The sequence below is a fragment of the Fistularia commersonii genome, chromosome 22 (genome assembly GCF_037954325.1).
Source record: "Fistularia commersonii isolate RoL2024-O1a breed Wild chromosome 22, RoL_Fcom_v1.0, whole genome shotgun sequence".
Lineage (NCBI taxonomy): Eukaryota > Metazoa > Chordata > Actinopteri > Syngnathiformes > Fistulariidae > Fistularia > Fistularia commersonii.
The window spans coordinates 5,123,432-5,192,500 of record NC_141305.1 but is presented as its reverse complement, the minus strand read 5'-3'; the positions used below and the strand labels follow the sequence as shown (position 1 = coordinate 5,192,500).

At 44.5% G+C, this 69,069-nt stretch overlaps 6 protein-coding genes across 8 annotated transcripts in view; 1 reads left to right on the top strand and 5 right to left on the bottom strand.

The window, feature by feature from the left end:
• Positions 1-6,884, bottom strand: part of snx2 (sorting nexin 2) — a 16,785-nt gene extending 9,901 nt beyond the window's left edge. The window contains exons 1-8 of the mRNA XM_086169424.1: positions 6,543-6,884; positions 4,082-4,178; positions 3,447-3,607; positions 2,770-2,836; positions 2,593-2,636; positions 2,381-2,522; positions 2,134-2,212; positions 517-592 (exon numbers count right to left, since the gene is read on the bottom strand). Coding sequence (XP_086025550.1) covers positions 517-592; positions 2,134-2,212; positions 2,381-2,522; positions 2,593-2,636; positions 2,770-2,836; positions 3,447-3,607; positions 4,082-4,178; positions 6,543-6,644 — 768 coding nt within the window. The 5' untranslated portion in view covers positions 6,645-6,884. The remainder of the gene's footprint in view (positions 1-516; positions 593-2,133; positions 2,213-2,380; positions 2,523-2,592; positions 2,637-2,769; positions 2,837-3,446; positions 3,608-4,081; positions 4,179-6,542) is intronic.
• A 1,963-nt stretch (positions 6,885-8,847) lies between these two features.
• rnf214 (ring finger protein 214) lies at positions 8,848-12,174 on the top strand. The gene is made up of 6 exons (XM_086169712.1): positions 8,848-9,136; positions 9,572-9,792; positions 10,104-10,237; positions 10,310-10,538; positions 10,615-10,824; positions 11,052-12,174. Exons 1-6 carry the CDS (start codon positions 9,031-9,033, stop codon positions 11,658-11,660), a joined length of 1,509 nt encoding a protein of 502 aa, XP_086025838.1. The 5' UTR covers positions 8,848-9,030; the 3' UTR covers positions 11,661-12,174.
• A 2,577-nt stretch (positions 12,175-14,751) lies between these two features.
• Positions 14,752-24,187, bottom strand: sncaip (synuclein, alpha interacting protein). 2 transcript variants are annotated; one of them, XM_086169975.1, is made up of 12 exons: positions 24,077-24,187; positions 21,978-22,065; positions 21,315-21,387; positions 20,463-20,989; positions 20,193-20,373; positions 19,841-20,109; positions 19,399-19,578; positions 18,605-18,718; positions 18,353-18,478; positions 18,052-18,221; positions 17,678-17,767; positions 14,752-17,257 (listed from the first exon to the last, which is right to left on the bottom strand). In XM_086169975.1, exons 2-12 carry the CDS (start codon positions 22,032-22,034, stop codon positions 16,375-16,377), a joined length of 2,670 nt encoding a protein of 889 aa, XP_086026101.1. In that variant the 5' UTR covers positions 22,035-22,065; positions 24,077-24,187; the 3' UTR covers positions 14,752-16,374. The 2 variants fall into 2 exon arrangements, with proteins under 2 accessions (XP_086026101.1, XP_086026102.1); XM_086169976.1 differs by lacking the exon at positions 24,077-24,187 and adding an exon at positions 23,654-23,735.
• A 4,839-nt stretch (positions 24,188-29,026) lies between these two features.
• Positions 29,027-34,746, bottom strand: lox (lysyl oxidase). Its single transcript, XM_086169206.1, has 7 exons — positions 34,275-34,746; positions 32,257-32,365; positions 32,003-32,134; positions 30,819-30,975; positions 30,659-30,754; positions 29,803-29,918; positions 29,027-29,162 (listed from the first exon to the last, which is right to left on the bottom strand). The coding sequence occupies exons 1-7, from the start codon at positions 34,744-34,746 to the stop codon at positions 29,156-29,158; spliced, it is 1,089 nt and encodes a 362-aa protein (XP_086025332.1). The 3' UTR covers positions 29,027-29,155.
• Positions 34,747-40,457: 5,711 nt separating this feature from the next.
• On the bottom strand, positions 40,458-57,207 carry ddr2l (discoidin domain receptor family, member 2, like). Of its 2 annotated transcripts, none has more exons than XM_086169134.1 (19): positions 56,987-57,207; positions 50,771-50,860; positions 50,574-50,676; positions 50,396-50,471; positions 50,157-50,309; positions 48,862-49,006; positions 48,316-48,421; positions 47,984-48,173; positions 47,183-47,429; positions 46,792-46,863; positions 46,591-46,712; positions 46,401-46,512; positions 46,199-46,315; positions 45,644-45,888; positions 45,430-45,557; positions 45,064-45,261; positions 43,828-44,062; positions 43,027-43,176; positions 40,458-42,700 (listed from the first exon to the last, which is right to left on the bottom strand). In XM_086169134.1, the coding sequence occupies exons 2-19, from the start codon at positions 50,829-50,831 to the stop codon at positions 42,566-42,568; spliced, it is 2,595 nt and encodes an 864-aa protein (XP_086025260.1). In that variant the 5' UTR covers positions 50,832-50,860; positions 56,987-57,207; the 3' UTR covers positions 40,458-42,565. The 2 variants fall into 2 exon arrangements, with proteins under 2 accessions (XP_086025260.1, XP_086025261.1); XM_086169135.1 differs by having other exon boundaries at positions 46,603-46,712.
• A 6,599-nt stretch (positions 57,208-63,806) lies between these two features.
• krt1-c5 (keratin, type 1, gene c5) overlaps positions 63,807-69,069 on the bottom strand; it is a 7,843-nt gene continuing 2,580 nt past the window's right edge. Inside the window, exons 4-9 of the mRNA XM_086169136.1 lie at positions 67,693-67,849; positions 66,137-66,301; positions 65,923-66,048; positions 64,397-64,614; positions 64,211-64,239; positions 63,807-64,135 (exon numbers count right to left, since the gene is read on the bottom strand). Coding sequence (XP_086025262.1) covers positions 64,020-64,135; positions 64,211-64,239; positions 64,397-64,614; positions 65,923-66,048; positions 66,137-66,301; positions 67,693-67,849 — 811 coding nt within the window. The 3' untranslated portion in view covers positions 63,807-64,019. The remainder of the gene's footprint in view (positions 64,136-64,210; positions 64,240-64,396; positions 64,615-65,922; positions 66,049-66,136; positions 66,302-67,692; positions 67,850-69,069) is intronic.

The window sequence follows — 69,069 nt, the reverse complement described above, 5'->3', positions numbered from 1 at the left end:
CGACACTCAGGTGAGCGGAGGTGGTGTGGAGGGGCACGGTGGGCGACAAGTGTTACGGGGGATTTAGACGGAGCGGACAATAAAAGCAGGAAACAAGACACGCCGAGGCCGATTTTACGGGCGGCGGCGTGACGGCTTGACCTTGTCGGACGTTTGGAAAAAACGGAGAACAGATCGGGAAACGGGGCGGACGCTTTTATCTCTAAAAGGGGGGGTCGGGTTCTTCAGAAAGACGAACCCAATTTGTCCTGTTTTGGTTTTTTTCTTCCCGTAATAGCAGAGCCTAGCGGAGAACCCCTTCAGGACAAACCCCAGAATGCCATTTGGTTTAAGCGGAGATTAATTATAGCCGGTTTGAGCATCTGATACTTTCAAATTTGACGGTTGGGTTCTTTCAAGTCAAGGCCGATCTACCTTAACATGAACTAACATGGGGGGGACGGTAAAAACAAATGTAAAGATGACCATGGAAGATCCACCGCATGGCTGATCGTTTGTTTGTGTTTATTTGTTTACCTCGGAGCTCTCCAGGAATTGCAGGACATCGGGGTCCTTCAGCAATACGGGATGCTTGACGGTTCTCATCAGGTACCTGGAACCCCGCAGAACAAACACAAAGGCCTCCCGTCACAATCGGAACGTCACAATCTGGCCCCCAGATGACCAAAGTAACAATATCACAACAATAGCACTTTCAACTTGCAAAATACATATTTTATTGCCTGTTTATATATTGTATAGTTATTTTATTGCCTATCTGTTTATTTTATGTATATTGTCTATTTTATACAGTTTTTTAATTGTATTGTCCAGGACTACAGATGGAAATTAGCTATAAGCTATAATCTGGTACAAGCATCTCTGCCTCTGTGCTTAATGTTTTTGTACACTGTCCTAATAAACTTCTAAACAAAACAAACCGGAGGGGGAAAAGTTCTTTCTGATGTTTCCGTGTTATGACATTCAGAGCTTGGAACGCTGCAACAATCCTGAGGCTGAATTTAAAGACCTGAAGAATTATTTTGAACAAAACCGAACAACTTGCGAGGTATTTCAATTGATTTAAGGTGTTTCAGTTAATTTAATGTGTTGAGGTTAATTTTGGGATGTTTTAATTTTTAGTTTTGTTTGTGTTAATTTTAGAGTGTTTTGGCCAGTTCAAGGTACTTAAGTCAATTTTACAGTAATCTGGTTAATTTAAAGGTATTTCAGCTAATTGTATGGTGTTTTAGTTACTTTTAACTAGAGAAATGTTCTCCTCTGGTTCCTCCTGCTGGTGTCTCACTTTGGCCACAAGGAGGCGACAGTCAACCGAAACACCTCTGAGCCTTTTTAAAACAGCCCCTCTTAGTGACCATCGATTGCTGTTTTTGTTGGCCATGTAGTGGGTTTGTGAGTGGGTTTGTGAGTGTGTGTGTGTACATGTGGGTGTGTGTGTGTATGATCCCAGTTGTAAATATCAACCTGGTCAAAACTCTACAGGCCGAAAGGTCAAACCACAAGTATTAGCTACATCATTATCACAACATGCATGGTTGTGTGTCTGTGTGTGTGTGTGTGTGTGCATATATATATATGTGTGTGTATTCCTGCTGCCCTTTACTGATACAGTTTGACTGACAGGAAGGTCAAGCTGAGACAGTTGATGGAGCTCAAAGCTACAGAACTCCACGCTGATGGACACACATGCACACATGCATGCACGCATGCGTGCACGCGCGCGCGCACACACACACGCACACACACACACACTCGTCAAAGTTCCTGTCTAACTTTGAAAGGACTTCTCTCTTGAGGGTCAATGATCTTCCTGAACAGAAAGGTGTCGTGTGACACAGAGGAAGCTTGTTGTTGATTTTCTATACTTTTCTTTATTCTTTTTGTTTTTCAAAGTAAGAGAGAATTTGCAAAAAGAGAAAAAAAAATACAGGGAAAATGATCTTCATAAGGATAATTTCCGGAGCCAATCACAACTGTCGCCCAGGCAGGAGGCGGGGCTTGACCTGTACAGTTCAGCTGTCAATCACCCTACCATGCATCCTCTTATTCACACCTTAAGACGATTTAGTTTTCAATGAACCGAGGAGGACGGACCTTGACAGAAGCTGGAGAGAACACCCAAGGGAACCTCACCTCTCCAGAGCCAGCCTCCTCTTCTCCACAAACTCATTGGACGACTGGTCCTCCTTCCCCACCTTCACCTTCGTCATTCCTGTGGATGAAGATGCTCTCAGCCACTTGCTGCTGTGACACACTTAAGTGCACAATGCCAGTAAGAGAGTGAGTGTCTATGTGTGTGTGTTTCATTTCCGGCCAACCCAAATGTCCCCGCGAACGCGACCGTCATCTGCCGCCCGTCACCGTGGCAACCCTCTCTTACCCACAATGCTCTTCTCGGGGGCAGGGGGGACAATGTAGCCCACGTGCAGGTACTTGGAGGCCAGTTTGCTGTGGAGCCCCAGGAAGTCACTGAAACGCCGCTTGACGGAGAAGTCCTTCATCTTGAAGATGGACATGGAGGTCTGGAGGAAACACAGAGCGACGTAAGAGATCTTTACCCCCTGCCTGCCCGCCGCAGGTCATGTGACTCACCTTGGTGGTGACTTTGTAGGCCATGTAGGCGTTCATCCCGTCACCTGGACAGAGGACGCACACGTCAGTTACAAAACACACACCCCTTTGGAGGGGACAGACAGACCCGGAGTTGTTCCTGGACATCTCAGGATTTCCCAGGATCGCTCCAAGTGGGACGGTAGGTTGGAGACTCACCGACTTTCTCGGGGTCCGACACCGATATGTGCACGTCGAAGGAGTCGCTGACCTCGTCCTCTTCCATCTGAGAGGAAGAGATTTGAATGCAAACACTGAAGCCTCAGCGCGAAGGTAATAAACAACAACAGCAGCAGTAATAATAATAACAATAATGACAATAATAATAATTGAATTAATTAAACTTGTACAGAAACAAAAAGAAATGATCTAAAAATGTCAATAGATCATTTTCAATAGATAATCAAAATTAATGTAAAATTGATAGAAATAAACTTTCAGATAAATCTTTAAAAGTCTGGTTGAATGACTTGATACCAATTTTGGAAAAATAATCCGTGTGTGTGTGTCTGTGAGTTCGCACCTTGTCACAGGAGTAGTGTTTGAGCATGTCGGTTGTGTGTGTGTGTGTGTGTGCACCTTATTGAAGGAGTCTGTGAGTGTATTGTAATATGTGCACCAGGTCGAAGGTGGAGTGTGAAAATCTCGATCATGTCATGTGCGTGTGTGTGTGTGTGTGTGTGTGTGTGTGTGTGTGCACGCGTGTATGTTTGCGCACCTCATCACAGGAGAAGTGCGTGAGTATGTCCTCATGGGTGTTTGTGTGTCTATACCTCGTTGAAGGAGGACTGTGTGAAAATGTTGTCATTTCTAGTTGTGTGTGCGTGCACGCGCACCTCATCAAAGGAGGAGTGTGTGAACATGTCGTCTTGGGTGTGGCCGATGCGTGGTGTGATGACAGAGGTGGGGGGAGTGATGGGAGTGATGGCGGGCGATGGGCCGTCAGACAGAAGGACGTCCCGCTCTGGACTGTCCAGGGACACTTCCTCTGTCGCCTCTGGAACACACACACACACACACACACACACACACACACACACACACACACACACACACACAGGGTCATATGTGACCTCAGGAACAACATTGCATCTACAGAATCCATAGCCTCATCCTCTGCTGTTGTGTCGCCACCCATAGGTGAAAGTGTGTAACTGAACAGATCTTTAGCTTAAGGTGTGCCCACATGTACGCAGGCAAGTGTTGGATGCCTCTGTGTGTGTGTGTGTGTGTGTGTGTGTGTGTGTGTGCAGAACATTTTAGAAAGTCCAAACATTCCATTTTGGCATTTAAATACCTCAAAAGATAAACCTCTGGACATTTTAAGATGTTTTAATTAATGCAATTTCAGGTAAAATTGATGATGAAATGGCTGAAAACTAACAAACATAAAAACCCTGAAATAAATTATCTGAAATGCATAAAACAAGGCAAAAAACGTGTGTGTGTGTGTGTTTGTGTGTGTGTCTACCAGCAAACAGGTCCTCGGGGTCGTCGTCAAACAGTGAATCCTGTTTAGGTCCGTTTGAGCTACTGATGTCCTCAGCAGGCAGACTGGCTGGCTCTGACTGAACACAACACACACACACACACACACACACACACACACACACACACACACACACACACACACACACACACACACACACACAATCCAATTTCAGTTAGAAAAAAACAGCCATTACATCTGGTAGCTTCCTGACTGGGAGCGACTGTTTGCGTCTTGGTTCGGGAGGTCAAAGGTCACTGACTGCGACTTGTTCTGGTTCCACAGCAGAGAGCACGAAGACACAGAGGGACCCTTTTAGATCCCATGCAGCACCTGACAGAGAGCCGCCACCCACTCCGGGTCCTGACACGGGTCATTTCCCAATGAGTTTTCTGGAAAGCTCTGGATGAATTTCAAGATTAAAAACCTTGCGGACGCTAACCTTCCAGGTGGTTTTCTGGACCGACAGCTGTTCTTGTGAAGATCACATGGCCACGTTACCATCAGGTTGCACGCCAGTGTGAAGGTTTGTTCTGTGCCTTCAGATTTTGTTTCCCTTGCGGAGGCAGGCGGGACCATATCCGGTCTGAGTGGAAGAACCGGTTCTTCCCGAGAACGAGAAAGCGTGGCTGCTGCCACCTGTCAGTCAGGCGCCATCTCCATGGAGACAGAGAACGAGTCCTTACGTTTTATTTGTCTGATTTAAACATGTACAAACGCCCTGTTTTTTTTCCAAGGAGATGATCATGACAGATTTCTAATTCCACTGACTCCTCCCACCACCGGGGGGCGCCACAGCTGCTTTTCTTTTCTCGCATTCATGGCCATTTAAAATAAGTTCTTCCATTCCAAAACAGCCGTCGAGTCACATCAATTTCCTCCTTCATACATAGACTCACACACACATGAATGTAAATACAAACCAAACAACATTCACTCTTCACTTTCATTGAATCTAATAGGAAAAAAACGATCGGCTGATTATCAAGAATCAATAACTAACAAAAACTAAAAGATTCACATTGATCTGTACTCATCTGCGCTGATCCATATTGATCCCAGATGTTGACAATTAACCTCTAATTGTCAATCTGCTCTCACATCTGATTTATGACTTTTAACTTCATTTTCACAAAACTGAAAAAAAAAACGATGTGAACTTGCTCGTGATGACAACGAGGACAATTAAACTTCATTGGCTTCATTGACAGACCATAATAATATATTGATCGGCTCTTTCATCCACTGCAGTCAGAGGCCAATCAGCACATAAGGGGAAAAAAACTTTCAGTCAGGATGTTTCCAGGATGAGTCCAGAGCAGGAAGCGGCAGAGGCCTCTCACGCACACACACATAGTGAGACACACAAAAGTAACAAAAACACACAATGACAACCACACTGACATACACACACACCCCACTCAGAGGTCACCAAACACACACACACACGCACGCACATCGGTCTGAGGTCACACAGGTGAGCGGTGACAGAGTGCCCTGTCAACCTTATCACACACAGACATACACAGTTACACAATGGCACACAATGACATACACACATTGACAGACACAATGACTCACACACACAAAGAAATAGTGAGACACAACCACAGTGACATAGTCTCACCCAGTGACAGTTAAATGAATAACGGAACTGATTTGGACCCAAATGACCCAGTAAGAGTGAAGAATGCGGGGAGGGAGGGAAGAGAAGGAGCAGATTCACTGCAAATTCATCCCTTATCAGAAACTGATATGATAACAGCGCCTGGTTAAAAAAAATAAAATAAAATCAATCTCGAAAAAATTAGCAGGAAGTGATAGGATGATCGAAAAAAAAAAAAAGCGGAAAAATAAAAATTATATACAAGTAAAAAGAAATGAGCCAATGAAAGGCCTGATCGACTTCCGGTCTGGAAGCTTGTAAACACACTGGACCCTCAAACCCGTATAGTCGAGGACGGTCACGTGATGAACCGGGATGTACGTATACGTTACTGATTAAGTCGCCTCGGAATCTCGCGATATTTGTTCTCCGTTCGGCAGGTAGAACAGGAATCAGGGTTATTGTTGTTTCCGGCCCGAAGTCGCCATCCTCACCTGCGTGACTGTCACCTGACGGGAAACACTAACACACATACATACACACACATACACATACACACACACACACACACACACACACACACACCTGCTCCCGTTCCCGATAACTGGGCCCCGACGCCACCGTTATTGTTGTTTGTCCGTCGTTGGAACCTTTAAACGGCCGTCAGGAGTCGCAAGCTCCCCAAACCAAACCCCGTTCAAATTTGAGCCCATTTAAGGGTCTCCCCGACCCCCGCCGAGCCTCCGGTAAGTTTCCAGCCGTTACGAGGATCGAGCATCCCTCCCGGACCACCGCGGCTCCTTTCGGCCTCCCCTCCATCACCTCCACCCGCCTCACCTCCTGAGCGGCGGCCGCCTCCGGGAACAGGTCCTCCGCGTCGTCCAGCTCCTGGAAGCCGGTGTGGTCAGGCGGCGGGACGACCCTGGCTGCGTCCGCCATGTCGGCGTCTCTTTTCCGCGGGTAAGGGGGGAAGGTTGGAGGGGGTCTGCGGTGGACGGTAACGGAGACAGCGGGTCTAACGTGCGCCGACCGAATGAACGGCGGGGAAACGGTCGACTGACAGAGCGAGGAGGGGAGAGGAGGAGCGGGGAGTCAGGAGGCTCCCGGAGCTGTCATGTGACGGACGGGAGTCCTGACGGGAAGCAAAGAGGCGAGACTTGGACAAGAGGGCTCACTCTGACGCCACTTCCGGTTTCCACTTTTTTTGTCAGTTTGCTATATCATTAGTTTAACCCTTGGTTCATTTATAAGCTCTCGGATTTCAAAATTGAAATAATAAAAAAAAAAAACCATCAGGAATTAAAAAAAAAAGACATGAAATTAGATAGATAGATTGATTATTCCCAAGGGGCAACTGCAATGTTACAGCAGCAATGATTTTTTTAAATCTAGACATTAAGGTACACATAGTCAAAAAGCGTTATAGACAATATATACACGTAAAGAAACATTCATACATATACATGTTCAAGAATCCTATTGTGAAATGTCATTGAATAAAGTGTATACAGCGATAACGCTCTAAATGAATGCCCTCTGATCTGGCATTTACTCAAATGGACCATAATTGGTCAAAAGAGTGACCGAACCTTTGATAAATTTCATACTTCTTCTTCTTCTTCTTCTTCTTCTTTCAGCTTTTCCCGTCAGGGGTCGCCACAGCGAGTCAACTTTCTCCATCTAACCTTATTCTCTGTATCTTCCTCTCTCACACCAACTACCTTCATATCCTCTCTCACTACGTCCATAAATGTTCTCTTTGGTCTTCCTCGAGACCTCTTGCCTGGCAGCTCCAATTCCAGCATCCGTCTACCAATATATTCACTATCTCTTCTCTGTACATGACCGAACCATCTCAGTCTGGCTTCTCTGACCTTCTCTCCAAAACATCGAACATGTGCCGTCCCTCTGATAGACTCATTCCTTATCCTATCCATCCCGGTCACTCCCAAAGAGAACCTCAACATCTTCATCTCTGCAACCTCTAATTCTGCCTGCTGTCTTTTGGTCATTGTAACAGTTTCTAGTCCATACATCATCGCTGGTCTCACCACTGTCTTGTACACCTTTCCTTTTATTCTGGCTGAAAGTCTTCTTGTTCTTCGACCCACAGTAGCCCAATTTCCATTAGTACCCTGTAGGTCATCAGTACCAATGCAGCCTCAGGGCGGCACTGGCCATTCTTTTCACCTCTAGGACGTTCCCAACAAACTCCTCCTTCAAGATAACTCCTACTCCATTTCTCTTCTTGTCGGTACCATAATAGTACAACTTAAAGCCTGCTCCTAAGCTTCTAGCCTTACTACCTTTCCACCTGGTCTCCTGGACACACAGTATATCCACCTTCCTTCTCTGCATCATGTCCACCAACTCTCTACCTTTTCCTGTCATAGTCCCAACATTCAAAGTCCCGACTCTCAGTCCCAGGCTCTTTCCTTTCCTCCTCTCTCTCTGCTTCCGAACACGCACTCCTCCTCTTCTTCTTGTTCTTGTTCTTCGACCCACAGTAGCCCAATTACCATTAGTACCCTGTAGGTCATCAGTACCAATGGCGATCGTTGTTAACCCGGTCCGCGACCGATCCGGTATGGTATAGTTTTGGTTGTCTCGCATATTTGGTTTTGGCAAAAGTTTTACGCCGGATGCCCTTCCTGACGCAACCCTCTGCATTTATCCGGGCTTGGGACCGGCACAGGGAGACACTGCTCGGGCACGGAGCAGTGTCTCTATTGTGTCATTTGCTTTAAAACGGGTAGAATCTATCCTGAATGAGTAGCTGGCAACCCAAAAAAATGGCAAAAATGCAAGCAAATTTCTTTAGAATATACTACTATGAAAAATGTGGAGATGAGAAAAATAAACAAGGTATGATCGTTGATGTGGCCAGATCTGAATAAAAGGCACTTCCGAAAATCTAACAGAAAATAAAGTAATTTGGCTACTATTTCATTTTCTGAATAAAAGACGAGTACTATCCCACTAACTGCAGTTAGTGGCACTACACGCGACATTTGTCATCGAAACAAACGATTGCCGTCGATATTTAAATAAAAAATCACGTATTTCCCACCCGAGTAAACATTGATGTAATAGACGATCTTTGACCCGAAATAAGCGAGGAGGGGTTCCGTGTTACATACGGACCATATTCAGTGTTACACACCCCGGCAGCACAGCGGGGAGTCATTGTAACAAGACAACTATAACAACACTGGTTTTATTTAAAAACACGTCTTAAAAACTTACTAACGAGCTGAGGTTCGAACCGGAACCGTTTCCGTCCGGTGCTCGAAGGGACTCACGCTCTCACGACAGACCGGTTAGCATGGATGCTAATCTGGAAGTGGCTACAGCGGAGGAGGCGGAAGTGTCCGACCCGGCGGAGGACGACGATTTGCGGCTGCAGCTCGGCAGGATGTCGGCGGAGGAAAGTAAGACGGGCGACCTCCGATTTTACATTTTACGGTTCCGATGCCGAAAAGACATTAGAAATATAAATTGATTAGTTTTTCATTTTAGAACAACGACTATTTCTTTCATTTCTTCATTTCGGATTAAGTTTCGTTTCATGGTAATTCGATTCAATTTCTCGGATTTTTATGGCGGAAGTGAACTCTACATTTTAGGAAATTGTTACCTGGTATTTCGTTAATTTATCATTAAATTGTAGGTTTAGTTATTCCAGATTATTGTTTAAATTCCAGATTTTTTTTGCAGAAGTTCTGATTATCTTGAAACAAGAAATTGTATTAATTAAATCAATTGTACCAAATTACAAATTAGGGACTCCTGAGATGTCGATCTTTTCTATAGATACAATCTTGAAAAAGGCCGTATCACATCTTCTGATTACTGTTTTGCCCCAGTTGTCATGGATACGGAGGCAGGGAACATAATGAGTAGGGAGGTTAGCGTGAACACTGAGGAGGACTGGGAGCTGCAGGTGGAAGCCATGATGGAGGTCAATAAAGACCTGAAGCATCGCCATGACAACCTGCTGAAGCAGCTGCAGCAGGAGAAGGATGAGCACGTTGCACTTGTCCGGCAGCTGCAGAAGAAGAAGGAGGACGGCAAGCGCCAGCACCAGGTCTTACGCACACATATAAACACACACACATTCAAAGTATAGAATGAGTTCTAGACTTACTCTTTTTCCATGGTGTTTCCAAGCAGGATGTGTTTTACACCCTATTAGAAGGGGAGGGGGGAAAACTGCCTGGAAAAGGGTCACTGTCAAAACCGGGCCATATATTTTCAGCAAAATTCCAAAAAGTTCTTTAAAAAGAAGCTGAGAGAATCAGGAGAGATCCGGTTGAGTCGATGAAGGCGGCATGGGCTTCTTCATTGTCTGCTTTTCTTGGTTATCTTCTTCTCAGTGTTCCCCCTCTTCTTCCTCAGGCTCTGTTGGGGAAACTGGACTTGGTGAGGGTGAAGCTGCAGCTGAACAACTCCCAGACCGCAAAGCAGACCTTCCTGTCTAAGAAGGAGGAGATGAGCAACAACAAGCTGCAGGCCGAGGAGGAGAGAAGCAGGTGAACGACCGCCGCCTGCTTCGTCGTCATGTGAGCCCGGATTTATAACTCGGCACCCCTGCTGGCCAACAGGCTAAATGAGGAGCTGGCGGCGGAAGACGCGAAGCTGGTGGTGCTGGCTAAGGAGCAGGAGGATGATCAAAAGCGTTGGTTGGAGGAGCTGGACGAGTTGAGGCAGAAGATGGATCAGGTGAAGAAGGAGGCGAAGGAGGCGAAGCAACAAGCGCTGCGGGACGAGATCGCTGCCCTTGAGAGTCAGCGAGATCTCATCATGAGTTACGTCAACGCCTGGCTGAGGGAGGTGAGATGACTTGACGGGGACGCTCACGCTTTTCCTCATGCCGTCCAAAATCTACCACATTACCTCATACCCACAGGTGGCGCTGTACCTGTCAGGTCTGGAGAAGGACTTTCCCCAGCAGTTCCATCAGGAGCGTCCTAGATGGGAGAAGGAGGAAGCCGCCGTCCGCCAGAAACAGGCCAACCTGGAGAGCCGCTTCCAGGATGCTCGGCAGCAGCTGCTACAGGGACGAAGGCCAGAATCTCTGCCAAAATTCAACATAATGTCACTACCCGAGGTGCCCATGGTATGATACACACACGTACACAAACTCTTATATCCACAGATACACGCAAACAGATACACGAATGCACACACACTGATATGGACAGACACACACCTGTATTTGTTGCTCACTAATTAGCCCTTATCTCCTGAAGCTACTTAGTTATCTGACTCACTGTCACCCCCGCGGGTGCACAGTGGTATTATGCAACACCTTTTTTCATGTTCAACCTTGTGTCTCCCTGGCAGGATGACTTAAGGTTCAAATTGCTGATGCGGACACTGCATCCCCCCTTGACTCGAGCCACTATCGTCCCGCAACCTCCCAATCACTACTTGCTTCAGCGCCAGCACCTCCACCGCTCTCCATCCCCCCATCAAATGCAGCTCCAACACCGCTTTCATGCACCACAGCATCAGGGTTTGCAATGTGTCCAGGGCCCCGCCGGGGCAACCGTCTCGCGGCCCGGCCTTTCGCCGTCCCCTCCTTTCCAGCCCGCCTACCCGGTGGTTCCTTCCCCGCCTCCCCCCTCAGACTTGGCTGCCAAACTGGAGAGCCTGCTGGAGAAACTGGGCTCCAGCTTCCCCAACTGCACCCGCGACCAGCTGCGGTCGCTGCTGCAGAAGGTGAAGAACGACCGAGGGACGATGGCCGGCCTGACCACGGACGAGGTGGTGGAGCTTGTGGGCCGCCAGTTGGAGACCCCGCTTTGTCTTATATGTCTGAACCAAGTGGAGCCAGAACAGCGCCTCAAGTCGTCCTGCAACCACATCATCCACCGGGACTGCATACAGGTGTGGCAGCAGTCCAAGATCGTTCCCTGCCCCTTCTGCCTCACAACTGCCACTGGCAAGTGACCCTCACTTCGCCCAGATGACCGAGGGAACAGTTGCGACGCTGGTTGCTATGATAACCAACCATCATTGGACACGCTGGTCTTTGTCCCGCACTGGAACGGCAACTAGGCTGCCGCTACATGAGGTCAGAGGTCAAAGATCAGATTCGAAGGAATGTGAATAATGTATCATTTTACTGACGGCTACTAAATAAAGAATTTAAAGATGAAGCAGGATAAGTGGCAGACAATGGATGGATCTTCTGTAGTTTTGTTTTGTTAATACTATCATTTTTAGGGCAACCTAAAATCATTTTTAGGGCAACCTAACCTTTTCTGGCCAATTCTGTTCAACTTATTTTCTGCCTTGTCCCATGGGTTGTTTTGTCTTTTTTTTTTTTTGTTGTTGTTGTTGTTTCAAACTATTTTCATTTTTTTTGTTAATATAGTTAATGATCTGCTGATGTAAACACAATTAATCCCCAGAGAGCCACCAGACACCTGCTTTCAAACACAGTTTTGAATTTCTAGCGAATTTTCAGGATTCTTTTTTGTCTGGAAAACCTGTAAATGGTACCCAGTAAGGAAAGAAAAACATTTTCCAATAAAAAGACTCTGAGAATGAAAGTGTCGTCGTAAATCAGCCCCCAAACCACCAATGGCTTTTTAAAGGTTCCTGCAAAAGATAACCCTTCCCTCCCAGTGGACTCCTGCTCAGCCTTAATGGGAGAGGCTGGGTGGTGATGGGGGGGCGGCAATGCTTTCCCGGTAAATACCACGACAAGCCTGTGTGTGTGTGTGTGTGTGAGAGAGAGAGAGAGAGAGAGAGAGAGAGAGGGGTAATGGCTGTGTTTACTGTCAGCTTGAAGGTTTTACTGCTCTTCGTCTCTTGACAGATGAAGAGACGATTCTGTCTCAGTTTAACAGACAAAACACAGAAGAAAAATAAGCTTTGCAGCAGAAAAGAGTGTTTAAAGCCTCAGTTTGTGAGACTGAAGATTCAGAGACGTTTAAGGACAAATTAATTCCTGTTGACTGTTTTTTTTTTCTCGATTTCAGTCACTTGAGACATTCGGCGGAATTCTGTCAGCAGCTTCCTATTGTTTTTTTTCTTTTTTTTTTTTTACAGTTTTAATGATTGTTGACAAATCATCAGTTCCTCTATTTATGAAACTTCTTTCACAAAGTTCCTGTTTCTGAAGAAACAAGCCTTTCATTCATTCATTCATTCATTCATTCCTACTCTACACATCTCACCCTATTCACAGGGGGGGCTGGAGCCAATCACAGCTGTCCCTGAGCCAGGAGGCGGGGCTTAACCCAGACTGGGCAGCTGTCAATCAAAGACATCTGACCATTCACCCTCTCGATCACCAATATGGACAATTTAGAGTCTGCAACAAACCTCATGACCTTTTACAAAGAACCCAAGCGGGAGAACATGGTGAAAACCCAGTTTGGGTCAGAAGCAGAAGCAGAACACTTCCTACTAGAAGGAGACGGAGCTCCAAGCTGCCGCCGTGCAAACACAGATCACCGTTTAGAGCCCCCTAAAGGACTCGGGGTCAACCGGCGTCTCCTGCTGTCATGGAAACAGATCCGGGAGGTTTGAGTTTCACTTCCTTCCTGGTTTGATCCCGATGTCACCGGACAAAGACGAATGTTGTTTACGGGCGGCGTCTCATTATCTTTTTCCTTAAAGGTTGAATTTATTAGTTTCCATCATCGATGTCGCTCCATCAATTAATGCCGTTGACGGCTCGGCCCGTCGCCCACCCCGCCCCCCCAACACCTTCCTCCTGGGCAGGAGAAGCTCCTCTCCTCCTCCTGGCATTAACGGCCTGTCATACTGGCGTGCTGGGGGAGTTAAGGACGGGGGGTGGGGGTTGTGGCGGGGGGGGGGGGGGGCGCCCAGCGGTGTCAATTAAATGTGATTGACTGAGTAAAAGAAGCACATAAATAAGGAGCAACAACAGACACAAAAATCCATACGTGACTCGCCGCCGCCTGTCAGGACGCCGCTCGCTTGTCCGCTTCCACGCCGCACGAGCGCGCGCCCGCAGACCAGCCTGCTCTCACACACACACACACACACACACACACACACAAACACGTATACGGACCAATTAGCAGAGGAGGCTGGACCCGGCGGCTTCTGGGAATCGACTCAAACTGTTGTCCAATAAATGAGGTCTAATTTATCAGTTTAACTCCCCCTTCATCCCCCATCAAACCCCTGTCCTGAAGAGACACTCCTGTTTTTATATTTCTTGATTACACCCCCTGGCCCATAAAAACACATCTCCTTGACCTCTGACCTCTAAAGACTTGTTTCTATGGAATTGTTTTTCAAATGACCTAACAGCAAATGTTGTTTTTATTGGTTGTCCCCATCAGACTCAGATCTGCAGGTCATTTTTAAGGTAACTATATAGTCTATTATTTTCTGACATTTTCTGACATTTATTAAATCCCACAGATTTTTGGAGATTAATGTACATTCTCAACAAATTTACTCCATTGCTAATTTCTCCATTATTGACTGCTTCTCAGCCATTCTTAGTATTTTTTTCTGCCATATTTTGTATGACTTGTTTCTCAGGAGCAATTATTTTCTCTGATCTGCTAATTTTCTTTTAATTTACAATAAATCTGTTTCCTGCTGTTTATTTCAAAATGGCATTCTCAATTTCAAAGTAGCATCCTCTACCTTTCAGTGAATTTTCTATTAAATTATTTCTCTAGACCTAAAAAGGCAAAAATATTGTTTTAAGTAATCTATCACTCCAATTCCATGTTAATTCATTTTTCAAACTCCAGGTAATCGAGACAATTGATTAAGTTAAATATTTTGGATTTTCTCATTCTTCTTCAGGTTACTTCATTTGTAAAGGAATTTCTCAGTCATTTTCAGGGGTTTTCTTTTAAATGTATACTTTTTCAGGGGGTATTTTACAAGCCGTGGGTTTTATTTTGGTTTGTTTGCCGTTGCAGGGGTTCTCCTCACCAGATGTCGACCGGCTGCCCTCGGCTCAGGCTCTGCTCTGCTCTTAGCTCCGGGAGAAACTGGAAATCTTTGAACACCAGAAATATGAAAAGAGTTTATTTCAGTTTGATTGACAAGGTGGAAGATATCAAGGTCGCCGGTTAGTAAAAAGGTCACGTTGGACATTTTTTAAAAAGTACTGAACAAACTTTCGTCCAACTGACATTTCTAATCCGAGTCGTCTCGTCGAGCCGAAGGAACCCATTCGGCAAAAGAGAAGCACAAGAATAATCTGGAAACAGTTCCAAAGAAGAACCTCACTAAGTTTTGTACAGTTGCATGGTGGGTAATGAAGGCGCTGAATGATATTATAAGCAAACAAACAAATAAAAACTATATATTCTCAAAAACAATTGTGATATTATCTTAAAAGAAGTAGTTCTGCTCTTTTCCGTCTCACTGCAGCGACTTCCTGATTTGCATTGTCTTGTAATTACAATCTGGGTTAGTTTTCAACAGATTCATTCGATTTTTATTTTATATTGAAGTGTTTTTTGTTGTAAAGTTTTTCAACAATGGGTGCCTTTTCATTCTCACTATTGGAATTTTTAAATTACCTATCAATAAAAATGTTTCGATTACACAATAATTAATAAATAAATGATTTACTCTTTTCTTCTCTATCCTTTCAGTCTTAATTAATAATTAATACTTAGTTTTAAATTCAATTGCAAATTATGATTTCATTTTAATTTCAACGTAAGAGTCAGAACCTATGGATTTCCAATCCTAGACTAGTGGCCGCTTCCCCGCTGAAACAGGTGCAATAACACCTGGACCGCCAGAGGGAGCCAGAGCGGCTTTGCACCCTCGGCTGCTGCCCCTCACCACCAGAGGGCAACCAAGAGCAGCGGCTGCCTGCAGACGGCGCCACTTTGTGTTGCATGAATTAAAAAGTATGCAGGAGTGAATCTGGTTAAAAAAAAAAAAAAAAAGATTATTTTTTGCGGGTTTTTTCCCCCCGAGGACACTGTATGTCTACACCCCCCCACACACACACATACATGTACTCACACAAACATACATTGCCTGCCTCAGACAGAAAGTGATTCTGATTCAACTCTGTGAAAGTATGGAAAAAAAAAACAAAAACTTAAATATAACATAAAGAGTGGTTTTAAAAACACGTCGACCCCCTGCTCTCTGACATCAAACCTACAGGAGAGGTCAAATCAGGGGTGAGAATAAATATTAGTACTTTCACCTGCAGGAGGCGACGTGAACTCCCCACACTCACACACGCATACACATACACATACACATACGCCTTGTTTCTCAGGCTGTAAACTGGAAGCTGAAGTCGGAGGCGGCGAACATGAGGAGGCAGCATAACCTAGACATCTCTGTCCTGAGCCGAAAAGTAGCAGGTCTACTTCCCGTCTACGTCCTCAGGGTATTTCTCAGATAAATTTTGAAGCTAATTTGTTCTTAAATCTTTGGGAAACTTCCTTTGCAGCATCATTTTCTGGCCAATCAAAGCGAGGTTGCTTTGATGACATTTGATGTAATTTACTTCTCACTTCCTCCTGAAGACAGCATTCGCTCCTGAAATGATTTTTACTGTCACATCAAACACCTTTAAAATTGTGGGGTTTGTAATATTTGGAACACCTGGTTGGTTTTAATGTTTGCTGCCCCTTTGCTTGACACTATGGTCTGGCCAAACGGCACCCCATCAGGCACTGGCTGGTCAGACATTGCTGGTCTTGCTCCTGCCTTTAGCTCCGCCCCCCGCGCCTGGGCTGCTCTTACTGTCCGACTTTCTGCCCGGCGAGTTCTGAGCACCGGACGAACTGCCGCCATTGTTGTTGTTGTGGTTCGTGTTTCCACTCAGCGTCTCCATGATGGAGCGGAAGGCTCCGAACGGGCGCTTGCCCTCGGAGCTTGCAGTGGGAGTCCTGCCTTTGGTAGGCTCCGCCTCCTGGCCGCGGTGCACCTGCTCGTCGAAGGTCACCCTCAGCTTAAGGTTCTGCGACGTCTTCCTGCGGGATGACGGCGACTTCAGAGCGCTCTTGGGACTGGTCGCCACCTTCGGGGCATCTTGGGGGTCGGCAGCGGCGTCAGGCGTTTTGCCGTCGGGCGCCTCCGGGTCGCTGTAGGTGGGGGAGGGATTGTACCCCGCAACATCCACAGACTTGGACCCGCTGACAGAAAAAGCCAGCTTCTTCTCCCCTGCAGAGGAGGAGGCCGGAAGATGCTTCCTCATCATCAGATGGAGGTGATTTGACACCGGCTCCTCCTCCATGATCGGAAGGTGCGTAGGCCTATCCGGCCGCACGGTGCCGGCCTTGCCCTCCTCGGGGGGGTATGCGTCTGAGTCGGACTCGCTGAGCGAGCGCTGCATGATCTGCTTCAGGCGGGCCAGCTTCAGCTCGCGGCGCTCGGCCAACCCCGGCCTGCGGGGGGCCTCTCGGCGGGGACACGGCGGCTCGGGAACCTCCCTCCCTAGCAGCTGTCGCAGCACGGAGTCGGTCCCCGCGCCTCCCTGACGGACCAGCCAGTGGGAGTCGCCAGGTGTCCCCTCTGCCGTCAGCATCATCTCTGGCCAGGCGTCCAGGGGGGGCTGCTGGGAGCTGTAGGAGACAGGAAGCAGCGGTTACCGCGGCACTGTGCTGAGACACGGATCATCCCAGCAGGACGCTGCTTGAACTGAAAACGAGTGAGAACAAGAGTTCATGCCTGGAGACCAGGATCAAACAACCCAGAGATGTAAAAACAAAAAAGTCCGCCTTTACCTGTTGGAAGACAGGGATCTAAAGATTGTCAGAAAACATCTATTACAACCTTTCCAGAGGCATAAGACAAAAAATAAAACAGAAAAACAGCAGCGAATATCAGCAATGGCTTTCTTAAGAAGGTTGAATATCAAATGGAAATGGACGTCAGAATGGAAAAAAAAAACAACAGTTAGGAGAAACAGTGATATGTAATGCTGGCTGTGTGTGTGTGTATGTGTGTGTGTGTGTGTGTGTGTGTGTGTTTGTTTGTGTTACCTGGGAGATCTGGACGGTGTACCCTCGGTCTTGTTGGGGTCCATCAGTCTCTGCAGTTGCTTCTGTAAACTAATTTTCTCCGATGCTTGTCTGCAACACAAAAAAATCTGGATTAAAAACAAAACAGCAGCTGATTCTTTCATCAACGCACATTCAGGAAATTTCCAGCCGCATTTATCAAATAAATTACTGCTTTAGTCTAAGGTAGACTCTTACTATTTTTCCTAGATATTCTAGGAATATTTCCCCTCCCTTTTTAAGTATATTTCTTATTTTTAGGATTTTAATTTAAAATTATTTACTGATTATATCTTCATCAGTTACGTCCCTTTAGTGTTTGATAATTTTCCCAAAGGAAAGAGATTTGGACTCACTCATTGAGCTGCTTGGTAAGTTTGACAACCTGTGACGCCAGCGACATGCAGGTTTCCACGACGACCAGGTAGCGGGCACAGGTGGTGTGTCCCTGCCGCTCGGCACTCTGCGAGGGACGCTCCCCAGCTTGGTTCTGGACCGTCACGTTGGAGCCGTACTCCACCAGTGTCTGGACGCAAAACACACCCACGTTTACTTTGTCAGCCAGCAGACCCCCTCCTGCCAGCAGGGTGAGCCGCTGACAAGGACAAAACTTTAGTTAGATGTTAGTAGGAGAAGACATGGCTACACTGGTGTTACCTGGATACAGGTGAGGTGTCCGTACTGTGCCGCTACGTGAACCGCTGTGTTCCCATTCTGATCCACCTCATCCAGAGAAATGGCCTGTTCCTGCATGAACTGAAGGAGCCACAAGAGCACTTTCTCCTACACACACACACAGACACAACAATAGACAGACGTGGACAAACACACACACACACACACACACACATTTTAATATGACCAGTCTACCTGACAAACAAACAAAAACATGCACACACAAAGGACTACCTGTCCATAGCGGGCGGCATAGTGGATCAGACTGGGATGTTCTCTGGTGCAGCTCAGTTCTGCTATGGCCTCTGTCTCACTGACCATCCACCGCACACACTCCAAGTGACCGTTCTGGAGACACACACACACACACACACACACACACACACACACACACACACACACACACACACAGCTGTTTCTTTTTGTTTCAAGCAGGGGAGATTTCCCACAATGCATCAGTGTTTACAGATTTATGAGGTGAACATGTTCATCCTGTTGGATGGCCGGGGCGACAGGAGCCAATCAGCACGCAGCCTACAGCTTGTCTCTGATAACACACTTCCTGTTCGGCATCCCGAATGTAGCAGACTTCCTGCTGCCGTCCAAGTTTTTATCAAAAACCTCCATCATGCAGCTGTGTGACCTCAATGACCGGCTGCTGCCCACCAATCACTGAACAGACGGCTACGTCAACGATTGGCCGGTAGCAGACGGTCAGAGAGGCCAGTGACTGGCAGCAAATCATGCCAGTAATTTTCACTCCGATATACCAGCCCCTTTTTTAAAAGTTCTAATCATCTTTTTCCTCTGCATTTTTTTTTAAATTGTGGTTAACTCGGTCAGTCAGTGCAGAAAAGTCTTTCAAAAAAATCTGGTAATGTTTTAAATAGTCACAGAGTACAGGGAACAAGTAAGCAGAAGTAGGAAAATTACATGAAGACCAGTAAGAATTTCTATAAATGTTAGGAATCAACAGCAGACAATAAAATGGCTTCAAGAAATGGAGCCTGAGGTTTCGAATGGCCCACCTTGACCCCCAGGCCTGCTGGGGTGAGCTGCTGGCTGTTGCGCTCATTCAGGCTGTCCTCCCCCATAAGGGATGTAAGGTGCTGCAGGCAGTCCGCGTGGCCTTGGGAGGCCGAGATGTGCAGCAGGTTGTTCCCGTCTTCATCCCGGATCAGCTCCAGGTTGTCGGCCGCAAGGTGGGGCTGAAGGAGGTTTACAAAAAAAAAAAAAACAACTTTATTTATAGACTGAGACAGTCACAGAGCGGGGGAGGCTCGGTTCATGAAAACAAGCTTACTGGCTGGGCGGAGGCTCTCTTGTGCGTGCGCGCACGCAAGCATGCGCCCGCGCACACACACACACACACACACACACACACACACACACACACACACACACACACACACACACACACACACACACACACACACACACACACAACTCATTTCAAACACAGTCACTCACCAGCAGTGAAATCTGCCCCTCCCTAACGATGTTGATGATGTTCTGGTTCTTCTTCGTCTCCTCATCAGTCTCGCCTCCCACCCCCCTGCCAAACCCCCTGAATCCCCCGCCTCCCCCGACCCCTCCTCCCCCGGTGGGGCCAGGGGCCCAGGGTTTGGGGCCCTCCTGCCTGCCCGGCAGGGGAAAGTTTAGACCGGAGCCCCCTGAAGGCTCAGCGCCTCCCCTCGGGGTCTGGGAGTCAGGGAAGACCCTGGCCGACAGCATCTTGTCTGGAGGAAGAGCAGAGCACGCTATTATTACGACAGCGTCACCAGTGGAAGACGACAACGTGGCGTCGGAGCATGTCACCGACCAGCGTCAGGGAAGGAAGACATAGACGAGGAGCAGCTGAGGAGGCCAGATGAGGTGGAGGACGAGGGGAGCAGCTCCGGCTGGTAGGCTCCAGCGGTAGAGCCGTGAAGGTGCTGCAGGTCTGGATCCACAGATTTGGACTTCCTGAGGTCCGACCACTTGACCGGAGACAGAACGCAGTACTGAGGGAGCACATGGGTGGATGCAGCAAGTCATTACAATACACACGTCTGTAACGTGGATGCAGAGCGGAAAAGGATTTTTCATCTACCTGTGTCTGCGAGCTGCTACCCAGGCTCAGCGGTTCTCCGAGGGTTAGGGTAGAGCTCTTGAGGCCCCCGGCTCGGTTCCTCTCCAGGGTGCCCCCTCCTGGCACCGCCCGCTTATCCTGAGGGACGCGGGGCAGTGTGGACATCTGCTGGCTGGACTTGATGTACGGAACATCCAGGATCTCATCCATGTCCAGGTCATAGTGCTCCAGCTCCCCGAACAGGGCCTGCGGGTTGTTGCCTCCCACGCCGCTGCCATCCTGTCCCTTGGGCTTCCCTCCCGCCGGGCCATCATAGGACGAAGTGGAGGGTGGGGTCTGCTTGTCTGAGCCGCTGCCGTCCTTGCCGGCCTCCGGCGCCCCCACCTGGGCCTTCCCGTCGCAGTCCGACTCGGTGGTCTCCGGCTGGTGTTTGAGAGGCGAGACCCTCTTGACAGGGCGGAACTTACTTGGCGCCTCAATGAGGCCCGTGGCCTTGATTCCCCCACCGGTGTGGCAGGAGACGCCACGGCTCCAGTTGATGGCTGGAGCTGCAGGACCAGAGCAGTCCAGTCAGAATCATAAGGTTTCACACACACCGGTAGACTTTTTAATCTGCACTGAAGCGGCGAAATATCAGATTATAAGCAGAGCCAATCATCTATCTCAGATTAAATCGGGGGATTTTTCTTGCTTCTAAGTTAATTTTCCACTTATTCACTCAGCGAGTTCAGCAAGGCATCATGGGAAAACACCACCGGTAAAGTGGCAATTAGTCACACATTCCTGAGCTTCCTGTCCCATTTGTTTGGTCTGATATAGCCTTATTTTCACAGCTCTTTGATTCGGTTGTCTCAGTGGGGAACGGGGGGTCACCTGGTCTCTCCTCGGGCTGCGCCTCGCTCCTCCTGGACAGCTCCGGGATGCTCTTCAGAGATGTGACTGAGTACTGAGATGCAGACGAGAGATGGTCAGTCTTCAGTCTCACCTTCTGGGGTATAATTATTGGAGCCTGACGGTTCTCGGATTAGGTTTCAAAAATTGTTGGACTGAATCAACAATCAGACCATAATCTCAGTGTGTCAAGAAAAAAAAAACTAACCATCAAATAAATTGATCAAAAGTTATTTTATCACTTGAATATACTTGTGACTTCCCTGAGGTCTGAGCTGTATTCAAACAAAAAAAGCCTGTCGATTTGGAGAACAGACACAGAGGAAGCAGGAGATTATACAAAACATTACTGAAAAGCTAGTCGAAACAAAAAAGCTTGTCAGGGTCAAAAATCAGACGCCTACATAACCTACATTCAACCAAACAATGCTGGGAACAGACACAACACACAGAATTGTGTGTCTGTGTGTGTGAGTGTGACAAACAACTATATAGCATCCAGATAACATTTATAACATACAGTGCAGCCACACTATGGACATGATGAGTATTTATAATGTCTTTGAAACATCCTGCATCGATATACTATATGAAATATAGTACCTACATAACCACCGCATACTGGGGCAGCTGCGTCTCACTCACCACGGAGTCGTCAGAGAAGTCGATCTCATCCAAGTCCAGATATTCAGGAGCCTCCATCTTTACACACCATCATCAGCCTCACCGGCAGCTGCACACACACACACACGCATAGACACAGACACACAAACACTTTTATCCGCACTGAAGATTGTTATCATGATAATAAGCAAGACATTATGTAAACAATCAGCATTAAAACCCCCTCCTGATTTTTTTTTAAATATTGAGCTGAAGGCCAGTATTACAGTCTCACACAGCCAGGGTCCATTTTGAAAGTCTGAACTTTTCACTGCTGCAGGGTGAAGAAGAGGGACCTGCTCCAAGAGAGTTGGACCCCTGACCTCCTCCACAACCAAGGGGAGACTAAGCCCCGAGCCTCAGCCCCATCCCAGGCCGAGCTGAGGATGAAGAGGGAGCGTGACGCACTGATTGCATGATTGGTTCTCAGGCCTGTAAGCTTTTTAAGTTGATTTTTGTTTTTTTGGCTGAAATTCAACGTGAACTCTATCCCTAGGTAATTTCCTTTGGTAAAAGAGGATTTCATCCTTTTCACGCCAAAGGTTTGACTTTCTGAACATTTTTTAATTATTTTAAAATTGAAAAAAAATAATGAATCTTCAGGGTGGCTTAAAAAGCAGCCTTTCAAAGAATATCATTAAATAAAATAGTAATCTGTTTAAATATATAATTAATGCTTTTGGCAGTTTATATCTCTTAACATGTCCACAGTCTATGCCTCGTCCCTTCCACAGTTCAATTTCTTGCTAATTCTCTGGATTAGTTATCTATCAAATTTTACGTTTTTTTATATTTGCTGGTAATTGCCAAGAATTTTCTCATTACGGGAGAAAGTAACTGATAAAATCAGGAGAAAAAACAACAGCCAGTGAGAGAGAGAAAGAGAGAGAAAGAGAGAGATGTCCTGATATGACAGAGGAACCAGAAACCATGAAAAAGACCGAAAAATCCCCACCTTCTCATGAAACTGTGACTTCAAAACCAAAAAACCTGGAAGTTGTTTTCCTCCCGCTACACTACAATTCAATTATAAATATGTCTCCATGTTTAAACAGACTACCAAACAGAACCAAAAATAATTGTTGGCAAATGACTCCTATCCTGTTTAAAGGAAAACCCTGTTACATTCAAGAGAAACTGGATCAATTTTTCTTTTCAGTGAATGAGAGTGGAAAACAAGTTATATTTTCATGAAAAAGTGAATTTCCTTTCTGAGCTGGGAGTTAAAATAAAATTGATTTAATGATCTAAGGAAATAATGAATGAGCAATATAGAGTAAACAGGAATATAAGCAGCAGAGAGGCAGACACTGCTCACAACTTTATCTTACAATATGTTTCTTTTATTATATTTTAGATTTCCAAAGGCAATTTAAGATTAGGATTTTCATCTTTTGTGAACGGTCTTGAACAAACAAAAAAAAAATAATCATACATTCCTACTCAAAATAAGACCATTAAAAAGAGCTTTATAAACTTATAAAGGTTTCTCGGTGCATTAATCTGTTTTTCTTGGTCCTACTTTTCGGGGGTAAAAACGGCGGAGTTTGATTTAAAGTGCACTAAAACCGAACCACCGGAGCGCTGATACAATCACAAAAACAACAGCCGTGACCAACTTTGGGCAGCGTTTTGGCTTCAATTCCCCGCTCACTTACTTTGATCTCTAGCCGTGTAATTGTCGCCGAAATTCCGTTATTTCCAACCAGTGAAAGTGCTCAAAGCAACTAAACCTGTTTTCTCCGTCTCCCCCCGCCACACACACATTAGAAATCGAATGGGAAGCGTGTTATAAAGCGGCTTTTCTCCGTCTTCGCCACCCCCCTTCCCGCTCCCGGCTTTGGTAGCTCCGTTAATCCGCCGATACCTGCCCGTGTAGCCGAGCGAAGCTAATTAGCTAAACTAGCTCGCTAATCAGCATCCAGGGATGCTAGACGACGGGGGGAGGCTAGCGCCACTCACTTGGAAAAAAACGGGTCAAAAAACAAAGCTCGGGTGGATAAAACACTCCACCGACCGGGAGCGGGGAGCGGGGGGGGGGATTCTCTTCCCGGTTCGTGGACAGTTTGGCGATACGGTACCTTGAGGGAGTCCGGCGGCCGAGAAGAATTCGCAGGCTGGGGAGCGTTAGCCGAGCCGCTAGCGGGGCAGCGAGAATCCAGCTGTTTTTTTTCCCTCCTGTCGCCTCGCTGTCTAAAGGCACAAAGACTTTGACATATGGAGAGCAGAGAAGGGCGGAGCGGACAGAGGTCTCACTCCCACCGCAGATCCCAACACCGGGGTCATACATTTTTAGAAAAATAATCATAATAATAATTATAATGTATAATATGTATATAATAATACCAAATCTTATATGTTGATAATATCATGTATAATAATGTTTTAAGAAAAATAAACTGGGATGCCACTTTTTTTTCTTTTTACACATATGTAAACAATAAGAATAAGAATAAGAACAACTTTATTTATCCCGAAGGAAATTGTTGTGCCAGAGTTTCAAGTAAAACATAACAATGTGAATAATAGTAGGAAATTGTATAAGAAATACAAATAAAACTATAAAGTGTCTAAGTAACAAGTCAAGGCTATAAAATGCACTCTCCCTGCACTCTCTTTTAGGCCACACATAAACCGCATCACCAAAACATCTTTTTTCCAGCTCCGAAACATAGCACGCCTCCGACCCACTCTTTCACCCTCTGCTGCTGAAACACTAATCCATGCATTTATCACCTCCAGACTCGACTACTGCAATAGTATCCTATATGGCCTCCCCTCTAATGCCCTTCAAAAACTGCAATATGTCCAAAACTCTGCTGCCCGACTACTTACCCGCTCCCCTTCCAGAGAACACATCACCCCCATCCTCCGTCAACTTCACTGGCTGCCCATCAAACAACACATTCACTTCAAGATCCTCCTCACCACCTACAAAGCACAACAACAACCTCGCCCCCCCATATCTCACCGACCTTCTACGGCGCCACTCTCCAGCGCGTCGTCTTCGCTCCTCGGATGCAAACCTCCTCACTCCAATCTCTAAGTCCAAGTACCGCACCCTGGGAGACAGAGCCTTCGCCATCGCCGCCCCCACCCTCTGGAACTCCCTCCCCCCAGCCATCCGAGAGTCAAACTCACTGTCTTCCTTTAAACAAAACCTCAAGACCCACCTCTTCCAAACCACCTACAACACCTACAGCTCTTCCCATTAACTATGTGTATGTTCTATGTCTTCTGTCGTCAACTTGTAAAGCGTCTTTGTGTACCTTGAAAAGTGCTATACAAATCTTATGTATTATTATTATTATAAAATATTCAAATCTTTGTACTTTTTAAGACCTTAAAACACTTGATAGCCTCTACTTTGACACTTTATATTCTATTGTATTTCTTATTCTCCCTCCTTATTATCTATTATTGTTGTGTTTTACTTGAAACTCTGGCACAACAATTTCCTACGGGATAAATAAAGTTGTTCTTATCTTCTTATCTTATCTGAAGGTCATAAGTACAAAGATTTTGAGATTCCCTGCGGCTGAAGGGAGAGGAATTAAAAAGTCTGATAGCCTCAGGTAGGAAAGACCTCCTGTGCCGTTCAGTGGAGCTCCTTGGTTGTGTCAATCTACGACTGAAAGAGCTCTGACAGGATGTCAGTGTGGCATGCAGGGGGTGATGGACGTTGTTCATGATGCTGAGGAGCTTCCTCAGCATCCTCCTCTCTGACACCTGCACAACAAACTCCAGCTCCACTCCCAGGACAGATCCAGCTCTCCTGATGAGCATGTTGAGTCTGTTGGTGTCAGCTGCCTTGAGCCTGCTGCCCCAGCACACAACAGCGTGAAGATGACGCCGGACACCACCGACTGGTAAAACATCTGCAGCATGGTCCTGCAGACGTCAAGTGGACACCCAGGTACTTGTAGTTGTCCACAATGTCCACTACTGTACCTCTGATGGTGACTGGGTTCAGGTGGTATTTAATGTATTTATTTATTTGATTGGGACAGTGCTTGTTAATGAACACACATGAGACATTCTTGTAAACACACCACTCCGGATTGTAGCCATGGGCTAATTTGCATCCGCTGTCCCACAGTTGCGCTCACAAACACACTCTTATTCATCCTGACCTATTGTAAATGTTTTTTAGTGGTAGGGGAAACCGGAGTACCCGGAGGAAACCTACGCAGACATGGGGAGAACATGCAAACTCCACACAGAAAGGCCCTGTCAGGCCCAGGAATCGAACCCGTGCTGCCCCAATAATCAAGATGCATGGAAATGTGTTTCTAGTGAAAATAAGCTGTGAATAAAAAGTTCTAGGTATAATTTCACAAATGAAAAAAAAAATTAAGGGGTGTTGTAGTCAAATGAAGATATAGTCAAATTACCTCGACCAGAAAAGGGCCACAGGTATAATTTAATAAAAATAGAATTGTGATTCATTAAAAAGGACATTAATTAAAACATGCCATAATAACGATTCATTCAAAAAAGATGACGTTTGAGTGCCAAGAGAGTAGCTCTGGTATTGCATGAGGAAATCTGGAGTGGCAGAGAAGTATGTTGGACTGGTGCAGGACATGTATGCTCGCTGTGAGAAAGTGGTGAGGTGTGCTGTAGGGGTAACAGAGAAGTTCAAGGTGGAGGTGGAATTCCATCAGGGATCAGCTCGGAGCCCCTTCTTGTTTGCATTGGTGATCGACAGGCTGCGAGATGAGGTTAGACAGAAATCTCCATAGACCATGCTGTTTGTAGATGACATTGTGATCTGCAGTGAGAGCACAGAACAGGTTGAGGAAAATCTAGAGAAGTGGAGGTATGCTCTGGAAAGAAGAGGAATGAAAGTTAGTCGCAGCAAGACCGAGTATAAGTATGTTAATGAGAGGACATCGGGTGGAACGGTGAGGCTACAGGGGGTCAAGAAGTTGGAGGATTATGGATTTCAGAGTGTGGAAAAGAGGCGAAGAGACGGGTTCAAACAGGTTGGAATGGGTGGAGAAAAGTGTCAGGGGTACTATGTGATAGACGACTATTAGCCAGAATGAAAGGAAAGGTGTACAAGACAGTGGTGAGACCAGTGATGCTGCATGGACTAGAAACAATTTCAATGAGGAAAAGAAAGGAGGCAAAGGTAGAGGTCGCAGAGATGAAGATGTTGAAGTTCTCTGTGGGAGTGATCAGGATGGATAGGATCAGGAATGAGTCCATCAGAGGAACAGCACATGTTAGATGGTTCGGAGAGAAGGTCAGAGAAGCCAGACTTGAGATGGTTTGGTCATGGACAAAAGAGGAATAATGAATATATTGGTAAACAGATGCTGGAGTTGGAGCTGCCAGGCAGGAGGTCTTGAGGACGACCAAAGAGAAGATTTATGGACATAGTGAGAGAGGATATGAAGGTAGTTGGTGTGAGAGAGGAGGATACAGAGAATAGGGTTAGATGGAGAAGATAGATTCGCTGTGGTGACCCCTGAGGGGAAAAGCCGAAAGGAGAAGAAGAAGAAGATTCAAAAAAGATGACGTTTAATCAGAAATCAAAAAGGGAATCAAGTGTTTGTGAATGGGTACATCACGAAATAGTCACTGAATTCTTAAAATAAACATCACACTGTTTAATCATGATTGAATTGTTCGGCCACAGAATATTTCTGTCTGAAATAATTTGAAGGGGAAAAAAAAAAGAATTCAATTACCCTTTTATGTCTTAGTTCTATGAATACCCCAGTCCGTTTGCCAGTAGCACAGTGTTTTCCTTGAAATAAACAAACTTCCCAAATAAAGTATTTCTAGCGTGTTTATCGGACAGAAAGACGTCCCAACAGGTGAGTCGTCGTTGGAATAGACGATCTCCGTGGAGGGCAGCCGCTCCGACGGGGAAGGGGAACCGTTATCCCGGGCTGTTACCCGTTACTCTACCGTTACATAATTATCCTTATCGCATGTCAATGAACAAATCCGCATGTTTTAGTTCATATTTAGAAGTAGAAGCAAAAATGTGTTAGACAAAGAAAAAAAAAGAAATAATCAAAACATTTAAAAATCCCTAAATACTCCCAAACATTGTGCTGGAGTTGTATTTTCTTTATTATTGACGACATTAAATATTATTGTTGGAGTCGTAGAGCTGGTATGATTTGATGATAATTTCTTTATTCTTTTCAATAGTAACCACTGCACAATTTTCTTTTGTGGGCCTCTATTTTCCTCTTAATTTTCAGGAATTTCCTGCGATTATTTTTGCTCTCTTACAGATTAACATATCATTCGTTTTCCACGTAATCTGGGGGTTCATCTTTATCTCAACTTCATTTTAGTTCATTTTCATACTCATCTTTATTTCAAGATTAGGGGTTGGTATGATTTTTGTGTTTTTGTTGTTTGATTTCCTGGAACTTTGGAAAACGAAAAATAAGATCTGTCACGAATGAACCGGGAAATGAGTGATACAGTTTGTGCATGTGTGTGTGTGTTAGTATGAGTGTGTGTGTGTGTGTGTGTGTGTGTGTGTGTCGGGCGTCGGAGTCTATAAGGAGCTCGGTAATTGCAGCCTTCGCTTAGACTGCGGTTACAGCCTGTCGGCGCCTCTACGGCGCCACCTGCTGGTCAAGTCTGGTACTGCACCAATTTCTTGCTCTGCTGTGAGATCTTAAGTTTAAACTACGGATGATTACATTTTTTGCTAATTTTTAAAAGAAGAATTTGATAATTTTAGCTCAATATCTAAGATTTTTTTTCCTTGATTTTGTTATCATCGTAAATGTACTCGCTTAGCTCAGGAAATTGTTTGATCAAGGTCTTTCATTTATTGTTGATTTATTTTCCAATAATCTCTGAATTGTTTCCAAATGTATGTTCCTGTCGTGTCTGATGGTTACATGTATATCTTTTTGAAACTCCTTTCTTATTCTAGGGTCTCTTTATCTTCATTTCAGGATTTTTCCAGATAAAGTCCAGTCAGTTTTTGTTTTCCCTCCCCTGAGTTTTAATGACGTCACATCAGAAAAATGACAAACATTTGAAAAAAGCTGTTTAAAAAAATGAAATATCATTCAGTTTATTTTCAATCTCATCTGGTTTTGGTTGATTTCTTCACCACATCTCTTCCTGCACCTCCCCCTTCCACTCCTCTTCCTCCTCCAAGCTGATGCAGGCTGTCAGTGGCTGAAACACACACACACACACACACGCATACACGCACGCACACACGCGCACACACACACACACACACACACACACACACACACACACACACACACACACACACACACACACACACACACACACACACACACACACACACACACCAATCAGGAACAGAAAGGAAGTATTGATCCCCAGCGATTGATGGTCGATGAAGATGAGTTTCCTGTTTCACAACTTTTGGCAGAGATTTCCCCCAAATTTTCCAAATTCTAAAATCATTGCTATCTTATTTTTGTGTGTTTTCATGGAGAATTTATCTTCATTTTTGGATCACTTTTTTTTTACTCCTATATAAGACATTACATTCATACTTTTGGAGCCTGCACTGTATGACATAATTTCTCAGATATTTTATCCATTTACATGTATTTTTTTCTTTAAATTTTTGTTGACTTTCAAATACATTTTTTTTTGGTCAATTTTTCTGTCAATACTTGTTCATTTTCAGGTCTTTTCTTGTATTTTTTTCTTATCGCTAAGTGATTTCAGAATATCTGCCAGCTGGTTTCCAGAGTTTCAGGTGATTTTTTTTGTTGGCGCTCAGTGTGTTGTCCGGCTCCCCCCAGCAAGGGATCGACAAGGGGGGGTGTTTGCTCACGAGGAGGTGCTGCATCCAGACAGGTGGGCAGAGGCGCCGGTGAAATGGACGTCACAACGGGCCACGTTGTTGTTGAAGTCGGACTCTGGAACCTGCTGCTTCGGGTTGACGGTCACCTGGGACGGCAACGACAGAATGAACATACTTTTATCCAGCCTCGCCCCATTTATCACAAACTTTGATTTCATTTTCAGATTTTTTTTCTCTATTTCGGGAAGTTTATTGGCAGTTTTGGTGTCATTTTTTTGTACATTTCTGGAAATTGAATTTAGATATGTAGCCCTTTTGTGACAAAATATCATTTATTTTTGTCACAAAAATTATTAGAAACATTTATTTTACCATTCATTTCAGCTCATTTTCCATTGTGTTAATTTCTTATAACCAATTAAGTTCATTGCTTATTACAGTTTATTTCTTATGACAAAGTTTCTTTTTAACTTTCATCAAATTTAATGAACAAAAACATTTCTGCAGGTATCTGGATGATTTTCGATCAATTTCCATAATTTCCCCACAAATCTTCTTAACTTTATCTTGGGACAATGTCGTAGAATTTGCAGAAGTTTCCTGATCCATTTTGGGTCATTTTTTAAAATAAATTTTAATTCTTTTTTTTTTTTTTGGTAACTGGATTCATATCTCATTGGAATTTCTTATTTAATTTCCAGATATTTACTAAATGATTTTAATAAGACGCCTTGTTAATTTTTTAGCTTCTTTAAGCTAAAAATGTGTTCAATTTTATTTTTTTTTCTCCCCTATATGACAGTTACATTTCCAGCTGTGGCCACCAGAGGACCCAGTGAGAGGAGCAGAATATGATGTTGAGGAAGGTTCCAGGCAGGTAACTCACCTTGAGGACGTACTGTCCCGGTGCAACGTCAGTGATATCGATCCACTGGCAATCGATTTCGGCGTTGTACGTGTCGTAGCAGCCGGGACTCAAACCCTGAGCGCAAAAACAAACTCACTCACTGCAGCGAGACGATGCAGCGACAGGTTTGAAGACACACCTGAGTGTGGGAGGTGCAGGCGAAGCGGCGGTAGTAGCCCGGGTCACACGACGTGTCCTCCAGGCAGAAGCTGGCCTTGTGACCTTCGGCCACCGGACGCTGGGTGGTGGCATCCAGCAGCTCAAAGAGGCTGAACTCGTCCATGCTGTGGTAGTGACTGCAAAACAGGGCGAAACAAGACATGGCCATATGCTCAGTGGGGCCTCCGGTGGCCGGAAACAGAACTCTACCCACTGCTTTTTTTTCAACCGAGAGATCTATTATGTTATTAAATATATATTTTGATGTTACCTGAATATTACCTGAATTAAAAAAGAAAAAATCTAGAATTATCTCAAATAATTTAAAAATACCCCCTACAATGCACTCGTGAAATTAAGTTTATTCCATCCTAAGTCTTCACAAGAAGTCCTTTTAATAATAATCTATCCTTTATTAAATCGCGAGGGGAAATTAGTTCTCTGCAATTAACCCATCATGGAAGAACCATGAGCAGTAGGCTGCCGTCGACCAGCGTAGCACTTAGGGGTTCAGTGTCTTGCTCAATAACACTACGACACATAAGGAGGAGCCGGGGAATCGAACCAGGAATGTTTAGTTCCAAAGAAGATCGCTCTACCTCCTGCGCCACGCCAACTACAAATTTAAAAAATACAACAAATAAAAAATGACAGGGTAAACATTTTTTTTTTCATGAATACGAAATATATTTTAGTATAATAAATAATCTTATTAGTTGTTTTTTTCCCCCCAATTTTTTTCCTTAGTGGGGCTTTTTCCTTAAAAAATTAAATTGTTCATTCTTTTTGTGTGAAACAACAAGCATGACAGACATAACATGCAGCTTTTAGCAGCAATGAGTCCCAGTCAGAACAGCATCTAACTATTATCTAGTAAACAATCATATGCAGCTAGCAAATTGAAGCTAATGCTATCGGCCGATTCATTGAAGCACTAACATACTGTAGCTGCACACCTAGCTACAATTAACGCTTAGCTAGGCTAGCTAACCTTTAATTGTATCACCTATGATGTCAATTCATCCAAAAACCTTTAAATCAAAGACAAATTACACTGGCGCCAGTGAAGGAACCCCACATTTGGGATTAAATGTGTAATTTGACTCAAAAAACTGTGCTAATACGGTAGTTAGCTCTTTGAAGCTAGCAGCTAGCGTTACCCACTTATGGCAGCTGTGCCACTGCCAGGAATATCGAGGCTTGCTGGGCATGAAGTCTGCGGTTCCCTGGTTCTTCACCCTCATGGGGAACCTCAGCAGAACCCTGACGTCATAATCCCGCGACGAGGCCGCTGAGCTGCGGGAGGCAACAGGAAATCAAACTCCCTGAATATTTGTGCAAATAATACACTGTAGCAGGAAATCAGAAATACTAGAAGATGTCGTATGTATTTGGACTTAAAAAAAAACGTGACTTACGAGGCCAGGCAGTTTTCCTCGGCGGCACAGCGAAGGCTGTACATGGAGAGTCTCTGCACGTAGGAGCCGGCCTGCATGTAGTACGTGTCCGGAACCAGGTCCGGCAGACCTGGGGTCACACAGACAAGGTCAGCTGACCGGCGCCATGGCAACCAAGAGGTCACTGAGGACGCGTCCACTTTCAACATGTCTTATCCCCACGATGGATTGATGAAAACACAGCAACAACTTGATCGGATGATGGAGTTCTATTCGGTGTGGAAGTGATTGACTAAAAGACACTGGACAAGAAGATTTTACTAAATTTTTTAAGTAAATTATCAGTTTATTGATGATTCCTTCAACATGTTTATTTTATTTTACTATCCCTTTTATCGCTAATTATTTTTTTGACTATTTGTTACAGAGTTTTAGGCAATTTCCATTTTCAGGGGGGATGTTTTCTGTTTAAATAACTTATTTCTAGCTTCATGTGATTTCATTAACATTTGTTTTTCTAACCCACTCTTAATTTTGAGTTTTAGTTTGTTACAAATTCTTTTAAAGTGTTCATTGATTTTTTTTGTTTTTGACAATTACTTTAATGTGAATGCATTTCTTTGAAATGTAACTTCTGCCTGAGATTTACAATCATAAATACTTTCTTGCATATTTTCAGTAGTTTCTGGCTAATCTTCTCATTAATTTCTCGTTGATTTGTTGTAAATAGTACAGAAACGTTTGATCCAATACATTTCTTCATGTTTTCTGCATGGTTTTCATGGTATATTTGAAATAAATCTATGAATGGCCATCAGTCGATACTTTGATGTTCATCCAGGTGGTGCAGTACTCTGAAGATATGCACCAGATGCCCCCTTTTACCCTCTAAGCTGTTGCACCGGCTGAGGGTGAAAGTTCAACCAGTGAAAATCGAACCTCAGGCAGAGAGGAAAATCAGCCTGACTTCACATGACGTGGATCTCGAATTCTCTTAACAGGCCAATAAAACAAACAGCAGGCTCCAGGTGGGAGGATTTGTTTCTCAAGGCAGTTTTACCCCATATACATTTACAATTATTAATGATTGCATTTAATATTTGCAATTATCATTGTTTTGTACCTGCAGGTATGATACACGAGGCTTTTATTACACCATATTTATTTCCTTTTTTTGTATTTAATGGATGTATTTCAGCAGCAGGCCAACTCATTCATTCATCACATTTGAAAAAAAACAACTAAATTTTTCAGAAGAATAAATGCAAGAAACATGTTTTAAAAGGTCCCAAATTCAGCCAATTAACAATAACAATTAATTATTAACATTAACAACAATTATTATAGATGTACAGCCATTTGTACAGATGTACTGATTATTTACAGATGTGGGACTTTAATTCCTCACTTTATTTTATCTACCTGTATTTTATATCTTTATTTCATTTTACATAGAGAGAGATCTTATATTTCGTCACCCTCTTAAAATGATCGCCTGTCATTTTTTTACAAAAATGTTTTTTTTCCCTAAATCATCTCATGATGCTGACTGTTCTGGCAAAATTGCCTACATCCTCAGTCAAACAGATTGTGCCATTCTACCCCTTTAGTAGAAATTGCCTCTTGTAAGACTCCGTCAAATGGTTCAATTTTTTGTGTTTCCTGAAAAATCTGGAAAAGTGACTTAGGCGATCATTTTAAGAGGGTGACAATTTCATATATTTAGCTCTTATGAATTTTATATATTGGATCTGCGCTCGGGTGCCAAACTACCCCGAATGTTACCCCTCGGAGAAAAATAAATAATAGAATATGATTATTAGAATAATAATGGCATAAATATTTTGGATAAATGACGAAAAATTTCCCAAAATTTGGAAATAAAGATTACAACATTTTTTAATTTATTATGTAGATGTACACAGAGTCATTAAAAATGTTTTATTATTATCATCATGATCCTTATTATGATTACTTTTATTGCTATATTATTATTGTTGTTATTATTATTATGGAATGAGAGGAAGGGTGTTCCGTACCGTGCTGGTGGTATCCGGTTCCGTATCCGTGCCAGTGACGCGCACGGGCGCGGGGCCGGTAGTAGGAGTTGTAGTAGTTGTAATAAGGATAGTAGTTGGACGGCTTGTATGGGTTGTACGGGTCGTCGCCGACCATCCGGTCCTCCGGTCTCACCGCCGCCGTTTCCGCCTCGGACGCGGGGACGACCGCGGTGCCGGAGTGGTTCCTTCCACCGGGGACCGGCACCGGTCCCCCGCGGCGCGCCGAGCCCGACCGCCTCCTTCCCGGCGGCCTGATCCCGCCGCCGCCGCCGCTGCTCAGGATGCTGAAGACCCGGCCGTTGTGTTGCCATGTCAACCCGCGCCGGAGCGCGCCGCCGTCGCCTGCCGCCTGCGCGAAGGCCCCGCGTAAGAACGCGCACAGGGAGCAGAGGAAGACGGCGGAGGAGAGGATGAAGAAGCAAGAGGAGGCAACCGGGGAGAGCGTCCTCATGGCGGGAGGGGACCGGGGATGATTACAAATAAAGTTTGAAGATCCAACCTGGAGAGAAGAAGCTGCTGGAGTGAAGAGGAACTGAGAGGTGATGGAGATCAGACTGGAGAGGAGGAGGAGGAGGAGGAGGAAGAGGAGGAGGAGGAACATCACTCACTCTCCGTTTTCAGTGCTTTGCAGGAGTTTCTTCTAGATTTTTTTTTGCTTCCTAATTGTTATATCTAATATTTTCTGCTCTTTAATCAGGGGGTGGGGTTAGTGCATGTTATTTCTTTTTACATTTCCATATTTATAATCATGCCTGATCAGAACGGGGGTCTCTACCTCACTCCAGCGGCCAATCACGACCCGCAGCTTTTATTACCCTGCAAACCCTGAAACACCACCACCACCAACCACCCCTGCCCCCCACCGGGACCTCAGGATGCTTTAAAAAAACTGAAATTGAAGCACTTTCCCTCTTCAAGCCACAACAAAGCACTGAAACCGCCACCCACCCACCCACACACACACACACACACACACACACACACACACACACACACACACACACACACACACACACACACACACTTACAATCACATACACATATGCAGGCCGCACACATACATAACATATTTAGGCTGCATATTGTAGACATAGCTGCACACACATACACCAACACACAGGAGACATACAGTCACACACATATTTAGGCTGCACGCATAAAAATTGAACACACACACACACACACACACATGCATTCATAAAAGATATGGGCTGCACAAAGGGGGAGACACACACATACATATAAAGCCATACTGTACCTACTTGCACCCACATCGGCAGCATACACACACACACACACACACAAGCGCACACGCACACACACACACACACACACATACACACACACACATACACACACACACACACACACACACACACACACACGTAGAAGCTGCACATACATGCACATATCAAATATAGGTTGCTCAAATACACACACATACATATATAGACATATTGTAGCTATACATGCACATGCATAAAGGCTGCACACACATGCATGCATTTAAATCTCACAAATGCTCGCACACACACATACATACTTTGGCTGCATGCACAGGCTGGGAACCCATACACACACACATACATATATAGGCATAATGAGACATCCATGCACACACATGGCTGCACAAATGTACAGAAGAAAAGGTTTAAAAAAAGTCTACACACCAAGAGGGCTCAAATGCAAAGAAAGTTTATTTTTGAAAAAAATAAAATTATTTAGCATGCTGAAATAAATTATCTTGTTATCTTGTTTTTTCTGGTCCAGCACCCATTCAGCTGGTCAGCGGATGTGTGTGTGTGTTTTTTTTGTTTTTTTTTCTCCCACACTTGCAGGAGACACATACACATACACATAAACATAATCAGACTATGCACACACATGGGCTGTACACGTACACACACACACACACACACACACACACACACACACACACACACACACACACACACACACACACACACACACACTGTGTGTGTTAAACCGATCCATATAAATGACAGTGTAACCCTCCCTGAGTATCCAGCTGTGTTATGTCAACAGATCCTGATCTCAACCTTAAAAGGTCAAAGGTCACATACGAGGTGCAGCACCAAGGTCAAGCCTGCTCTTCTGCTTGTCGGTCTTTTCCACACCTACCGTCATTGGTCATGTGGTGTGTTCAGGTACGTTACTTCTACCATAGAAGACATCATGGGTCACAAACCGAACAGAAACCATTTTAAATATCCATCAATATGTCTTTTGTGAAATATTTGTAAGAGGATGCTCTGATGGTACTCAGCTTGCAATGACCACTGGCCCAAACCTACAACCAATCACAGCACAGGATGATGGGACAGAATGACCAATGATGGGATGTGTAGCTAGCTTGCTCACCCTCAAAAGCTACCCATACTTCAGTAGACTTTGAAAAGATTAGGAAAAGAGTAGTGGAAAACTACCATCTCACACCTGCTCACATCTAAAGAATGGTTTGTGGAGTTTTAATTCCCAGCCAGTCTCAGACCGAGATTTTACAAAGACTGTGAATCTTACAGGGTCACTGTTTACAGGACTGCAATGCGATTCTTTCAGCATTTTTTCCCACCATGCAATGTTTTCACCGAGTATCCAAGGAAAAGACGACCAAGAAGCGCGCTGCGATTCCTGTAAAACTAAGATTTCTATCAACTCTCAGTTTGAAGTCTGCGACAGTGAAAATGGTTAGGTGTAACCCCAGCTTAACTCGCCAGCTCACCAACTCGCTAGCTCACTTCTTCACAACCGGGACTACGTGTGCACTCTTAACACATGCAAAGAGTCAACTGGGTGAACAAAAGCCCTTTTTTATTTATTTATTTTTTATGACGTTTGTGTAAACATCAAAGGTGGGCATCTTGACCCCCCTCCTACTCGTCAGGAACAACAGGGCAGCAATAAGCGGCTGCTGTTTCCAATGAGAAGCAGGTGTCGGTGCGATCTGAGCCTTTTAAACGTCCCGATAATGAGGGCTGGTCGCCCGGAGGGGCCTCCAGCATGCAGTACAAATAACGAGCCGTGGAGACGGCTTCCGTCATCCTCGCTCAAAACAATAGCAGGGGCGGAAAAAAAAAAGTATATATATATATATATATATGCGCAAAGGCTTGGAAACACAGCATTTTCCAGGAGACTGTCTGGATTTTGTGTAACTGGTTTCCATGGCAGCAGATGAACAGGCGGTATCGCCATATGCAGACGACATGCTGTTGTATTTGTCAGAATTTAGAACAACCTTTTCCATGCGCTACTTGTCGCCCCATAATTTGGTTTTTAACCAAAATGTTAAACTTGCCCAACTGCAGGAGCGTTTGTCAGAAATGACCTTAAAATTGGCAAACCCATAATGTTAGCTAGACGGTTATAAAGATTTCTGAAGGACCAGTGAGATCGATCTCAAGGTTAGAGAGATAGATTCTTCAAATTATACATTTTCCGCAATTTGTCACAAAAATCCCCCCAAATTAGTTAAGAATTACAACGAAATAAGCAAGAAATTATCCTTCATCTTGACAGAAGTATCGACCTGTAATGAAAGGACTGTACTTTATGGAGCTGCATCTGGTTTTCGGCCCACAGGCCGAGTACCCCTTTTAAACCTCATCTGTTTCAAAGGGGTTCCAGACTCAGTTTGGGGACGCCGAAGAACATCACACCACCACTGCGTTGGCCGGACACGTGACACACGTGACAGGATTTAAATCCAACCATGTGTTATGTTTGGTTTTGATAGCAGTTGCTGTTTGTTGTTATAAAAAGCAGGTCAATCAGTGGATCTGACCTCTCTGAAGTATTTGATGTATAACCGCGCTTTTTTTTTTTTTGGCACAAACTAAACACGTACATTAAAAACCAGCGGATGGACACTTGAGGGGCCCTGAACATCCTGAACATCCTCCCTCCATCACCATTCCATCTCCTCGTTATAGTGAAAGGCCTTTCCGTCGTCTCACACATTGTAACTTTCACAGCCTTCATCATGTTCATTTTCTGGACCACCAAAATAAAAGTGTCATGGAGGCTCCGTGCCTGAGTCCAGCACTGGTTTCGTGTGTGGTATCCTGTGTATGCTAAGCTAAGCTAAGCTAAGTGCCACAATGAAGAGAAATTTTGTGTGCTACAGATCTTGAACAGCACACACACCATTTCTTTATAAAGAGCACTGCTCAAAGGTGTGCTTTTTTTTAGCAAAACAAGTGTACTTTTAGTGAAGTAACACTTTCAGTTAAGGAAATCTACTTGTTTCTGTTATTTGAAGCATGAAATATTTTAGAGGGGCCCCTGCAGGTTCTAATCCAACCTTGATACCATCAGACCTCCTGACGGGTCAACATGAGATTTTCACCATATTTACCTCGGCCTCTTGGTTGAATATGGGTTGCAACATCAGACAATGTTAGATAACTACTTATGTAGTGCTTGAATACAATGTTGTTCCAAACTCACTATTTTCAGGTGTCCACTATTGCTGGCAATGACAAACCAATCAGAGAACAGTACATGGTACGCTTACCTACGTCACTTTTTGTAATACCGGTACATACTGTGCTTCAACAAAATAGTACTGTACATTTGTGTGTATGAGGAACCCCCTAAAATGGCACCTGTTAAGAAACATGCTTATAAAGTGTAATTCAAACTCAAGGCTATCAGTCACGCAGTAGATGATGGGAATAGAACAGCCGCGAAAGAATTCAACATTAATGTATCAATGATACGGAAGTGGAGGAAGCAAGCAGGTGAACTGAGGCAAGTAAAGAAGAAGAAACAGTTTCTGATGGACCAAAGCGAGATGAATGAGATGAATAAATTTCAACTACACTGACTGTTTTGTTTTGCTTTATATGCCATATGTTTTATCATGCGCGTTATGTGTGAAAAGAGACTCGTTCATTAATATTGCGCCTTATAATGCAGCGCGCCTTATGGTGCGCAAAATACGATAACTAGCCAGTCACACCGCGACGTAGCCAATAGCTTCACTGTTAACTAACCGTTAGCTGGACTGCTGACTCACATTTGACAAACTAGTATATGATTAGCATATTAGCAAGAGGCTCACAGCTAGCCTGTGACACAATGGCAACCAAGTGAAATGTATCACCTCCATCAGAGTCTGAGGACAAGTTTCGTGCTCCTCTTCCTCCTTATCCTCCTCATCCTCACCTCCTCCAGAAAAGCGCCGCCATCTGCTGCTCGTTTGGTGAAACTTCCAGAACCAGCAGAGACGGTGAGGTGGAGCGTGACCCCACCCGCTTTTATCCTCTCTGGTAAACAGCATAAAACCAAAGACAAGCAGCGATTAGACTGAAAAAAAGAATCCTGCCGCTCTGCTAATGGAATCCAGCCTCGGGAAAAAAAAAAAAAAAAAAAAAAAAAAAAAATCACCAGCAGCCCAACTGTGACCTTGAGGTCGACCAGGTCGCACCTCAGCAGCCTCGACATGGTCCGGTAAAATGTTAACGTCTCCACAGTGATTTAACAACAGCAAACTGAAAATAAAAAGATTTCTGAAGAATCAGAAGGGAAGAAGGTAGTAAGATCAGTCATTTCACCTCCACAGAAGCCTCTCGAGCACACAATGACACACACACAAACACACACACACATGCACACACACACACAGGTGCTGCAAATTTATTAGTAAAATGCGGTTAATGTTGAAATTACAAATGAAAGAGGATGTTTTACCTGACGGGCTCTGGCTCTCTGCTGCCCCCCGCTGGCACCTCCTCGCAGCTGACGTGGACACGATCTGTCAGAGAAGTCTTTAAAATAAAATTTGGAGGAGGATTGAAAAGTCTTTGTTTATACCGACGAGAAAACTGAGATTTTACATCAGATTTTTGTGGTGTGACGAAACCAGCATTGGAACTAAGGCACACAAGAATGAATGTGTTGATATTTAATATTGACTCATCCTAGTTTGAGGAAAAAATCCTGGATCATCTGGAGCTCGGTTTCGATTTGGGGTGACTAGTTTCCAGAAGCCTAACCAGATTTTTTCTTGAATAAAAGAAAAGCCATTTCCTGAAAGTCTTGGGTGTTATTTTTTCTTTTCATGAGCTAATTTTCAACCTACTGTAATGACAAATGGAGTTAATCAAATCGATCAATAAAACAACCATTTGACTCTTCTATTTCACAACCTTGTTTATTATAATAATAACAGGACAAGAGGCTACAAAGAGAAACATCTTTGGGATAGCAGCTCCCAATATATTAATATACACAGCTACTCATCTATGTACACACACACACACACACACACACACACATGTACATACACACAGCGCTCCCACAAGACAGGAACTGAAACCACACAAACAGCTACTGGGTTCATTCACACAGATATTTCAAAGTAAAAGTCTCTCTCATGGAAACGGCACAAGAAGCACAGGCCGGCTGGAGCAAAGGATTCTGGGAGATGGAGTTTAGTGGTTTCCTGGACTCCCCAAAACTTCGCCCCCACGTGCGCCTGTGTGTTTCCACCGGCTCAACAGAACCGCTTTCGGAGAACCACTCTAGAACCCAACTCACTGCCAGCGCTCAAAGGAACATCCCAGATCAAACACACACACACACACACTCCTACTGCTCTTTCTGTGACTACTTGCATGTTACAGAGATGAAATCTTAAAGCATTGAGGAGACTAGGATATTCCAGAGGCGTGTGACCTCAACTCAGACTCGAATTCCGCTGGGATTTTTTTTTTAAGAATTTTTTTTTATCTGAAACCATGCAAATATTTTGGACCCAGGTTTCTCTTTTCATTACAATCTCGAGGAATAAATTCTGGAATGTTATGCAACATTTAGAAAAAACAGAGATCTTCCTCACCCGATGGCTTGAGCGCCCACACATACAAGCACACAGTGACACACACACACACACACACACACACACACACACACACACACACACACACACACATCAAAGTTCTCTTTGGGATCATAAAATGTCATGAAATAGTTCATTAATGTGTCACTATAACTAAGATAAGACATGAATAAAGGTGTTTACAGGGGCCTCCATTCAATTGTGTGGAAACCAATTATCTACAAAATGAAGATTTACCAATTTAGAGATGAGTTTGAAAACTTATATCAATGAAAGTAAGAATAATTTATCAATAATTTAAATGAAGATCAGTTGAAAAAGGATTTTAGGGGTCATTCATTAATTATGGAATTTAAGTAATACTTTAAATCATAGCTTTAAAAGGCTGAATCCATTCATTAGTTGGCAAAGAAAGTCAAATAAAGCCCAAATCAAACCGCTTTAAATTCAGAATTCTATGACTGGATTCTCCGTGTGTTCACTCCACGTTCTCGGCAGACCCTGTGATTGACAGCTGTCCCATCCGGGTTAAGCCCCGCCCCTCAGCCCAGCGACAGCTGGGATTGGCTCCCCTCCTTGATACCGTGACCAGGATGTGCAGATCGTGAATGGGTGGATTGATATTCAGTTCTTTTCCGAATTCTTCCTTTCACCCGATAAAATGCACAAATATGAACTGATAATGAATGAACACTGTAAACACGTTTATTGACGCCTGTTTGTAAAGTTGATTAATTACTAACTACTGTCTCATCTCCTTTGGTTCTCAGTATAAACAAAAACACAGCTACGTTTTTTTTTTTTTATTGTTGTTGTTTTGTTGTTGTTTTTATAATTCCAGTCCGGTCCATTCCCCAAACCAGCCACAGGTTTTCCACGGGACCCTCGGCCCGACGTTCACATCGGCGCCACGAACAAGTCAGACCCCGCGGAAAAACAAACAAACAAACAAAACAATAGACACCAGACAAAATAAAATAGAATAAAAATCTTAAACTATGAAGTCCTACTCTAGGCTCGGCCGCCGCGCTCCAGTGTGGGTTGATACGGAAACACAGTGCTGTCACGCCCGGAAGGGGAACCACAGGGGAACTGAAGCGTCGGCCCAATTTTGTCTCTTTTTGGCATCTTTGAAGGCCAGAGAGTGAAAGGAAATGGCGTCTTTGGTACCACAGAAGAAGAAACCGAGACGCTGACGTTGACAGCGGGAGGGGGAGGGGGGATTCAGTGAAAAGATTTAAGAGCAAAAGAAGAAAAAAAAATCTTTATAAATCTTCTGGAAATTTCTTTCCCAAGTGTTTCTCCGCCAAAACCAGCCGGACCGACCTCGTCCTCGCCGTCCTTCGTCTTGCGCCAGTCCGGAGACGAAACCGCCGGCGAGGACGACTCCGCCCACGTCCCCCTCTCATTGGTTGACGTGGGGCCGGAGCGCCTGGTACAGCCCCTCGAAGGTGGGTCGGTGAGGAATGTCCCGCCTCCAGCAACGCATCATCAGCTCGAAGAGAGAGGGGGGGCAGAGCGGGGGGGCGTAGAGGAAGATCTGCGGGGAGGTGGTACTGCAGTTAAAGTCATTTTAAAGTTAAACATATAATTTTGATTAGTTTCTTTAATGCCTGGCTTTTGACTTGAATTAGAGTCCTTCAGTCTGTTCATATGAACAAATGCAACCTGTCCTCTACTAGTAAAGGGAGGAACTGCGTGTCTTTAGAGAAGGTTTCACTCCATCTCAGGTGCGCCTCATAGCCTGTTAGCGAGTGAGCACGCTTCAAAATCTGCGACAAGTTATGAATTTATCCCCCCAGTACTGGATGGAATAGCAATTGCTATACTGCGATTGCACAGATGCCGACGTGAGTTGCCGCTTACCTGTCGGCCCTGGTTCCTGAAGAACTCGCCAGTGTTCTCGATGACCTGTTCGTCCGACAGCAGGCTGTAGGGCTGTTCCTTGCACAGGGTGAAGATTTCCCACAGCGTCACGCCGAAGGCCCACACGTCGCTGGCTGTGGTGAACTTCCCCTGCGGACGCAGTGAGCATTATCCTGTAAGATGTACCTCCGGCATTGAGTCAAGTGCTGTTCCCTATGGAGTGTTGTGTTCAGTCCCTATCAACTGTGGCGTTTCCTATTAAGTCACCTTTCCTTATGAATCATACCGTTCCCTATAATTGAGACCATTTCCTCTGAGGTGTATTGTCCCCTGCTAAGTAGATTGTTCCTTAAAGAATAAACGGTTTCCGATTGGTTCTGTTCCCTTTGAGTGGTGTCCTATGAATTGCTCTGATCCCTAAGAATGGTGTGCTTCCCAAAGAATTGTTCAATTTAGATCCTCAGATCCTCTAAGCGGAGGATCAGCAAATCTACTCTGAGCTCCTCCCGGATGGCTGAACTTCCCACCCCATCTGTTAGGGAGAGTCCATCCACCCTGCGGAGAAAGCTCATTTCGGCCGCCTCTATCCACAATCTCATTCCTTCGGTCACCACCCACAGCTCGTGACCATAGGTGAATTTTTCCATCCCCAATGCATGGTTTCGTCCCCTATGTGTTAATTTCCTGTGAATTGAGTTTGTCTAATTTGTTCTTGGGAGTTTTCTTCTTCTTTTGATGCCCTGTTCGATTCAGACTAGGTTACTGACAGCATAAGAGATCTGAGGTGTCAGCGCTGCTCACCAGCAGGATGCTCTCCCACGCCATCCACCTGATCGGCAGAACGGCGCGACCCTGGATCCGATAGTAGTCGCTGCTGTAAAGATTCCGGCTCATGCCGAAGTCTGCGATCTTGATGGTGAGCCGGCGGTCCAGTAGGCAGTTTCTGGTGGCGAGGTCTCGGTGCACAAAGTTCAGAGACGCCAGGTACTTCATCCCTGACGAGATCTGGACTGACATATGGAGCAGGTCGGACAGGCTGCAGGGGGAAGGGTGGAGACCAGGAGTCAGAGGGCGGAAATAGCAAGTCAAGGGGAGTTTGAGGTCAAGGATAGCAGGTCAGGAGTGAAGACTACGGGCCAGGAATTGGATTATTATGTCAGGAGGGGGAGGGGATTGCAAATCGGGGGGAGGCAGAGACCTGGAGTTCTGGTGGGCAGGTCAGAGGTCGGAGACAAGGAGTCAGGTGTCAGGGAGTGGAGATACCAAATCAGGGGGAGGAGACTAGGAGTCAAGGAGAGGGGATGGCAAGTAAAAGGCAGAGACCAGGAGTTTGAAGGCAGGAATTGCATGTTTGGGGGTGGAGACTAGGAGTCAGGGGTCAGGGAGTGGAGGTAACAAGTCAGGGGGCAGAGTTAGTAAGGCAAGAGACAAAGATTGGGAGTTTGAGTGCCAGCATAGCAAGTCAGGGGGAGGAGACCAGGAGTCAAGGGGTGAAAATGGCAAGCCAAGAGGAGGAGACAGAGTTTTGGAGGGCAGGTCAGACTAGGTGTAAACTAGGAGTCAGGGAGTGGCGATAACAAGTCAGGGGGCAGAGACAAAAAAATCAGAGGGTGGAGACAGTAACTCAGGGGGAGGAGACTAGGAGACAAGGGGTCAGGGATGGCAAGTCAAGGGGTGGAGACCAGGAGTTTGAAGGCAGATGTTGCAGGTTGGGGGCTGGAGACGAGAAGCCAAGGGGCGAAAATAGCAAGTCAGGGGAAGGAGAATCGGAGTAAAAAGGAAGGGATTGTGGGGATAACAGGTCAGGGGCAGACACTGAAGGTCAGGATATAGGTGAGCAAGTCAGAGATGGCGGAGGCCAGGACTAGGGGGGCAGGGATAGCGGGTCAGAGGGTGGAAACTAGGAGTCAGGGGTTGGGGATGAAAACTTAAGGGGAGGAATGAACAAGTAAGAGTGTGGGGAAAACAGGGTGTAGCTGTGTGTCACTGAGTAGCAGTGTGTGTCAGGATGTAGCTCTGAGTGTGAAGCTGTGCCACCTGACGGAGGGGATGTTGTTGGCGTGCGTCAGCGTGCTCTCGATCTCTCTCTGGCTCAGGAACATGTTGAGGTCTCCATTCTCCATGTACTCCGTCACCATGCACAGCGGGTCGGAGGACACACACACACACAGCAGGCGGATGATGTTGGGGTCGTTGAGGCGGGACATGATCTTGATTTCCTTCAGGAAGTCGTTCCTGACCGGAGCAGGAGCAGATTAGGTTCTGCTGCTCTTCATCACCTCAAGTTAAAACTGAATTTCCATGAAACTTTGAAACTCAAATCAATCTTCTTGCTCAATTTGGGCTGATTTTGGGAAATGACAGATCATTTCAAACCACGGGGTCAGAGGTCAGCGGGGTTACCTGGCCTGGCTGGTAGCATCGGCCCTCAGCTGTTTGACAGCCACCAGCACTGAGTGTCCGTCTCTGTCAGGAAGGGGCGACCCCTCCCCCAGGAACTCGGGAAGACCCTCGGCTTCGCACAGGTGAACCTGCGGGAGGGACATATCCCACATTTAAATCCCTAGGTGGCATAAAAGTGCCAGACATCTATGACCCCCAACTTTTCCTGGCTCACCTCTCCGAACTGCCCCTCCCCCAGCTTCTCCCTGAAGATGAGCCGTTGCCTCGGGAACTCTGCGGCGGAGATGTCCTTCCTGGTGAGGGAGTCGACGGTGAGCGCGGGGACGGCGTACATGTTGCTGCCTGTGACGCCTTGCAGCCGCACAATGTCCGTCTCCGCGTAGTGGGGTGCGTTGCTATGGAAACACTGATGTGGCGTGCACTGGGTGATGTCTGGCTCGGCGTAGCCTCCGCCGCACGCTGCCAGCACAAGTACAGATCAGAAATCAGAATCAGAGATACTTTACTGATCCTAGAAAAGGGATGATCCCAGGTGTGCTACAAATGAATAAATAAAATGGAATTACAATTTTATTGAACATAATTATCAAGTTTTAAGGGGCATTCCCGAGCTCCACCTAGCCGGCTGAAGTGTTGTCAAAGACACAGAACCCTGCATTGCACCCCTAGCACGAGAGTGGAGAACTTAGCTTATGTTTTAGCTTGCTGTTAGCATGTTAGCATGGAGGCCTATGGGCTGATGGTTTGCCCAGCAGGGGGCGCAGCTCACCTGAGGCCTCGGCACTCTGCGATAGCTCGGGCAGCTTGTTCCTCAACGCCGCAGGGTTCTGGTACTGGGGGTCCAACAGGAAGACCCGCTCATAGTGGGGGTCTGAGTTCACAGGGCCTGGGAAGGCCACAAGTGGAATAACTTTTGATGTATACAAACATCCATCTAATGACAAATCATGAATTGAATAAATCTGGGTCACCTGCGGGGGCGTGGCCTGAGCGTGGAGGCACGGGCGGTGTCTGCAGGATGATTGTGTCGCTGCAGGATGACAGTCGGACCGTCACGTCCTCGTCCAGGATCCGTCGAGGAGCCTGAAGGAGGGGAGACCGCGTCACTTTTCTCTGTTTTTATATCAGCTGTGGGTGGGTGGAGCGATCGAAACCGCTGACCTTCTCCAGCACCTTGCAGACGTACTGACACCACAGGATGAGGAAGATGATGATGACCAGCAGCAGGATGATGGTCACCAGACAGCCAATCAGGACGGGTGGGTTGCTGGTCGTGATAATCGCTGGGGGCAGAAATGAAGTTACATTACCTGTCCTTCAGCAGTACAGAGGACAAGAGAGGGGTGAGGTCAAAGGTCAAACCTGGCTTTGACGTGGTGGCTGTGGTGGTGATATTGGCTGCTGGGGTCACGATCCCGTTCAGAATGGTGTCTCCTGAGGGACACACAACCAGAAGGGATGTCATCTCTGCCTTCAATGAGTTATATGTATGTGTATTTTGTATACAGAGGCATGAGTGCTTCAAAATGTGTGGATGTGTACATATATTTGTGTTTTTGCATACAAAAGTATTTATACACCCACTGACACACATATGTATAAATGTATATAAACCTGTATTTTTTTTCAAACACATGTATCTTGTACATACATGTTACTGTGAGTGCCCATATACATTACATGCATACTGTGTATTTATTCACATATCAATACAGCCATCTGACATATGTATGATCAGGTTGTGTTTGACTACCTGACTGGAAGGAGATCTCACTGAACATCATCCAGACGTCAGCGAAATAGAAGCGGCACCGGAGCGACTTGGCGGCGCGGCGCTCCAGCGGCACGGTGACGTAGCGAGCGCTGGGGTTCTTGTCGTCCAGCACGGTGTTGAAGGACACAGGCTCGGCCTCCCAGCCGGCGATGAGGCGGGGCTTGAACCAGCAGGAGACGGAGGAGAAGATCTTGACGCCGCGGGTGAACATGTTGTTACTGTGAACCTGTGGACGGCAGACAGAGGATACGAAGTCACGAGGAGCTCTGGTACTTGCGAATAAAAGCACCTACTTCCTGTTTGACATTAATTGACTGATAAATCACAAAAAAATACTTTAAAATGAAAATGAAACCACCTTCAAATGATTGTTTAAAACCTATAATTACAAGCTAATTAATTACCGTAATTTCCGGACTATTGAGTGGACCTGAATATGAGCCGCACCGACTAGCTGATCGCTATCTTCCTCCTGCGCACTAAAACCTTTAAAGTTGTCTTCTTCATGGTCATAATTGAACAGCCCCATAATTTCACAGTAATTTCATTAGGCCGATGTGACGAGGCTAAATGTCTTGGTGCTTTGAAGCTCGATAGCCAAAACAATCCATAAATTAGCAGCATCATCGTTTAAGCCTCGGTGTTCAAAGCATGTGAAAAGAGTAGCGGCTTATAGTCCAGGATCTCAAGATATATATATTTTAACTGAAAATGGCACTAACACCTAAGGCCGAGGTGGTGCTCCACAAGAAATGATGTGAAAAAGAAATGCGGGCGAACCTTCATGGAGGTGAAGTTCCTCTGGCGGTCGAAGACAAATTCCATCTCAACGTGCCCCTGCGTCCCAAGCGAGTCGTTCCTCCAGCCCAGGTAGTCATAGCCCGGCCACACGTGGTACTGCCTCGTCAGCAGGAAGTCATCCAGCCCTACCGCGCCGTCTGTCAGCTGGCCCAACCCGCCGGACATCCGCCTGAACACACATTACATTACATTACATTACATTTGGCAGACGCTTTTATCCAAAGCGACTTACAATAGATACAAGTCATAAAACATCACACACGCCATAATTTGAGTGTGTGCAAGTGCAAACGTGTGTGCGTGTGTATAACCTGCGCTCCAGCGCTCCGTCGTAGGTGGAGTCGTTCAGGCTGGCAATAGGAAAGCCCGGCGGCATCATGAGCTGGCCCTCTGGAGCACCATACGACAAGAGGCCATCTGAAGCACGACAACAAGAGTTAATAAACACACACAAACAACACACACTGAGGATGCATACTTAGGACACACACAATAGTCAAACACTGACAACACACAGAGACACACACTGAGATTCTCTGTGGGCTGAAATTATTAAAAAAAAGTTTTCTATAAGGATAAAGTGTATGTTTGTACACACACACACAAAAACACACACACACAGCTGGACATCTCTCTAAACAAGTGGACGAAGAAGAGGCAAAATTTTCTTTTCTCAGTCTTGCCGTTTTGTCTGGAGACTCAGGCTATAAGTGTTTGTGTGTTGAATGTGCCTCTGTGTTTTTGTGTATATGCCTCTGTATGTGCTGAGCAGGCCTATGTGTGTGCATATTTGTGTGTGTGTGTGTGTGTGTGTGTGTGTGTGTGTGTGTGTGTGTGTGTGTGTGCGTGCACCGTACCCTCCCAGGGGCAACCGTAAAGCTCCACCCTCATGCAGACGGTGGTGAGCCTGGTGATGGGGATGAGCCGGACGAAGCGCGTGATGACGGGCGGATGGAGGTCGTTGATGACGGACATGTAGGTGTCCTTGTTACCGGGGATCACCTACAGTCACATGACACACACACACACACGTCATCACGTATCTTTCTTTACAACTCCTAAGCTCACTTCAAAATCTAGGCTCAATATATCTTTCTTGCAGGTTTTTACAGAAAAGAAATGGATGGTAAATGCCCGTGTTTTAAATATTTAACCTATTTTTCCACATTTTTTCCGGGAAACCTCATTTTTTTTCCCCCTGGAGCTTTGAAAACAATGGAGCGAGATGGAAAAAAAAAAAAATTTATTGGGAGGGGTGTCGAGGGAAAGTCCCGGGGTTGGTCTCTGGTTTAAAAACACATCTCTGCAGTTAAATGGACAGGAAGCTGCTGCAGCTCACTTCCCGTGACACAACCGTGGACGACCTGCAGCAGACGGGCACCATTGTTCAATTCCCTTCCTTCCTTTTCTCATTTCTGCGCTCCTGCATCCCTCCATCCACCCCCACTCCAGACTTATACAGAAAATGTGCAATTCAGTTTCCATGGAGCTGATGTCTACACACATACACACACCTCACAATTCACCCATGCAGACGCTCAACATCCCCAGCCTCACACTCACACACACACACACACACACACACACACTTCAATCAACATCTACAACCTCATACACAATTCCCAAAATCCACCCTCATACACACATCCCAACTTCCACCTTCAACCCCCCCCAAGATAAAGCCTCACACACTGAAGCGCCAAAGCCCCACAACACATGTCCAAACACAGACACGCACACACAAACACACACACAAACAGCCTCACACACACACACACACACACACACACACACAGCCTCATGCATTACACCCCCCCTAAACATACCTCCCTACATTTCTCATAACATACTAATATCCCCCTCCCACACACATATAGCCCAAAATCCACCCTCACACACACACCAACATACAGCCTCACACACGCACACACACACACACACACACACACTAACAGCTCAGTGCCCTTTCAACTGTTTTTAGAAACAAACAATTTTCCGTCTTTTTTTTTTGTCTTTGATTTCACGTTTTTTACTCATCATTTCCAACTCTCAGGAAATTGAAATGTTAGCGGGGAAATAGAATTTGCTTTTATTCTCTCAATATTTTCAAGATGAGTGGACGATGAGTGAGAAGGTTTTACAGGCCTCTTACCGTGTTACCAAGGCGGTTCTTCCAGGACTTCCACAGCAAACCGTCCCGGCTGTAGTTCAGACGATACGCCCGGGCAAACTCGTTCCCCGAGTTCTGGGCGTAGCGACCCTGAGTGCCCACGACTGTCAGGAAGGTCAGCTGGCCCAGGTCAACCTGAGTAACGGCGCAACGTTCTTACGTCAGAGGATTGAAGGGAGTTTGACTCCGCCCCCAGCCGGCGAGACACTCAGGACACAAACCTGCAGGAAGTGATCCTCGGTAGGCTCAGGCTGCCCCTCAGGACACCAGGCCCCACCCCCCTCCTCCCTGTCCAGCCTGCCACACACACACACACAAAATCACACAAATGTAACGTGAAGCATGTAACAACATCATCGTGGATGGACCAATCATGTTGCAGGACGGGGTAGCACTTACCTGCCGTACTTGGGTCCCGTGGTCTCATGCCATTGGCTGGATGCTGTGATGTCTTCATCTTTGATCCGTCCATCATGCATGCCCAGGGCATAGCGACAGTGTACTGTAACACACACACACATGCACAGATTTGAAAAGTTGTGTGTGTGTGTGTTGGGTGTGTGTGTGTGCATGTGTGTTTGTGTATATATTTGTACCAGGGTCGATTTGTGAAGAAGTCGAAGAGGCCTGAAGGATCAGCAGCAGGAGAAGGTGCATGTTGGTCCACAGAGTCTCCAGCTACATCTCTGACATCACACACACACACACACAAAGAAGTTACACGCCTGCATTGAATATAACACCTGAAAACTGCACTTGAACTAAGAGTGAGAAGAATTTTCCTAAATTCAGCAGGAAATTTTAAATATTCAAGATATTAAGAATAAGAAAACAGAAGTGACCCCATATTCTTCCTTAACGCTGATAAAACACTCAGAATTGTGTTTCAGGACAGAAAAGAGGCTTTCTAACGCTCACTTTCGCTCTCTCTCTCTCACACACACACACACACACACACACACACACACACACACACACACACACACACACACACACACAAAAAAGAATATTTACTGCACTTTTGTATGACTGCAGTTAGAAGTGGCCGTGTGTGTGTGTGTGTGTGTGTGTGTGTGTGTGTGTGTGTGTGTTGCATAACCAGGCAGCTTGTGTCCAACAGAAACATTGTGAAATCAAACACACAAACACAGTCTCCAGTTAAATCTATGTCCATGGATTTCACAATAAAAACCACTCCATTCAAAAACTTCATTTTCTACTGGCCCCAGTGTCAAGTATGGACACTGCTGGACATATACAAGTAAGAGAAGATTGAACAAATAAAAAAATCTTCGAGGAATTCATAAATAAGTAGGAAAAAAAAACAAATAACCAAAAAAAGACCAATAACATGACCCTCGTAGCAAACGGTCACCACCAAATAGTATCTACAACAGGTGGGCAATTATTTTGGCTGGCAGGCCACATTTCTGATTTAATTTTTATGCGTGGGCCAACTGGGTATCATGTAAATTGAACAAAATGAAATTTGCAATTCAACTATTTTTATTTTTTGGCATTTTATTGCTACTTTCAAATCATTAATGATCTATAAATGTACCGACATTATTTTGTATGCAATCATCTATACAAAATTAACGAAAAAGAAAAAATAAGGACTTTCTAAATTCAAAGAAAATAGTTTGGTGGGCTTGATAAAAAAGCAAAACGGGCAACATGCCCAGGGTAAAATGGCCAGGTCTGATATAGATAATTCAAACAAGATAAAATATTGCTAAGAAAAATGGCCAATAAATAAATAAATGAATGACATAAAAAAGTAATTTTAATTATTTCATTTGATTAAAAACATGTCATTAATTTATTTAAATGAAACATCTACAAACAATGCTATTAACTGCACTTTTCAAAGCTCCACTTCGCTGCAGCAGAACAACACACATTCCTTCATTCATAATCTAGATGGGGGGGCTGAGCCAATTCCTGCTGACACGGGGGAAAGAGGCGGGGCTTAACCACCTGTCAATCACAGGCATCCAATCATTCACAATGTAGAGCCTGGAGAGAAGCCAGGTGAAAACATGGAGAACACACGTCTGGAGAACCCAGTCCACATCTGGGTTAGAACCTAGGACCTTCCTTCAGTCAAGGGACAATTTTAGGTGCCTAAACGGCATAGTTTGTCTCTGAAGCTTCACCCCTCGGAGGTCACGACCCCTGGGGTTGGGGGGGGTCAGCTGACATAAGGTCAATGGGACACACCATCCATCCACCCACCCACCCACCCACGCACACGCACACATGATATCTGTCCAATGCTAAGGACGCAGTGTGTTCTCTCCCTGCCTTGTGTGTGTGTGTGTCAGGCAGGAAGTTAGTCCGTCGCCAGATCTTTATGTAATGCTTGGCCGCAGCGGAGCTTGGTCACATGACGGGGGAGGGAGAGGCGGTTAAAAAAGTGACGAAGACACAGAGGAGAACTTTCCTTCCCTAAAATCTCCAGCTTTTCCCTCTGCTTCCTGTTGTCCCTGACAGGACTTCCTGTGCCGCTTGTGGAAATAAGAGCTCACTAAAATCTTCTTTATCGACAGAACAGCCCCAAATGATTGGAAGTCAGGAGGGCACGGGGCTTAAGAAAAATTAAATAACACTTTCTTGTCTAAGTTTTCTCTTAATGTTGGGGAAATTTAAGGATTAATTTAAAGTAAAACACACACACACACACACACACACACACACACACACACACACACATCAGAGTACTTAACTAAAAAAAGAATTAAATATGTCTGGTGGGAGAAAAAAAGTTTCTGAAAGTTGGAAATATTGAACAGATGAAAAAAGGGTGGGAAATGAGGCACAAATAAAAATTCAGTCGGTGAATAAAAGCATCAGCTCATCCTCCATCTTTGTTTCCTCTCTTTGTCCCCTTCATCCCCTCCTCTTCCTCCCATTCGTCCCTCCCTCCTGTTTTCTCCCACCCCCTCCCCATCCTTCTCTCCTCCCTCCTTCATCAGAGCAAACTGCAGCCAAAAGCCTCAACATTCCAAACATTCAACGCAACCAAGCACTCTCCTTTCCTCTCTCTCTCTTCCTCCCTCTGTCTCTCTCTCTCTCTCCCCCCTTCTCTCTATCTCTCCCTCCCCCCTGACAAACACACAGGAATCTGCCGCCTGTCTCTTTCTGTTAAACACAGGAATCTGCTTTTTTCTCCGGCAAAGAGAAAGTTCACCAAGAGCAGAACACAGCAGGACAGAGGGAGAGAATACAGAGACATACACACACACACACACACACACACACACACAGATAACTGTATATATACACATATACAAACAGATATAATCACACACACACACACACACACACACACACACACACACACAGCTGTATATTTACACACGTATACAAACACATACACGCACACAGGTACAGACAGATATAATCATATATACAACACACATACACAGAATATAAAAACACACTGAGACAAAGCTAATAGATACAAACTATATACATACATACATATGTAAATGCACACTGACACATATACACACACACACACTGACACAAATATACATTAACAGACATACATGCATACTCAAGTACACACACACACACACACACACACACACACACACACACACACACACACACACACACACACACACACACACACACACACACACACACACACACACACACACACACACATTTTCAACAGATGACCCATTTTTCAACATCAATCCAGTTCCATAAATATTTGATACGAACAATCAGAGTCTTCGTAATGTTAATAAAACATTTATGAAACCTCACAGATTATGATTTGCAAACGGACGTCACACATCCGGACAGCACAAGTGTGTGTGTGTGTGTGTATGTGTGTGTGTTTTTGCAAGTGCTACCCCTTCAATTTGAGTTGAAAAGTTATTATTTCCGAAGTAAAAACAAAGTTAAGGGGGTCAAACTGCCCCCCTCCACCCCGATCCCTATCCGTGCCACCTGCCAGCCAATCACAGACCGGTGTTTCCTCCGCACGGAGGCAGAAAGGAATTTCAATTCTTCTGCAAACACTGGAGGATTTTTTTTTAACATGTATTATTGTTTGTTGCCATGGAGACCTGTGTGTCTGTGTGTGTGTGTGTGTGTGTGTGTGTGTGTGCAGATGTGAACCATTGTTGTGCTCAACTCCACATCTCAGTTTTCACTCCACGTAAGAAAAAAAAAAACAATAAAAAAACAAACAAACAAAAACAACTGAACATGCGCTTTACAAAAATGCAGAAAATGCGAATGCACGAGCAGCAGAAGGTTGGACAGGCATGACAGGAATGTAAGGAGCGCTTGATTTAACACGCAGAGCTGTCCAGGAGGGTGGAGCCAACGTGCCCGACGGGCTCGTGACCCACAGATGCTGTGAGGCTGCTAAACTGAGCACTTTGCTAGGCCCAGATTGCAACTGGACCTTTCACAATAAGAGCGTGCCCGGCCCCAGCGGTGAGCCATCATCAAGGCTGTGCCAGCCCCTGTGCAATACATGATGGGAAATTCAACTGTGATCCTTCGCAAGCAGGACAAATATGGCCGACATCAAACACACACCAGTCGGACAAAAAAAAAAAAAAAAAAAAAAAATCAATTAAGACAATATTCATGAAGAAATGTTGAAAAAAAATAGATGGGAAATAATCACAAAATGAATAAATAAACCAGAAATAAACATTTTACAGCAAATGAAACGATGAAAAAAAAATCAACAAATGGGAGACAGAAAAAGAAATTATTTTTTGGCCGATGAACTTTCACACGGATAGACAAACAAACACAGACACACAAAACCAAATCTTTTACACAGACTTCCACAGACACACACTCAGACAGACAAAGAAACACACATACAAAGGCAGACAGAGACACACACATGAAGACAAACAGACAGCACACACACACAACCAAAGACACTCACAGGTGAAAGAATTCAAACACATACTGGTGTGTGTGACTCCTGCAGGCTCCTACATGTTGGGAGCGGAACAATGGGGGATCATTCAGAGAGTCTGTATGGTTGATCTCCATCAAGCAGGGTCTCGAAATCTAGAGCGGGACCTGAAGTTCAGCATCGAACAAGACGCGTCCTCAGGAATTAATTCACTCAGCTACCATCAGAAACCCCTATCCTGGGGGACAGCCAATCACAGCTGACACTGAAGTAAGAGGGCGGGGTTTAACCTGGACAGGTCAGCTGTCAATCATCCAAACATGCATTCTCTTCTTTGTAGCGATAGATAATTTGGAGATTTCAATTATTGTTTTTGGACTATGGGGAGGAAGATGCAGAACCTGGGGAGAACCCAGGTGGAAGAACACGGAGATAACAGAGAGAGGGAACCCGGTGGAACCACAAGGTCAGAACTTGGAACCTTCCTGCAGTTCTGACCTTTGACCCACTGTGAGAATTGGGACAAAAAAAAAACTCCTGAAAAAAACAGGTATCATGTGTATCCCCAGTGAGACATTTTGGGAGACAGGAAATGCCTGTAGAAGGTAGGGAGGGTGATAATGTGGAGGATGTTCATTTACTGTGATTTGTCACGCACACACACGCACACACACGCACACACACACACACACACACAAACGCGCGTGCGCACAAACGCACGCACACGCACACACACACACACACACACACACACACACACACGAGGTTTTAAAGTTGAACATCATCTTCAGCAATCTCTTATTTCTAATTTTCAGTTTTTCCTTGCAAATTTTTTACTTTTATTTTGTTAATGTATTTCAGGGGAAACTAATCAGGTTTCCTAAAGATGTCCATATTGTAGATATTATTCAGTTAATATCTATCATCCAGATTGTAGCTCGGCATAATCTCTGCTTTTCCCACAATGTATTTATATTCCGCTTTGTTTATTTGTTTGTCACTTGCTACTATTTTTAGTTTCTCTGTCCTCTGAAATGTCCCGGCCTGTAAAAAAAACTAACTGTGATGAACCGGGAATGTTTCAGGGGATTGGCTGGAGATTGCTTGGCATCCAGTCCAATTTACAATCTGTGGATTGATGAGAAACTCACAGGAAATGGGTGAAAATAAACCTTGATAAATTTACAACAACAACAACAACAGGAAACTGGTGACAGAATTGGATCAGCAAGAGGAGAAATTCAGATGTGACGGTGACCTGAAACAGGTGAACAGCTTTGTTGAGGCTTGAGAAGAATAAATAAATCAAGCTGTGTCACAATTCTTGCAAAATAATTCTGTAAAAACATCAAAGTAAAAAAAAAAAAAAAAATTAAGAAAAAAAGCAAAAATGTCTTCACATTTTGAACATGGCCATGGATTAAGAAAGAAAAAAAAATTGAAATAGAATTAAAGAAGGCATCAAATTAAGAAAAGAAAGACACATTACATTACATAAAATGTAATGGAATTATTTAAGATCAGTGGGAAGTTAGAAATAAAACTTAAGAGATCTTATGTCATATTTATTTCTACTGCTTATCTTTCAATCGCTCTGTCACACACACACACACACACACACACACACACACACACACACACACACACACACACAGCGGAGACTTCTTCTTTCCTACGATCGAACATATTCCAGCTTTTTTTCTTTCTTTTCCCATCGATGTTTACTTTTTCACAACTTTTGTTACGTAACCGCGTTTACCGGAGGCCCGGTGTGTGTCCGGTGTGTGTCCGGGGATGTGTAGGCCTCAGCAGCTGCACAAACATCTGCCGGCGCCGTTATTCCATGCATCAAAACACACTTCCGGCCACAAACGTTATTTATTATCATTATTATTATTATTTTCTTTACCTGTCGGTCGTTTTTTCACCGGATCCGCAGCGGCGGCGTCCGCGTCTCCCGTGTCTTCTCCCCTCCTCCTCCTCCTCCTCCGCCGCCGCGCGTCTCCGTGTCCGCCCCCCTTCCCCCCCTCCTCCTCCACGCGGAGGAGGAAGGTCACGTCACGGAGCGCCGAGCCAACGGTTCCCCGGGGGACTTTTCACCGACTGGTCCGCCGAGCAGCGCGTTCAAAATGTCCTCAAGTTGGTCTCCGACATGAAGTTACTGGAAGAAGGTCCGGCGGCCGAGCGGAGGAGGAGGAAGAGGAGGAAGAGGAGGGGGTGTATTTACATCACATCCCGTTTCCGAGGAGGAAGAGGAGAAGGAGGAAGAAGAAGAAGAAGAAGAAGAAAAAGAGGAGGAGGGAGGAAATTTGAGCCCTCGCTGACATTTGAGATGAAGGAGTTCATGGAGTTTGAGGAAGTTTCTTTCGAAGTGTCTCTCCCGCGCTTTTTTTTTTTTTCCAGTGAACGGGCCCGTGCAGACCGGAAATAACTTTGCTGATTGACCTCGCATTTGCGCATGCGCTTTTTGAATTATAAAAAAAAAATCCTTAAACCTTTAGGAAAAATCCAAAACCCCAAAAAATATACAGTTTGATGTCTGAGATTCCTTGTGAACCACCAAATTAAATACATGTTATATTCCCCTTGCAAGTTTTTTTTTTAAAATTTTATTTGTCTATCTATTTATTTAATTATTTTCTTTTAATTTCTTTTGCGTCTAGCATTATACATTTCTCACAAACCGTTAACAATGTTAACTTCTGATTACATACAGAACGAATGTCCTTATGTCCTTTGCTTCCTCATCCCTGGTTGTTTCTTTGACATTCAGTTCTACCTTGCCATGTTTATTTGTACATACGTATATTTGTTTGTACTATTTATGTTCAATAAAAAAACAACAAACAAAAAAAAAATCTGCGCATGCGCTGGATTGTCTCGTCAGTGAGTGCGAACAAGCAGACTAATTAAATGATAAAGTTTCACAAACACGCTGACCATATATTTTTCTCAGACAAAAAAGTACTGGGCTTTTGGGCCACAACTCAAAAATGGGTGAAAGGCAATTTTCCATCGTCACCAGTTTCCTTCTCAAGATGACATAACATTTGGTTTACTTTTAAGCGACAAAAGAGATGAACTATGTGTCAATGTTTTTTTAGGCCTGGCCAAGTTCGCCATTCACAAAAATCGAATGCAAACATGTTCCCCCAATTTTACGTTATTTATAAACTATTTTGAATTATATAAAAAATCCTTAAAACTTATGGAAAAATCCAAAAACCAAAAAATATACAGTTTGATGTCTGAGATTTCTTGTGAACCACCAAGGTAAATACATGTTATATTCCCCTTGCAGGTTTTTTTTTTATTTTTTATTTGTGTATTTTATTTATTTAATTATTTCCTTCTACTTTCGTTTTCGTCTGGCATTAAACATTTCTCACAAACCTTTAACAATGTTAACTTCTGATTACATATAGAACGAATGTCCTTATGTCCTTGCTTCCTCATCCCCGGTTGTTTCATTGACATACGATTCTACCTTGCCATGTTTATTTGTACTTATGTATACGTGTTTATGGTATTTGTGTTCAAAAAAAAAAAAAAAAGTTTCATACACACACATACACACAGATACACGCACAAATAGTGCGTGTATCAGCAGGGGGTCAGCAGGGGGCCCTAGAGTACAAACCAACTGGACCTGAGTTTCTTCGCTTGAAGACGTTTCACCCCTCATCCGAGATGTTTCTTTAGTTCTGGTCATGAACTGCTTCTTCTTCCGTTCATGACGAAGCCTCTCAGATGAGGGTTTAAATGTCTTCAAGCGAAGAAATTCAAGTCTAGCTAGCAAGACAAGAAGATTTCGATAAGAATTCCCCATGACTTGGATGAACAATTCACAGGCTAATTTACAGATGTGGTTCAAGTCTGCCCGTGATGTGCGTTGAGGTTCATAGCTGGTGAGGCACTGACTGATGTGCCTCATGATCGCTCAGCTGAAGAAACTAGTAACACACATGTAGTTGTTGACAAAAATAACTGTACATTGGAAATGTAGTTCATAGTGTATTCTTGTTGAAATCTTCTTGTCTTGGCAACTGGATTTGAGTTTCTTCACTTGAAGCCGTTCCACCCCTCATCCGAGAGGCTTCTTTAGTTCTGGTCATGAACTGCTTCTTCTTCAGTTTATGATGAAGCCTCTCGGATAGGGGTGAAATGTTTTCAAGCGAAGAAACTCAAGTCCAGTTAGCAAGACAATAATTCACCATGACCTGGATGACTGAGAAGTTACAGATGTGGTTCAAGTCTGTTCGTGATGTGCGGTGAGGTTCATAGCTGGTGAGGCACTGACTGATGTGCCTCATGATCGCTCAGCACAAGAAACTTGTAACACACATACGGTTGTTGACAAAAATCACTGTACATTAGGAATGTAGTTCATAGTGTCTTCTTGTTGAAATCTTCTTGTCTGGCCAACTGGACTTGAATTTCTTTGCTTGACACATTTCACCCCTCATCCAAGAGGCTTCTTTAGTTCTGGTCATGAACTGCTTCTTCAGATGGGGGGTGAAACATCTTGTGCTATTCCTTTCTAGCTTTCTAGTGTCACATGACACACCAAACATGTCCTTTTTCTTTGTGTTTGTGTGTGTGTTACATCACCAATCCCATCTCACACACGTCCTGAGCCCCATGTAAATACTTTAAGCTCCGCCCACCTTGCAGAGTCCGCCTTGTTGAATAGGAGTCTTCGGGGCAAGTCCTCCTCATGGGTGAAGGAAGGTCACATCGGAGCAGAAGTGGAACCCATCTGGATGCCGCTGAGACACTGAGGAGGCGTTGAGTCCAACTGGGTTCCGTCTTTGGGCCTGGTCTGGTTAGTGGAACCCTAAGAGGAACGCCGAGAGAAGCTGACGACAGCAAGTGACCCGCACTCGGGTTATTGGAGGCCATTTTCGTGTCTTTGTTATGTTTATCTGCTGCTGAAGCTTTGCAGATCCCTGTCACATTCTTCAAAACCCTACAATCTTCAAACTGCTGATGAAGAAATTTGGTCAAAGATCAAGGTTTAATATCCACATGCACACACACACACAGAGCGACAGTAAACATGGTTTTGTGCGTGTGTTTTTCCTCAGACCTTGTCAAAACAATGTTTTTCACACAAAACACTACAAACACAGTTGACGTTGAAAAGTGCCCATTGGTCCCCCTCGTGGCTGAAACAAGAAATACACAAAGGGACCAGAGAATTAATTATGACACACTGAACTACACACTTAACACAGACGGCAAACAATATGAAAAATAAAAAGCTAATAATGATAAAGTAAAATAAATATTAATAGTTTTCCACTGATATGCGCTCTAGCAGCCCCTCAAGGGACTCCAAAAAGGGCGGGTAGTCTGAACTGCTGTTGGGTGCATTGGCACACACAGCAGTCAGAACCCTTCCCCCAACCCGAAGAAGGAGGGAGGCCACCCTCTCATCCACCTGGTTAAACCCCAACATGGAGACGCAATCAATATGCCCACACCTCCTCTCACCAGGGACAACTCCAGAGGGGCAAAGAGTCCAACCCCACTCAAGAGACCTGGTGCCAGAGCCCGAGCCAAGCGTCAAGGTGAGTCAAACTATATCAAGCCGGAAATTCTCAGCCTCTTGCACTAGCCAAGGCTCCTTTCCTGCCAGAGAGGTAGCGTTCCATGTTCCGAGAGCCAGGTTCTGCAGCTGCAGATGGATGGCCAAGGTCCCCCGCTCAGGCCACCAGCCAGCTCACATTGCACCCAACCTCCATGGCCCCTACTATGGGTGGTGAGCCCAAGAGAAGGGGGACTCATGTTGCCCTTTCTGCCCCGCGGGTGCAGACCTGGCCACCAGGCATACACCATCAAATCCTGTCCCCAGGCCTGGCTCCAGGGTGGGGCCCTATGCGTTTGTCTTTTTCATCATTTCGGTGCTCCTCTTGAGCCACCTTTTGTGTGATCCCTCACTCAGGACCTGTTTGCCTCTGGGGACCCTACCAGGGGCATTAAGCCCTCAACAAATATAGCCCCTGGGGATCTTTGGGACATGCAAATCCCTCCACCACAATAAGGTGGTGGCTGGAGGAGGGGCAGGAAGATTTATTATATTATTCTATCCATTATGACCTTCTAAAGCCTGCGTAATGCCTTAAACTAAGTGTGCGTTATAAGTATTTTCTTGCTGATAGGACAATAAACTGCAGAGGAAAGTAAGAGGGTGCGGCAGACAGTACTCTGCTGCGACTGAAGGGGGTGTACGTGAGCTTGCAGGTGGTTGTTGCTGCTGGCCTTTAATAATAAAACAAAATCAAATATTCAAAAATAAAATGCCCTTGAGTGATATATTCTCCTCCTTTCTTTTTGACTTTTTGAGGTGTGGCTTGTACTAAAACTGACTCAAGCGCCAGAATGTTTTAAAAACAACTAAAAGTTTGACTCGGGGTCCAAACTAAAATTGTGTCTTACACCATTCTGCTTATATAACTCAAGTGACACATCATTATCCCAACATTATCTTTTTCTATTACAAAAGGGCTGTTCTTTCTGGGCCAAACATATTCCTTTGTATGTTCTTACGATTTTAAATCTGGCACCAAAGAAGTCAGCGCCTCACTTGCCTCGAACCTCACCGCACCGAAACAAGCCTCACTTATTCACTGTCTCTCCCCCGAGTACATAATATCATTTAATTACTGCGATAGTTTTCTGGAAACTGGACTCGTCTTGGTGATATTTACATGTTCTCCTAACTCGGTGTGTGTTTACCTGATGGCGCTGCGCACTGCATTCGCTGACGTGAGCCACCAGAGGTTTTTGAAAACTGAAACAGCCGGCGGCGCAAGTCGTATAAACGTTGTTCGTCTGAGTTTCACAAAACAACCTTTGTGTCCCCATGAAATGCCACACTTTCTTAATAAACTCATTACTACACTCCAGACCAACAGACGCATAAAGGGGTTGTGAGGAACATCTTTGTGTGCATTTGGAGTTTACTAGTTTCTCACGCTGTTGACAGGAAGGATGTTAATCTCTTCTCAGGGTTGCGAGCGAACGATCCTCCTGAATGCAGTTCGGCTGAAGCGCGTCACATCCCGTTGGAAGAGCGTTGTCACTGCGTCAGAGTCGGGCTTTTCACGTCGACGTGCGGCCTGTAAAACACTCGCTTGATCGGTGGCGTTCAGGTGTGTGTGTGGGGGGGGGTGGAGCGTTCAATTCCAGAGGGACATGAGATAGTAATTTTAAAATCTAAGCTATGATGCATCCATTTTTGGAGGCTCACTGCACCGCAGGGACGATGGTTAGCACTGTTAGCTTCAGCTTTCTGTGCATCAAGATTTTTTTTACCAATTTTATTCGGGTCAGTGAATAGCTCTGGAACAGGTGCAACTATGTGTTTTTGTTTTTTTTGGTGATATTTAATGCTTTGTATTTTTGTGTATCTAGATTTTTTACCTACTTTTACCGACTCGGGTCAGTTAATAGCTCTAAAACAGTTGCAACTGCCTGTTTTTGTTTATTTTTTTGGTCATATTTAATGCTTTGTGTTTCAATCGCATTTTCCGTGGCAAGCTGTGAAAGGTCATTTTCAAAAGTGAAATGAATTTATCTGAGATTTCCCATTTCGCAGGAGTGACTGACTGAAAAAAGGGAAGTAGTTCAGGTGTTTTGTGACAGGAGGTATCAGCTGGGGACGAGAACTTCGTAAAATTGATTGATTTTATGTTTCATCTGTAGTTATATATTCAAAATGTTTTTCCTTTCTCATAATACTTTTGTACTTGATGCTCCTAGACGAGAAGAATCACATTATTTGTACCTCTATCACGTATTTCCAACTTCCAACTGAATAACTCGAAATTCAGTCAAAAAAAGACCTCAGATTCACATTGAAAACATAAAGCAGGTTATTAGATACAAAATATAGTCAAAAAAAGATGATCACCTCTGCCCTTAGATGGAGGAACAATCTGACATTTAATTTTCGAGTGAATTCCAGAAAGCATTTCAGTCAGAATTAGCTGATTATACTATGATTTATTCAAATGAGGTGAGAATCAACATATAAGTATTTTACAGAACACACATCTGTAATGCTTTTCCTTTTTTTTTTTCCCTCGGTGTGTAAATGTGAGCCGACTGCGTTTATTGTTGTGACATCGGACGCCGTTTTCCCCAGGCGACTCAGATGTACCTGCACAATAGCTGTTATTCTCTGACGAACGTTGTTGTCTGGAAGAATTCGCTTTTGAATCGTGAACTTTATTGAGCCGTTGTTCCTCCTTTTCAGTTCCACGTTCCAAAAAATAGACAAGAGTCAAAAGTGTCTCACACAAAGGGCAGAATCTGATACCGCTATGCAGATTTACTGGTTTCTGTCTTTTTCGTGTCGGTGCCAAATCACAACAAAGCAGGTGGACTCAGAGTTAAATCTCCAAGTCTTTATTATTATGTAAAATAAGCTTTGTTTAATTCTACAAAGTTTACAATACACACACATCCTTGGCGGGAAAATGCCATGTTTATCCTGATACTGGTGTAGGATGTTCTTCATATGATTACTACAATTGCTATTGCAAATAGCATTTTTTTTTTCAAAATTTTTCAAGAATTCCTGTTACTTTTCTTGCCTTATAAAATACAGTGTGTGAAAATGTCAAACATTTATCGTATAAAAGAAGATCACGTCCACCGAATAAATATGTCTTTTGTGAGACTGTGATGGTTATGCAGCAGGAAAGACTACAAATGAACTTGATATTACGGTTTATTGTATTAATTCCACAGCAAAACATGTTTTAATGAGACACTTGTGAAAACATTCAACATATATTTCTCCTACCATTTATAATCAGACTATCTGGATTAGTTTCAGTACAATTTTTGGCAACTCTGAGGCACTTAAACAAAAAGAGAGACCTAGAATAGCCCGGAGTTGGTGAAACTTGGTGTTCCCATGCAGGTCCAGCTTATTTTTTATGCTCTTCGATCTGCTCCACCTCACTGGACTCGTCCACCACCTTCCCGTTGATCATGGTCTGGGTGACGACTTTCACAATCTTCCTGGTCCGCACGTCCGGGTCTTCTGTACCAGAATTCAACCGGGTTAGTTTGGCGGGTTGGACGCGATTATTTTCCACATTGAATGTCTCGAACTTACTTTTAGGAGGTGGAGGAGTTTCTTTCACCCTGTAGAAAGGAATGATTGGATATATAAATAATGCAAAATCTAACTGTGTTTGAATAGAGTCATCCTGGAATCATTTTGATCCTTATTTTGCATATGAAGAGATAGAGGCGATCAGAGATTTTCAGAAATGGACATAATGTTCCATATTTCTCCTACATTTCCTCTCCTTCCAGCAGCCGCCTGTAGGTGGCAATCTCCATCTCCAGGTTCTGCTTGATGCGCAGCAACTGCTCGTAGTCGGTCTTGTTGCGTTGCATATTCAGCCGGAGCTGGGACAGCTCGTCCTCCAGCTGGGTCAGGGTTGCCTGAAGGCGGTCCATCTCCACGGAGTACTTTTGTCCCGTCTCTCCCAGGTTTGCTTCCAACACTCCCACCTGTTATCGGCAATAAGTAAAAAAAATCGTGAAAAATGTAATCTTGAGATATGAAGAATTTACATGACCTGAGCGTGTTTTTCATTTGATACCTTTATTTCAACATTCAGCCCGACTTGAAAGAGAATGCAGTACGACTGTAATTTTCCATGTCGTGCTTTTAGTTTCGTCTAGGTGTGTCAGTGTGTGTGTGTAAACATATACAGTACATAAGATATATGAGGAGCAAAAGTATATATAGTTGTATCATGTGTCGTTGTTCTAGAAGTTGACTGTAGTAGTTAGTTGTGATTTATACATATACAAATATGTATACACATATACACATTGTGTGTGTGTGTGGTTGTGTGTGTGTGTGTGTGTGTGTGTGTGTGTGAGTGTGTGTGTGGATGTGAGCACCAGGAGTAACTGAGAAAAGTAAATATGTAATTGCATAATAGTATGTTTACAGTTCTTTGACTTAACTTTAGTAGTTTAGTGTGAACACACACACACACACACACACACACACACACACACACACACACACACACACACACACACACACACACAATGTGTATACATGTATACATGTATTTGTATATATGTATAATTGTATGATGTGTAATGGCAATTTTCAACTTTGTTTTTAGTTCTAGAACTAACTGTAGTAGTTATTTGTGAATACAGACACACACACGCCCAATGTGTTTGGGTGTGTGTGTAAAGTACATGTATAAATGTATGATGTCTAATGGTAATTTTCAACTTTTTAGCTCTAGGACTAACTGTAGTAGTTATTTGGGATGCCTTGTTTTTCTTTGTGTAGATATAAACACTCAAACACACATTGTGTATTTATACACACACATTGTGTATTGTACATTCAAGGAGCAAGAGGGATTGGATATCAGCCCATTCGAAGCCAATATATCAAAGCAGAGTACCCACCAATATAGAAACATGACAAAAATAAACAGATTTTGAACCAGATAAAGCCTTTAACAGCTCAACTTCAAAAATTTACAATGCATATGATGCACATATGTTGCTCCGGGCCGTTGTCAGCGTTCCTACAGGACAGCTGCAATGCACATCTTCACCCGACCAGTTCGAATGTTTGCCTGTTTAACACATGCCCGCTCAGCCCCCACACACAGCTGTGTGTGTGTGTGTGTGTGTGTGTGTGTTCACGTCAGCACCTACTTGTGTCCTATCACACTGATTGATTATGGGGACAAAGTGACACAGCTCTGTGTACAGCTCCAAGGGAACTGACAAGGTGAAAAGATGATATATTTATACATATATACATACGACTTGTCGTACCTGCTTGCGGAGACTGTCAAGTTCAACCTCCAGCGCCTGCAGGAAGCGTCGTCTCTCGCTCAACTCACTTTGGGCAAAACGCAGCGCTTCGTTACTCTCCTTCACCTCTGACTGGACAGCTTCCAGCTTGTGTGTGGAAACAAAATATATATATATTTATGTACAGCAGTTTCAGAAAAATAATAAGACAAACGACAACTGAGGCGTCACTGACCTTCTTTAGGTACCAGGCTTCAGCCTCTTCCTTGTTCTTGCGCGCGATGCCCTCATATTGGACCCTCAGTTCGGCAAGGATGGCGCCCAGGTCGGGACCCTGAGCCGCATCCACCTCCACGTTCACCTGCTCGTTGGCAAGACGCGCCTTCAGAGCGCTCATCTCCTGCACGTGAGAAAGACCAAGCTTATTCAACCTCACCCAGGTGATTTCTTTCACGTTCTGCAAAGTTTGGACTACAGAGCCTTTCCAGCGGCCTAAACCTGAATTAGTTCAAGAGATATATTGACAGAAGTACATTTATGTAAAATAGTTCTTGTTTCAACTCGCTTTCCCCGAGTCAAAGTCAAACAACATCCTCGAGCAAATATTTGCTCTGCTTTTAAGTTATTTAAAATGGCAATAATAGGATAGGTTTGAAGTCAGCGTTCCAGATGGAATGATTTAACAACGTAACCTGTAAAAGGAATATCTCCATTTTACTTTTTTAGCCTTATGGGTAAACGTTTGAACCACAATATTGCAATAGTCATAGGGTGGAATCACCCTTAGCAATACTGTGATCCCGACAAAGCTACATTGAACTACAGCAAATGGCAGAGCGTTTTTCTTTCCCCCCCTCCGTTCATCGGATTCCAAATCATGACTCGTAAAAGTCAGACGAAGTGTCTCAAGCTGGAAATGATGGGAGTGTAAACATGTGATCAAACATGCACTTATCCCTTTAATAATGATCAAAAATCCATCCGGGTGTCAACCATCCGATACAACCATCATCCTCTCATTCGCACGTCCGGGTAATTTCAGGTCTCCGGTGAACCTTTTTGGACAGTGGGAGGAACCCGGAGACCCGGGAATACATAGGAAAACCCCGGCAGAATCCAAACGTGGGCCTTCTTGCCGTGAGGCGGATGCGGCGACCGACCAATTACCGTGACAAATACATTTTCATCGAGCCTCACGTTGAGTTTTCCGAGTGTTCAACTCCTGGTATACAAGTAACAGCTGTGCTCAGAAGTTATATAAACTGACATTTCTAATTCAGGTCATATCCGCGGTAATTTCTGAACACAACGAGTTCATTACGGACAGAAGTTGAAACTTCTGTTTCTGCTTCTTGTTTCTGACTGACAGTCATTGTTTCTGCCGGCTGAGCTGCCGGCTGTGAGAAATGTGTCCTCCCAAAATTGGATCACTATCTCAGAGCACTAAATCTGAGAACAAACCTACGTCTCCGGGCAACACAGAACGCCTCCCGGGGTTCGTCTCGACTTATACACGGCCATTATGCCGGATTATCTCTCAGCAGTGTGTTCACATCCTGGACACCACACCTGTCGGAGTGCTTTAGGTGTACATTGTGCTGTGTGCACGAGTGTGACCCGGCTATCTCCGGCGCTAAGGATAAACAGAGACAGGGTGTGTCTGTGCGTTCAGCAAGATAACTTTGAGGCACTAAATGATGCGAACCTTTAGTAATTGTGAAAAAAACAAACAACCGCTGCTTTGCGTTGACCTCTTTCAGGTGAGACCGATACGACACACAGGGATCTCACCTCCTCGTGATTCTTCTTGAGAAAGTACAGCTCCTCCTTCAGGCTGTCCAGGTCTCCTCTGAGAGTCGTGATGATCTGGTCGTGATCGGACTTTGCCCTCTTCAGCGCGTGGCAGTCTCTTTCTACCGACTGGCACAACGTGGCTTCCGCTTCCCATCTTCGAGAAGAGACAATGCAAATATGTGCAGCATTAACCCTCATTGGTTCTTTTCTGAACTTGGAAAAAATTCAGATCAAACAGTCAAATCTGTCTTTCAACCCTCATCGGTAAATATTACCCAAGTTATTGATAAAGCCGGTGAGCGATACTCAATTTAAAAGTGCTTTACGTTATTGATGCCGATATGATGTAGGGTTGGGCAGTAGCTCGATACAAATTCCACTTTGAAATAGCTTCCCGAGTCCCTGGGTTCTCTCATTTCGAAGGTTCGTGGCTTGAGCACCCGTTATTTCTTCTATGAAAATTCAAGCTAGAACCATATACTGTTATTATTTGTATTATTTTTATTATTTGTGCCTGACCCTCCCAACCCCGCAAACCCAGGGTTGGGCAAACTACGGCCCTACGGTCTTTTAAATCCGTCCGGCTAAAGATTGGCACAGAATTCATACTTGACGTGAATGATTGAATGATTGGATCAATGAATGTGGGAGTCCAAACAGGAGATTATTTAATTTTTGGAGCTACTTGAGAATTTTCCTGTACTGAATGACACAGATTGGCTTTGTGATTTAGCCTTTACTCTGGACATACTGACACACATGAATAAGCTGGACTTGAAGCTACAAGGGAAAAACTGGTTTGTGCATGAAATGCAAGCAAATGTCAGAACCTTTAAAAGCGAGCTGGTTTTATTTTCAAAGCAAATGTCAGACGAGTATGATATGTACTGTTAACTAATGTTTTTTTTTTTTTTTTAATATGTATCCTATCTTGTGGTGACCCGGCCCGTCTGTCAAATTTAAAAGTCAACGCGACCCCTGACCCAAACAGTATTTTTTTCATTTCCAAAACACTGGTTTCATTAAAAAGACCAGTTCGGCTATACACAGTTATATACTCCACTGAAGAAACTTGATTTTTCGTATTTGTGTGACGAGGTCAGCAATTGCGAACGGCCTTGATAGCATTGATAGCGTCGAAGAGCTGAAAAGATTTGCAAACATGTCTATTTTGTTCCTGGATGTTTGCGTAGTCACTTTTGAGGAGGTTGGAAATTCCTCACAAAACAGCAGATGGTCTTCAATGTTCTTTTCAAAACTATTATGTCAAAAATAAATAATAGAATAAAAGCCCAGACCAGGATAAAAGACTTCAGACGCTATGGGGCAGGCTGGAAGTTAAAGTCAAGTTATGGCAAGCAAATGAGTATTTAT

What these genes read in the sequence shown, in the direction of transcription:
- rnf214 (XM_086169712.1), top strand. Translation starts at nt 9,031, where the DNA reads ATGGATGCTAATCTGGAAGTGGCTACAGCGGAGGAGGCGGAAGTGTCC. An exon ending in ACGGCAAGCGCCAGCACCAG is followed by an intron (nt 9,793 to 10,103) that starts GTCTTACGCACA and finishes CTTCTTCCTCAG; the next exon opens with GCTCTGTTGGGGAAACTGGA. An exon ending in GCCGAGGAGGAGAGAAGCAG is followed by an intron (nt 10,238 to 10,309) that starts GTGAACGACCGC and finishes GCTGGCCAACAG; the next exon opens with GCTAAATGAGGAGCTGGCGG.
- sncaip (XM_086169975.1), bottom strand. Translation starts at nt 22,034, where the DNA reads ATGGAGGCTCCTGAATATCTGGACTTGGATGAGATCGACTTCTCTGAC. An exon ending in CAGCAGGCCTGGGGGTCAAG is followed by an intron (nt 18,719 to 19,398) that starts GTGGGCCATTCG and finishes GTGTGTCTCCAG; the next exon opens with AACGGTCACTTGGAGTGTGT. An exon ending in ATGCCGCCCGCTATGGACAG is followed by an intron (nt 18,479 to 18,604) that starts GTAGTCCTTTGT and finishes GTGTGTGTGTAG; the next exon opens with GAGAAAGTGCTCTTGTGGCT.
- lox (XM_086169206.1), bottom strand. Translation starts at nt 34,746, where the DNA reads ATGAGGACGCTCTCCCCGGTTGCCTCCTCTTGCTTCTTCATCCTCTCC. An exon ending in CCTGCACCTCCCACACTCAG is followed by an intron (nt 30,755 to 30,818) that starts GTGTGTCTTCAA and finishes TTTTGCGCTCAG; the next exon opens with GGTTTGAGTCCCGGCTGCTA. An exon ending in CGGGACAGTACGTCCTCAAG is followed by an intron (nt 29,919 to 30,658) that starts GTGAGTTACCTG and finishes TTGCCGTCCCAG; the next exon opens with GTGACCGTCAACCCGAAGCA.
- ddr2l (XM_086169134.1), bottom strand. Translation starts at nt 50,831, where the DNA reads ATGCACCTTCTCCTGCTGCTGATCCTTCAGGCCTCTTCGACTTCTTCA. An exon ending in TTACGGTTGCCCCTGGGAGG is followed by an intron (nt 48,422 to 48,861) that starts GTACGGTGCACG and finishes GTCGTGCTTCAG; the next exon opens with ATGGCCTCTTGTCGTATGGT. An exon ending in CGTGGGAGAGCATCCTGCTG is followed by an intron (nt 43,177 to 43,827) that starts GTGAGCAGCGCT and finishes CTGCGTCCGCAG; the next exon opens with GGGAAGTTCACCACAGCCAG.